This window comes from Chamaea fasciata, unplaced genomic scaffold, assembly GCF_029207755.1.
Source record: "Chamaea fasciata isolate MVZ Bird 193981 ecotype frontalis unplaced genomic scaffold, bChaFas1.0.hap1 SCAF_4, whole genome shotgun sequence".
Classification (NCBI taxonomy): domain Eukaryota; kingdom Metazoa; phylum Chordata; class Aves; order Passeriformes; family Sylviidae; genus Chamaea; species Chamaea fasciata.
In genome coordinates this window covers 75,877,132-75,947,305 of record NW_027094089.1, presented here as the reverse complement: position 1 = coordinate 75,947,305, position 70,174 = coordinate 75,877,132, and the positions used below count along the sequence as shown (strand labels likewise).

Below are 70,174 nucleotides of genomic sequence, written 5' to 3'. Positions count from 1 at the left end.
AAAAGAGTGTGATCTGATTTCAGGGCTACACTCTGCCTTCTGCCTCCTGCCTCCTAACAGAGCTTTTCCTTAATGCCATTAAAACAAAGCCAGTTCATCTAAGAAATGGGATTCTGCAGACAGTGGACTTTAGGAGTTTGGTGACAGTTCTTGCTCACTGAGGTTTGTTTTCTGGTCAGAGCCTAATCATGAGTTTTCCAGTGGTACAGAACATGCACATAATTCAGCAAGGCAGCTGGCAGTGGCCACATCCTTCCAAAATCCAGTGATGAGGATTAAACAAGCTTGGTAAAAATCCTCATTTTGTGATTACTCTGCAACCAAGAAAGCAGCTGGGAATGATTCTGTCACTACCAGGTCTTCCCACACATCCTGCTTTCATCTTAATTTTTATTCATTGGAACATGCAAATTTCCTGTGACATGGGCTGGAAATTGCTTCTACTGCATTTCCAAAAGACATCAGAGGATTTCAGCATCAGTCACTGTGTCACACAGGCCATTAAACAAATTTTAACAGACAATAGTGGAAAAAAAATCCTGAACTAGCACAACAAACATATAGAAAAAACTCAGTTCTCCCTCTACAAACATTATGATTTATTGCTGTCAAGGTCAATGAATCTATAAGCAAACTGTTTCAGCAAGCCCTGCAGATTTATATGTGCTAATATTCCACATTGTTAGTGCGCTAATATTCCACATAGCTAGTGCAGAAATATTTTAAGAACAGTTAAAAACAGAAGTAGGAAGGCCTCAAATACAGCAGCTGAACAAAAACTCTGTTGGCTTGAGTGGCATTTAGGCCAATCTGCTGCCTTTCCAAAAGAGTACTTTCATTTTTGAATCTTGAGAAAGAGGGACAAAAAAGTTAATTTTTGCAAACTCAGTGAAGAAAGTATGAATTTCTGGCCTCAAAGGCTAGGGAATCTTTGTTCCCCCAAGGGGATCCAAACTTTATCCAGTTCCTTAAGCCATCCCAGATGTCTGCCCCAGAATCCCACAGAGAAAGGACAGAAAGACCCACGAAAACCAAATACCAACATGCTGAAAGAAGCTCTCCAGATGAGCCTAGATCTGGTCTAGGGTCATAACAAATAGAAACACTTCTACCAGCCGTGGTTGTGGGCATGTCACATATGTCTTGTAATAATTAAATTATTCATTTAATTATTTTGAAAATGGAGTCTTTTGTATCTTAGTGAAAACTAAAACAGGGAACATAACCAACCAGTGAGACTGAGCAACAGACACACTCTCCTGTTACTGGTGTAGTTGCCAATATTTTAGTTTAGTGACAGATTATTAGTCCCAACTGTTAACAGTCATATAAACCAATTCACATCCAACATGTGTTCACATGGCATCAGTGTTTTATTCTCATTCAATGAGGAAGAAATCAGTGTAATCAGTAAGAGCCAAAGGCACTTCTGTCATTGAAAATCACCTTGACTGTTGCATGCCCCCTTTTCTTTACCACACAGCAGAATTTTCACTACTGGTAACAGGTTTGGTTTGGGTTTTGTTCTTTTTAATTGTACACTTTCTGCCTTTTTAATCTAAATCAGGTATCATTTGCAGTCTGGTCTTAAATGACTTAGGGCAATACAGGGAATAAAAGCCTAAAATGAAAGCAGAACTTCCATTTCCTTAGTTAAAGTTATGATCTTTACCAGTTTTCAGTGCTGCCTTCCTCACTGAAATAGCAAAGTGTAAGTGCGGGCAGCTCTGGTGTTCAGATTATATGATCCCAGCCTTCCTCTTTTGTTGTTGCTCGTTCATCCTTTTAATGTAACTGTTGCCTTAGTGGTGAAACCCACAAAGGTCAGCTTGACTCTAAACTGTATCATTGGAAAGAGTTACCAAAATTGCGGCCAAAGCATACAAGGTTGCCACACATTTTCTTGATTGTTGGGAGAACTTTATTCTAAATGCAGCTGCTTCAGTGACAATACTTCTGCAACTGAATTTATTGCCGAAGACTGGGCCTGCAATAGGAGGAAGCTGTAAATAAATGACACAGTCTTACTAATGATAGTGTAGAGGGCAGAAATAAGGTCAGACCATAGTGCAGTTGTTTTCACTAAACTCCATGGATCTAATTTTTATCTCCCTTTGCTATAATTTTAGTGGTATTACTTTATTAACTTTTATCCTAATACAATGCAAAATATCCCAACTGCTCATTGTTTCTCTTAGTAAAACATTTCTTATGAGTGCAGGGGGGAAATGGGCTGCTGAATAAATGAACCAGTATGATTGCAAGAGATGCCCTTTATTGTTTACATTACATGGCAGATACAGATTCTAGGTCTACTGTCCACGTGGGCACACATCTCTGGGTTAGCGAAGCTGCTTCTTCATGAGGCAGGCACACATCCTTCAGGACATCCAAGTGGTCAAGCGTCCATCCTTACATTGTGCTTCCCCTGTCTAGGGTTTACTTTTTTTGTAGACAATTTCTCAAGCTCTCTTCTTATTTTTTGATCCTGTTGTTTTCTCAGTAACCTTGATGAATTCCTGAGAGCTCTAACAACAAAACTGCAGGTGGTTTGATAAGATTACTCACAACCAGTTTGGCTGGTGCATCAGAATGGCCTGGTATACAGATACATTGGTACATATGAGTGTAATAAGACTTTGGTGAATTTATCAGTATTATTACCAAAAATACAAAGAAACTAAAAATAAGAATACACCAACTACAGTATGTATGCACTCTGTACTGAACTGTGCTATTAGTGTTACATTGGGGGAAAGATGGCACTATGCCATTTATGAGGATCTGTGCTTCACTTATGCTGTGAATACCTTTCCCAGCTAAAGCCTACTTTTACAGTAATTAAATGCTTCAAGCAAACAATAATTTTCTCAAAATTTCATTTTAGAGGAAAACTTCTGAAGTCTCTGGTGTCTTGTTTCATTATTTTCTCTCCAAAATAATTTTCCTGTGACAAATAGCACAGCATCTATAAACAGGGGATACACCATGCTGCAGTGCAGGGGACTTTAAATTAAAGCCCACATTTCAGTCTTACCATCACACCATTATCTTCTGAATGCTGCAATTTTACCCAAACTAACAAATTAAACTTCACAAAACAGGTGGAAGAGATCTCTCCCTCCAGCATTCATGATGTTTCCTGCTTTCTTCCACTTCTCCCTAGGGTGAGGCGGGTGCAGCCCTGCAAGGAGAATGTGGCAGGAAGGCTGTTTTGGGGCTTGCTCTCCACACAGGTTTGTAGCTCTGGCTGGCATCACTCACTGTCCCCATGCTCCTTCCCGAGGTGGTGCTGGCGTCTGGCTGGGCTGCTCAGGCACAGCTGAGGGGGAGGTGGGAAGCAGCACGTGGAACTGCAGTGGGAAGGAGAAGGTGGCCATGTGGAAGGCAGCAGGAGAGCTGGCGGTGGTGGCACAGCAGGCAATGCCCACAGAAACCTCCCTGAGGCTCCCAGCACCTGCTGGGCAGAGCCTGGCTCTAAGCGTGGCAGAACATTTTGAAAGGTTACAAACTTCAAACAGAGAAAGATTAGGTTCTCACCAGGCTGTGGCCAGGTATAATTTATATCACTTGGGCTGCACTCAGACCATGTAGGTGCTGCAAGTCTGCTGTGAAAACCCAGGTTATGCAGCAATTCTCCTACCAGTGCCAAAGGAAATCTGGGAACTTCATTGCTACCCTTGTCCCCTCTGACATTTTCATGACTTTCAAGAGGGATATTATATCTGAGAGCTGGTTATTACATGGGGGGGAAAAACAAAGTCATTGAAAATAAATTTTGTTACGTTTGCATTTCAGAATAAATGTAAATTTGCACCAGAATTAATGTGGAACAAGTCTTACAAATGTGTTGGTACAAGGCTGCACATGAGGTAGTCACAGATGATTGATACAATGACTGATACTATAATTTAGCTTTTTATGCAGTTTAAATGAGCACTCAATTCAGTACCCTTTAATCACAAAGTGGCATTTCATCTCAGGAGTAGCCAGCTGTAGTTCAATAAAAGAAAGAGTGCCCAACAGGAATAGGCAAAGTAGGCTGAGGCCTCCAAAAGGACCCAGATCAAAAACATTATTTGAAAAATGAAATATTAATATGGGCAAGGTTTCCAACAAAATGTTTCCTTTGGTATTTGTTCAAGTGAATGTTATACCTCTAGTGGCAGCAGAAGTGAATTATTTAGCATAACAATGATGGAAAATTCAGACTACAGTAAAGGAGTTTCTACATCTTGGCTATAGGTATGCACGAACAAAAATGTGCGTCATTTTTGAAAAATGAAACCTTAAATCCCCCTGTCAATAATTCACACTGCTTAGAGCCTGACAGCAGAGCAAGAGGGGATGAGCAGGCCTTTCCAAGTTAAATACAGTGATTTGTCCAAATAAAATGACAGAACTCAGGCTTCCACACAGAACTGGGTGCACCTGTGGCTGGTGCTGAAGTGACCGGATCTGGCCGTTACCTCCTCTCAAAGGAGAGCTTGTTATAAAAATGCTAATGTACAGCCAGCCTGTCCCTGCAGGCATGAGGGAAGGCAAAGTGCACACCCCAGCTCTTCTAAGAGGGAGACACACAGCAGGTCTGGGTTAGGCTGCGACAGTGCTGAGAGTCAGGCTCTGGATATGTGTCTCCTCCCAAATCCAGCTCTGTTGACAGCACAGTCCTCCCCCAGTCTGCCCAGAGGCTGGTGAGCATTGCCCAGCAATAAGTTACCACCCCTCTGATCTGGATATACTTGTCTGAACACTCCTTAAGCTATTTCAGAGAAAATCAGCTGGGGCAGCAAATTCTTATTACTTAAAATGTCAGGCCATGGTTGCACAGACATTTTTTCTTCCCTGCAAAGCAAGCTCCAGCCATTTCTGCTCCCTTTCTTTGGGTCTGCTTTTGCTCTGCATTCCCCATCTCGCAGGTCTATGCACTATTTTGTCTATTTCTATAAACCTAAGTTGTTGTTAGGGGTTTTTTTTAAGTTGGATACCCCCAATAATTCTCAGTCACTTAACTAAATGTTACAGTCTGTGCCAACACATCAGGGGAGATGGTGAGGGATTGGAAAAAAATCACCAGAAGGCTCCCTACATTATGTTTGTCTTCAGAATAAATGTCTTGAGGAAACCGTGGTCTGACATTCTTTAATGCTCTTCTGAGTTTGGCCTTTGGTAAACTGCATGACTGGTCATTTTAAAATCACAAAAACAATGTTCTTAACCTCTTCTCAGTGTGACCTCCTCCAGATCCACCAAACTCGGCAGAATCTCCACAGTCAAAGTGGGTTTTGGCCTGGGCCTTCATCTAAGCAATTCAGGCTGTTCATGAATGATACCCTCCCATACACAGTTTGGAATATGCCCCAGGCAAGTTCCTTCTAATGCCTGGAGCCGAAGGGGTCACTGTCATACCAGATGGAGAAATACACCCTAACCACTGTGTGTGCAAATCAGTCACAGGTGGGATCTGCATGTCTTCTTTGAGCAGGTAGATAATCTGCACTCTAAGCTTCTCAGTCGTTGGTGGCAGCAAAGCCCAGACCCAGAAGCATTTTGAACTTCCAGGTCAGAGATCAACTCCAGCTCAGTTGTCTCCTGGTCTCTCTTTTCTGTAGTGTGTTTGGAACATGTCAAAAGCTGCACAAACTAAACACAAGACCATCTGCTTAGCAGCAACAGCAGCTCTTTGTCCTCAACTTCTAGCCTTGGAAAATCCCTTCACTTGGTCCTGCTGACCATTCTAAACAACGAGTTCAACAGCAAGGACAAGTGCTCTCCAGAGTAATTCCCAGTAGAACTCCACAAGGGAGCCTGGAGCCTGCCTTGGCACCATGCTCAAGAAACAGAGCATGCAGTGCGGAGAGCCCTTCAGAGAGCGGCTAGGATCAAAGAGGGAAGGACAAATGGTACCTGCGGTCAGTTTTTCACAACAAATCCAAATATCAGGGCAGGCGTTTGCTGAGGCGATTGCAAAGCTCTCGGTGAGGCTGCCCTGCCTCCCCTCCCTGCAGCTGCACAAAGGCTCAGTAAGTCACACACAGAGAACGCTTGAGCAGTGGAGGTGCAAAATGGAGTGTATTAACTGAAGCTTTTAATAAGATTTTGATAACAATGATTTTTATGTTAATCTCTGAGGAGTTTGCTTTTGTAACATATAACTGATAAGCATATAATCTAGTTTTAATTTAATCTCTGCAGGTGTTTCCCGATGGTAAATGTTAAATTTTTATTGCTTCTTTAGGCAGTAATAATAGGGGACATGTCTGTAGGGCTCCCACCATCCATTTGTATGCAGATAGCATCATATTTTATAATAGCTGTAAATCTGACAGGAGAGACTCTTACTGTTGAGATGATATTATAAATACGTGTCAACACTGAATAAACATCTTTGAAAGGAAAATAAAATAGAGATGTTATTAGAGGTCTAGTGAAACAACCATAACTGCTTATTTATAAGAGATGTATGCGCACATCCTTGGAAAAAAGTAGAGCCCATGCTGAGTTTGCAGCTTTCTGATGAGCAGGACATGGAGATTCTCAGCAGGGTCCTGCAGACAATGCAGAAATAGATCCTACACTTCATAAAGATGATGACTGTCTGTAAACCTCTAAATGTTTGTTCTCTCTGAGGTTTCAAAATTATTATAAATACCACGGTGTCTAAGACTCAATTATGGCTTCTTTCATACAGCTTAGGAGCACAGCATGCCAGAAGCTCCCACACGAAGAACCATAAGACACCAAGTACAAGGAAGTGAGCCCTGACGCCTGTCTGAAGTGTAATGCAAACACATTTTGGGCAAAATTCACTCAGTACAAGACCCAAAAGGGACTTGATCCCTTAGATCTTATACTTCGCCTTATTCACTGAGTGTACATGAAACCTACCCTTGCTTATATTTGGTATTTTAAAGACAGTGACACTTTAGGATGTATTTTCCTCAAATAATTTTATCTGTTCTGCAGCAAACGTGGCCCTCTGGCATGCTGGGCTCACCATGTATCCATAGGCACATCTCAAGGACCCAGCACCACAGGCAGAGAGCTGAGCTAAAAGATTCCTAAGATGGAACTGGCTTGGCTCCAGCCAGTGGGGAGCACGGGCAGAGAGAGCTTTGAGCTGTCTTTAACACTCCTGTACAGGCATGCCCTGAAAGGGATTACACTTTAACAGAAGTCTAGATATTTCCTCAATGGTGCTGAGATATGTGGCTCCCAAGGTCCACATCATTAGTCATAAAAACAAACAGTCCAACCTCTGACACAAAAAGAAAAGTACACCTGAGTTAGTCTAAGTCCCCAGTGACAGGGAGTGGGAATACAGCTTGCTGCCACTGGAGGGGGGAAATTTAAAAACTTGCCACATATGCAAGTAAAAAACAAAAAACAAGAAACAAAAACAAAAACAACAAAAAAAACCAAACAAAAAACCCCCAACCAAACAACACAAAACAAAACAAAAACAAAACAAAACAAAACAAAACAAACCCCCAAAAAACAAAACAAAAAAAAAACCCAAAAAACACCAACCAAAAAAACCCAAACCACCCAAACCACTTTTGCTGGTGAATTAAAGTTACAAGAACAGCTTGGACAATTTAGGTTAAACAATTCCTGCTTCTGTTGTAAGTCAGAACATGCATGCTGCTTTAGGGTGGTAGTTTAAATGCAGTTTTGTTTCTTCTGCTAGTCTTTAAAAGTGAAAAAAAATGTTATGGAGACTTTTAAATAAATTGGTATTAATTAGAAAGAAAACGCCAATCATTTTCTATAGAAAGACAACATGAGTGCAAATGGAAAGGCAGATACCTCACTCCCTTTCCTGAGTTACTTCAAAGCCAAAGATGATCTGCCACATTGTGCCACGGAGAAGGGAACTGTCAAGAAAACAAAACATCACATTAAGAATATTCATTAGTAAGAATTAAATGCATTAGGGACTATAGGTAAGATTCAGATATATAAAGTGGTTAGCTCTCTCCTATCTCCTCACTTGTTGTTTTCATATCAGATTCTGTAAACATACAGTTTAATCTGTGTGACTTCTTCAGACTGAAGATTCATTAAAGGAGGCCTCTCATGAGGTGTTTGCAGTCAGCCTCTGCAACTGCACAGGCCAGCACACACATGCTAATGTTCCAGGCCCACTGGGCTAGTGGTGAATACAGAACCCAAGCAGGGTACCCTCTGTTATAAATGCTACACCATGTTCTTATGCTGTGACAGATAAAGTGGAATATTTTCCTAATCAGGTGTGCAAAATTACAGGAATCAGGCATAATGCTGTGTTTTTCACAAATTGAGAAAATCTTTTCCATGATAAATGAGTTGTGAATCTCTCATATGAAGTATTTAAACAGTATTTTAACAGATGGATAATCACCACAGCAACCAAAACCACCAGAGTCATTCAGGAGCATTTCATCTCTGCACACCCCACTGTCAGGTCTCATGCTATTAGGAGACAGTATTTTATGTCACAGAAGACTAGCCAATGCTTTCAGGTAACTCAAAGCAGTTTCTAAGGTAGGTAAAAAATCAGAGGACCAATTATAAGCTGCAGGAACAGCATTTTTACACCTTGGTTACACTTAATGTGACCTGAAAGACTTGCTGAAGATTCTTTGCTGCATCTTACATCTCTGTTCCTTTGCATTTGTACTTCTGTTGTCTTCTTCATCCCCATTTTCTCCTCTCATCTTTTCCCTGCTCCGCTAGCATCATAGCAAGGAATGTAGCCTTAATCTCCCCCTAATCGCAGAAATAATTAATAATTCAGGCAGAATAAAGCAGCCCAGAAAGGAGAAAGCAGGAGAAGCAATGACCTAAGGATAAAGGAGACAACTTCCTGCAGACCTGAGGTACTCGCAGTTACTGCCACGCAAGGCGGCAGTGTCCATCTCCCCCGGTGCAGCCGAGCAGCCTCCCCGGGGCGCCCGGCACTGAGCACCCCACACTCACCCTCTCCATCGTTTTGCATCCCCGGAGGCAAGCGAGGCACGGCAAGAGCAGCGGGACGGTGGGACGGTGCCGAGCCAGGCCTGGTGCGTGACCCAAACAGCTCTGGAATGTTTCAGCGCTGGTTCAAGACCAGCGGCACACACGTACCTTTGGGAATGTCTGGGATGGGCAGAGCCTCTCCTAGGGGCACGTTGGTGCAGAATTGTCAGGGGTTGCGTGTTTGTGCTGGCATCGGCACCAGCAGCAAGCACAGATCACCACCGAGTCCTGCTCGCACTCATATACGTTTTCACATTTAATTGGAGTTAACACAGTCTTTTAAAAATCGCAAAACAACCTGAACACTAGCTGTAGTGATCGATGGGTGGGAGAGGAAGGAGACCAGCTCGATTCCTGATTTTCAACAGGTAGATGCAAACCGTATCAAATGTGTGACAGAAAAAAAGTTGGATCCTGGGAAACTTACAGAGGCAGACGTAAAAGCTGCTTTTAGAGAGTCTGAACTTTCTTTGTAGATGAACCGGATGAACTGGAAAATACCAATTTGTCTAATTAATGTGCTTTTAAGTCTAGCCATTTGAGATTATGTTTTTATTTGATCATTCTGTTTGTTATAAATTTGAATATCTCTGAAGCATATTTATGTCTGCTGCTTCTTCTGAGACAGGTTTCCAAAATGAGGAACATCCTGCATTGGATTAATACTCAGTAAAATCATAATAATTTTCTACACATATCCTGAAAGACTGAAGTCTAAAAATCTTTTTTTAAAAACAAGAATTCCAGTTCATTTTTAACCATGTTAAAATCTGTACTGATTTACATTCATCAAGAAACAAAATATTTTGCCAGTTTTCACTGCATATATTTTCAGAAATTCTGACAAAATTATAATTTCTCTATATAATGATTTAACAATATTATGTGACTTGTGGCTGTATTCGAATGAACTTCCTAATGAACCATTAGATCTGCAGAAAAAGGTGAGTGCTAATACACACACCTTGCCTAAGCTGGAAAATATACTTTTTATAATTTATTTAACGTCTTCCATGATTTTAAATATGTTACTTCCTGTTCTGGATTGTTTCATTATGTCGTTGTGAAACGCTCGTGGCTGCTGTGTTTATTTCACCACGGATGTGTATTCATTTCACTGAGGGGTAAAGCTTGGTAATGGGTAGAAGATTTTGCAATCCTGTACTGGGTGGCTCAATATAAACCTTAATTATCCACCTGACTTGCAACAAAAACATTTTGCTGCATTAAAGATCTTGACGTTTGGGATGATAATGGGTGGTGATTACACATGGATTTGTTTGTATTATACAGTGGGGAAGATGGGGGCGGGGGGGAAAGCAAGGGAAGATGATATAGTGGAGAAATGCACAGTACGACCTGAAGTCCACTAACAGTCTCATTGAATGAAAGCACATTAAGTAAATAAGAGGAATAAAAAACAAAGGTAACGGCATGGAAGTGTTTACAGGGACAGTGTGTCCCATTTGAGCCATGCTGCTGGACGGGCAGACAGTCACGCCTGGAATAACACTCCTATTCCGACTCAGCCCGGGGCTGACACTCGCCGACCCTTCCAGAGGGGGACTGGCAGCGACGGGCGGCATCGAGGTGCGCCCGACCTGCTCCGGGGCCCGCAGGGCAGAACACACGGCGGCCCTGAGCGCAGCGGGAGCGGGAGAGGGGCAGGAACCCCTCCGCCACGGGGTCACACCTCGGGAACCGCGAGATGAGGTGAAATATTATTAAAAAACACCTCCCCGCAGGAGAGAGGCGCCGGGCCGGCCGCACCAGCCGCGCCGTCCGGCGGGGCCGCCGGGCGGGGGAAGCGGCGCCGAGGCCGCCGGGGCCCGGCCCGCGGGGCAGCCCCGACATGGCGGCGGGGGCGGGCGGCGGGCGGGGCGGTGACGCGGCGGCGGCGGCGGCCGGTCGGTCCCAGCAGCCCCAGCGCTGCCCGCAGTGACGGGCGGACAAAGGGGCGCCGCGCCAGCCCGCACCAGCGGCCCCGGGCGGGTGAGTCGGGGTGGGGGGCGGCAGCGGGCACGGGGCGGGCGAGCGGAGCGACACCCGCGGTCCGGCCCGGCCTGTCCCGGGCCCCGCGGCCCGGACCTCCCGCCCCTGCCCTCCGCAGGCCCTGCGGGAGCGCGGCGGGGCCGGGATGGGGAGCGGGGCGGCGGCCGCGCTCCGAGGCCCCGGTCTGGCGCCGCTTCTCCGCGGGGCCGGGGCTCGCTGCGGGTGCTGCCGGGCCGGAGGCCGCTCCGAGGGGCGGCGGCGCGGAGCCGGGGCTCGGTCCGGGCGGTGCGGCGGGGCCGGGCCGGGGGCGGCGCGGAGGTGCCGGGCCGGCTGCGGGAGGCGCCGTTATCGCGCAGCTGCCTCAGCCCGTATCGCTGCTGCTCCTCGTTGAGAACAAAGAGGATCAATTAAGAGTGTGCAATTACCGCCGTGCCCTGCCGGCAGTAGGCACAGCTCGGAACGCCTTCCCTTCTCTCCCGGGGAAGAGTGCTCCCCTCTGTTAATCTGAGGCGGTTTGGGGCCACGCAGCGCTAATAAGCACAACACACGTTTAAAGACCAACCAGTTTAGTGCCTTAAACACAAACTTAAAGTGAGGAAATAGAGACTAAAGCACACGTGCCCTTGAATGTCTTCTCTAGGACCCTTGCGAGCCTGTAGCAGAATGGATCAGAAGCAATGCACAGCTGTTACTTAATTGTTCACTGCTTTTCGTGCCTCTTAGTTGCATTTGAATATTACCTTTTGTTAGTCACCTTTTCAGGATTTAAAAAAATAATGCGGTCCTAATAGATTTTGCTGTCAGTACCAGCATGATTTATGTGTATGGTCGACAACTATGCCAATAGTTAATGCTCCGAGATGCCTTCGTTTTACAGCATCCTGGAGACATTTACTGATGACATTTCTCATCCTCCTGTGAAGTGGTTAATAGTAGCAGTTTTGCAAAGTATCAGAGCAGTTCTGCCGGTTCAAAGGGGGCCTCCTGAAATACTTTGCAGAATGTGTGCCTTCATAGATCAGCAGATTGAGGTGAGGTTAACCAACTTGCTCAAGGTCATGGAGTGTCAGTGACAGAGTTAGCAATAATGGAATCCAGCCATCCTGGCTGCTGGCTCTGTGCTCTCATCGTTGGGTGACACTCCCAGATAATTGCAGGTAGTTTAAACATTGGTTTGCGTAAGTGCACATTGAGGCCTTCAAAACATTTTGGAGAAACAAAATGTTTATGGAGTGCTTCAGATCCCGTGCTGCATTAGCATGTAGCTTAAAGTGATTGCTCAGCTTGGCATAGGAGGGAATTTTGAAGAAGACTTTGTGTTTATTTTGTAAATATGTGCTTAAAACCCATCAGTTTTACTGAGTATGTAGTGTAGAAAGACCTGTGTAGATTTAGAGGGTAGATCATGAGATGTAATAAAAGTAGATTATGGTGTAATTAGGCAACTTTTAAAACAGCAGTGTGGAGACATGATGATAAAGAGGTTTTCTTCTGAATGAAGTATTTACCCGATGACATTCTGTAGAGTTATTTGCAGTTGTTATGAAGAAAAACAACCAACAAATGCACTGGGAAGCCATGGTGACGAGGTTGTTGGAAGTTAAAATGGGAACAAAAAAGTTCCTCAGTTGATTTATTTATTCAGCAGATACTTGTTAAGTAAAAACAAATCACAATGGTTGTTTTTTCTGACCCTGGAGAGAAGTTATGTTTCACTTCGTGTTTTTCTCTGTCAAGTTAAATTTATGAAGAAAGGGATTTCAAAGGAAACACTGGCACATCTGTGCTGTTGTGACACCAGCAGTATATATTTAGTAACTTCATGGAGGAAAGATCCCTATTGTGCTGAAAAAATACCAGTGACAATTGTTTGTCACGACTTCAAAGGGCGCTGGGAAGGGAGCTGGCATTGTTCGGGTGTTACATGCTGGCCCTGGTAAATGTTAGCTTTGACAGATCCCTGCTCCTGAGGGAATTTAATCGATGCTGCTGGGAGAAGCCCATCTGTACAGTGCAAATCACAGGCCTGAGACCCCAGATTCTGGGTTGGGAGAGATCTGCTTGTGCTTACCTTTACGTGCTGCAAGCAATTGTGGTAACTGTTGACCACAAAATTTCGTGGTTGTGGTGCAGTGGAGGTGCAGAAGAGCAGCAGCTGAGCTTCTGTTCATGAACTGTCTGGGGTACGTGACCTTATTCTCAGGTTATTGCTGCTGTGGGGTTAATCTCGGCAGAGAAGTTGTGGTGATACACACTTTCTTTGTAAAAGTGTTGGCAGTTTCTCATTGATGGGAGAGGTGTGCTGCTATCAAGAGTATCAATACTAAACCATCCCATCTCCCTAGCATATGTGTGGTTTGTCAGTCAGTCTTTGGGAAAAGTGCTTTTACTGCTGTCACTTGCTGAGATGTCCCAGCAAGGTGACTTCTAAGCTAAAACTGTTGTCTTGGAAAGAATGCTAGTTGCTTGCTTAGGAATCCAGAAATTTATACCCTGAATGACACTGCTGTGTCAGCAAATGTGTCTACTATAGGCCTGCCAGACGTTGCTTTTGCAAGTTTGGGTGGTAGCTCCTCATCCAGACAAGTTAAATAGGAAAAGGAAGCAATAATAGGATATACTTTTTTAAAAATTGGTGGCTTTCCACATGCAGGTTGTGGAATCATGGGGGGTTTGCACACTGTTTTCCACAGATGTGTAACAAAAATAGGCCTGTTGATAGGCATAGTGATCCATACCTCCACTGATACAGAGAATTGTGGGGGTTTGGACACTGAACACTTGCCACGGACTGAGCTGAAGGAACTGGAGTTATGGGATGAAACGCGTGCAGTATTTAAATAAAAAACGAAAGCATCAAAATGATATTGATTATTATAAATAATACTTGAATTTTTTATTAAACTTAGTCAATTAAGTTGTGTAGCAGTAGCTTGCTGTTGGTTTTATGGTAGCTTAAAGTATTTATTTGAAAAAAATCCCTTTTGTAGTGTCAAAATTTGCCTGTATTTCTGTTAAGCATGATGTGCGGAACTAAAGATTCTTACATATTCTTATGGCATACTGTATTGAGCTAACTTGGTAAAAGAAATTTAAATAAATAATTCTTTGTCTTCTGCCTATGACAAGCATCGAAAGGTATTTTGTATTCCTACATGCTGACAGTTTTTCCACATTAGCTTTTCATATAGTCTTAATATGTTTGAATGGAACAATTAAATTCACTTTGTAATAGTGCATGAAGTTGTTCAAGAAATAATACTTACACTTGCTGTACAGAGTCATTCCAAAGTTTGTTGATTCTTCTGAAACAAAAGGGATTCACCATAATTCCAAGAAGTCCTCAGAACCCAAATTGCCACTTAGAGAGCCATTTCTTTTTCTAGACTCTTCTTAATAAGGTAACAGAACATCAGCTTGGAACGCTATCATTGGGGATTTGTTTTCAGAATATTATTAATAGCATTTCAGTGAAGTGGAAACAAACCTGTGCTCTGAAAATGAACTGGATCATGAGGAAGGACATTCCAGTGAGATCCATGAATTTGAATTCTACAGGGATAATTTGCTATTTTAATAACAAAATAAATAAAATTAAAAGCTTAGTTTGTAAATAAGAATGAGAACCTGTAAATCTTTAGTAAACACATGAATGAACCTGTGTCATGTTTCAAGTATGGAATGCATATCTGGTGCTTGGAAATGTGATCATCAGGATGTTTAGAATGCAGAAACAAGCATTTGGTTTTGGTTGTTCATAAAGTTTGGGTGATTTGCTACTAGAAATTTCAGAAGCTAAATTCTTTAAGGTGCAACTATCCAGTGTATTGAGCTGGAGAACAGGTAAAATGTACCTTATTTTAAAATGCTTTGTGGGAGGTGGAAATGACATCTAATGAATCAGTAGGAACTTTTTATTGTTTTAATATTTTTCTATAAAGTTAGGCCTCAAAGGACACCTTCAGTTTGATAATTAATCTGTAGAAGCTGCAGTAAAATATGACGTTCTTGCTGGGGGAGGAGAAGACTTTGTTCTCGCTGTCATGTGTTAAGTCAATGGTATGTGTGCTGAGGAGTCTGGCCTTAATTTTACTTTATGAATTACATTTGGGATTGTTTCTTGGTTGGATCATGGGCTCTGGTTTTAGTTCTGGAATGTCACTCAAAATAAAACAGAACTGTAGGGGGTGGCAGAGGGAGAATTGTGATGATTTTACTTTGGTTAGAGGTAGTGGTGGTAGAAAACCTGTCATCTCTTAATAAAATAGTAAATCCCAAATCTGTTTGGTGCTACTCATCCCAGTAATTTTTCTGTTCATTGCTGTAACTATGCAGTTGGAACAGGGAGTTTGATTTAAACGCGACATGAAGGTGTTCCCCATTCCTTTGTTCTGAATCCCTGGGACATTACATACCTGGGTGCCTAGGTGAGGAGATTCCTTACTTGTTATACCTCATCCGGGGGAGTCATCCCCATGGAAAGGTTCCTGCCTGAACAGTGACTCCTGCTGCCTCAGTGTTGTTGTGTTTCCTCATTTCTGCCCTCGTGTTTCTCAGGTGTTGCTGTCCTGAGGCAAGGATGGGGTTTCTTTTTGCTGTCGTTGTTTGGTTTGTGTTTCAAAGACCCAGCATAAGCAGCCCTAGTCATGGAGTGGACCCACAGTTGCTGCCATGATACACTGGGGAGGTGCTTATCCATTTATTTTGTTAGCAGTTTGTTAAATAGATGAAAACCCAGTGCAAATATTTTTTCTATTTGAGTATTTTTGAAGGAACATAAGTAGAGGTAGATTCATAATCAAGCATCACGTTTTATATTTTTGCACCTTTGTTAACTGCCTCAATTTAGTATAGACTCATGGAAATAATCTTCTTGCCTTTTCTCTTTTTTTTTCCCATTTTTTCCTTTAGAATTGCCAAAATGCTTTGGAATTCTTAAACGATTCAAAAACTGAAGTCTCTGAGGATACAAAGTCATAAGAACACAAGAAGCAGCAAGGAGGATTCAGTGCCAATGCAGCAACAAAAAAGACAGCCAGAGTTAGTGGAAGGAAATCTTCCTGTTTTTGTTTTTCCTACAGAACTTATATTTTATGCAGATGACCAGTCAACACACAAGCAGGTGTTGACTCTATATAACCCCTATGAGTTTGCCTTAAAATTCAAAGGTGGGTTTCTTAGGTTAAGTTCTATTTAAGGGTTAGTTGATGATCTTGAACAGTCCAATTATAATTCATGTAACAAGTAGTATCTGTGACAAAACCAAACTCATGTCTCTGCCTGTATCTGTTGATGAATCTGGTGATGTATTAGGCCATGATTTGTTACCACTCCTGTCTTTTTCCTTGCAGTTCTTTGTACAACTCCAAATAAATATGCGGTGGTGGATGCTACTGGTGCAGTGAAGCCTCAGTGCTGTGTTGATATGTAAGTAGAAGTTGGTTGGTTTTTTCCCTAATATACAACATTTTATTACCTTAATTTCTGTTATTATTTAGGAGATTGTAAATGACAGCATGCATGTTATAATATATAAGTTGGATAAAGATATGTGTTCCTAATCTCCTGTATACTTGTGGCTCTGATTTTTGGTGTTCTTTCCCTCTAGAGCAGAGGTATTACAATATTGGAGATATGTCCTTCTTTAATTTTGCCTTTGGGCATAAATAAAATGCCAGTAAATGCATCTTGTAGTGTAGTTTGTAAACCAGGAGCAAGAGTAATATGAGCCTCCTCTGAGCACCTTGTTGTTAGAAATAACAAGAAAAGCAAACCCCCAGGGCTGAGATTTGTTTGTGAGAAATACTTGTTTGCAGATTGGCAAAATGGAAATGTATGCAGTTGTACTGAGCACATTTTCCTGGGCCATGTTAATAATGGTAGTTTTGCCTACCTTTCATCCTGACCACCCGTCTCATTCTCAGATCTCTGTGTCTCCCCTTTGTCTCTGTGCTGAGAGGTGTCAACCTAGTAACTCAGGACGGGAGGAGGCTCCTTAAGTGACCACAATAATGTACAGGGTCTGTAGGCTGTTGAAAGCTGAAGCAGAGTAAGTGTATCAACTAAAATAGACCAACTCTTTTTACTTCTATTTGCCACATTGTTTCTGTGCTGGTGTACAGATACAGCTGAAGAAAATCTGAAGTACCCAAAAGAGCACACTGAATAGACATTTTCCAAGCTGTAAAACACCACCTGGAATCTATGGTTAACAAATGGCCATATAAAGAAACCTTTTGTCAGATAAATAATAATTGTTCTTGGGTAATGGCTCTTTATTCCTACAGACTGTTTTCCTTAGGTGCAATTTGAAAATTCTAAGGACTCACCAAATGAAAGAAAGTTTAGAATGTGGAATTAGAAGGTTTCAGTTAGCAGGGGCAACAATGCTAAAAATGGAACTAAACAGGTCAGAACATACCAGTGTACCAGTGAGCTGTTCCATTCTTTAGCAGACATTTACACAAGCTTGATTACATTTGGTTAAACAAATGGGTTTTATTAGATAAAGAAAAATAAGACATACACATGTTCTAAGGGAATTTTTTTGTGCAGCAAAACCCCCCATCTCAGTCCAGTGGTTGCTGTCTAAGGAGAGTGTTTACTGCTGGGATATGAGCAGTACTATGCAAGTGTGGCCATTTGCCAGATAAACAGATATTCTACAGAGCTTCCAATTATGCAATGATCTCTAAAAAGAAACAGGAGAATGTGTCTGTTTATAACGGTCTGCAGAAAATATCTCCTTGCTTGGCAGCAGATACATGTTCTCCTAGCACAGTGTTATGTAAAGATTCTGTTTAGGTGGTACTGTGGTACTAGGAGCAGGGGCACCAATTTGAAAGGAAGTGTTAAAGGAAGAAATCAGACCTGATCTGCTGTGCTGATATGCTGAGAGCTGTATGAATTAGGGTTGTGGGGGGAAAAAGCCTTTTGTTTTAGTGAAGGCGGTTGCCCAGCCAGCACTCCACTTGCTGGAAGCCTGTCATAGGCACACTCCTTTGCCTCTGAAGTGATGTAAAACATCACTGCATTCTCTTGCTGAGGGGATGACTTGGTCTCTGTTTCTGTGTTGAATAGTCTATTCAAACTAGATACCAGTTGCAAGCATTGGCTACGTGCTAATGCTTGCAGATATCTTGATGTGATATAGTTCCTTTATATGAAGACTGAAAAACAAAAATCCATTTCTTGCAGCATTTTAATGTATATAGTATCACCAAGATCAGTTTCTTGAAGCGATTTTAGGACTACAATTCTATGTTACTAAGGGTACAGTAATTTCTTTTCCCCTCATGAGATGGCAACCTTCTTATTTGTTCGTATGTTCTTCAGATTAGCTGCTGTTATCTTGGAAACTTAGAATAACCTTTCACAAAAAAACCCTGGAAAAATAGTTGAAATCCTTATTTACCCTAAGAGCTGATACCACTTCAAAACCTGAATGTTGTAGCTTTTCAATGCTAGATATGTATTCTTATGATGAATCATGAATGCAGAGAGGAGGCAGTTGAGCACAGCACTGCTCAGAGGTCTGTTTTGCTGTTGATCAGTGCTATTTTAAAGCTGTGCTTTTTATAGCTTCCAAACATGCTGTCAATGGTGGGTTTCTGATTTTGAAAATCCCTAACTGACTCTTATATACAGAGGAAATGTGTTTTGCTTTGAGAAAAGTAGAATTGTAGAGCTTTGGGCCTGGTTTCCTTATGAAGCTGGACTGTTGCTTGCCAAACACCTGTCCAGCTCCTTTCCTTCCCTGTCCATTCCAGTCCTCTCAATACGTTTTAAAATCATTGGCCAGCATCAAACAACTTTGATACATGAAGTGGAGGCATCTTTCAGATAATTGATGTTTCATCAGTTACCAGCTGGGCCTCAGACTGAGGCAAAGATGGGCTTGATATAAAGACTTAACTGTTTGGTTTGACTGGGAGCATTTATATTTAGGAATGAAAGCAAACATAAGAAGGTGAGACAGGAGGTGAGATCAAGTCTTCAAGAATATTGAATGATGGAGGAGTTAATGGAGGTCTGGATTATTCCAGTTTATCTGGAGGAGGGGGGAGAGAGGACAGACTTTGTGATATAGGTTGTAATTCCACAATAGACATTCTTCTTAGTAGTTCATCTCTTTGAAAATGTTGTTTTCCTCTGCAGTGTGATTCGTCACAGAGATGTTCGGGCTTCTTACTATGGTGTCATAGATAAATTCCGTCTCCAAGTGTCTGAGCAGAGCCAGAGGAAAGCATTAGGGAAAAAGGAGATTATTGCTACTCTGCTTCCATCTGCAAAGGAACAACAACAACAAAAGGAAGAGGAGGAAAAACGAATAAAAGAACACCTGGCTGAAAGTGTCTTTTTTGAGCAGACTTTGTGTCAACCAGGTAGCTGAAATCTTTTACCCTTCCTATGTTCTGAATCAGTTTTGAATAGCTCAAGTGACTAGACTTAAAACATTTTTAAAATATAAACAGAAATAAATTTTAAAATAATTCATTTTACTTACCTGTAAGACTGCTGTCTTTAGCACTTGAGGGTGACAGGATGCAAGAACCCAAACCGTGCCTATTCTGTTTATGCTGTCTTGATCAATCAAGACCCTTTGCTGCCCTGTGTTTGCATGTCATACCTTGCAGAGTGCATCCACTGCTCCTCTGAAGCAGGAGTTCTCATACAGACAGTGGGAATTTGTCTGTGAAAGGATGGTAGTGATTTTTTCCCTTGGGCTCTTTCAAAACATATGCCACTTCTGAGTTTGTTCCAAACTGTTAATCCCCCGTTTCCTGATGAGCAGGAAATATTGCCAGAACATCTTCTAAAGTGCTCCTTGTTCTGTGCCCTGTCCTTTGTCTGTCCCACAAGAACAGAAGAGCACAGTTGGTGGCTGAAAACTCTTCGTGTTTCGTACACTCAGTGAGGAAGTGAATCAACAGTCTTGAAAACCTAGGCCAGACACTTAAATTGAAGGGCTCGGATATAAAGTGTCAAGTTCTACCTGAAATGAATCTAAACTGATTCTTGATGGTCTACATTCTTCTTACTTTTACTGATTTATACTGAAATGTTCTTGTCACTGTTATATTTTTCAGGACAACAAAAATCAATTCCAAAATAGATCAACCTTCTTGAGAGTGTTCATGTTGTTAAAATTAATCTGTTCCTCTGTTTATACTGAGTTTGTTGGCTGGTGAAACACTTTATTAAAAAAACCCCTCATAATAGAAATTAGTAGGATACACAGTTAAAGCAAACCAAGAAAGGTCTCTGGGCTCACAGAGCAAAATGTGGTAGTTGCTCCAGGACAAAGAACCTGAGCCATCCTGAACAATCTGATACTGGTCTTATTCCAAATGCTCTTTCCTTAAAAACCTTATTGACTACGTTATATTGCTTACTTACAGAAAAGCAGTAAACAAAGAAACTGCAGTTTTGCATGTAACCTGCAACCTGGAAATAAGAGATGTATGGAATTAAAATAGAGCACATATTGCTAGTCACAGAGGATAGGAGAAGTTGATAAAAACATTGGCTATTTTCCAGTGGGTCTTACGGATTTGGTTAGAAGTATTCAACTAACATGTTAACAGCTCTTTTCAAAGATGACACAGTGGGCCTTTGAGTAGGTTCCAGCTGTTAAAGTGCAGAGCAATAAAGACTGTGAAGGACTCTTTATTGTCTGTGGCTTGCATTTTCTTATTCTGGTAGTACTGGGCTGTCAGTAGTTCGTTCTCACCGTTTTTAAAGTAAGAATCAAATTTTACCAATTTGTGGTGTCTAAACTGACTCTGGCTCAGGTGTAGCTCTTGAATCCTGTAAAGAATGAAGGGGAGCTCATCTGGCCCAAGAAGCCTGTGGTCCTGCTGCAGGCAGGTTTTGTTCAGGAGGTGTGAGCAGTTTACCTGCTTGTGCAGGTCTTTTGGGTGCTCTTAACTGATTGATTACTGATCACTGAAGGAACATCAAGGAATGCAGTCAGGATGCACAGGGAAACGTCAAGCATTGCTGAGACATCCAGCTGTCCTGAGTGTGTATATATAGCAACTGGGCCTGGCAGGCTCTGTTCCTCCAGAAGGGAGAGGTTTGGGAAGTCATGTGAAAACAAGTTCCAGCATCAGAACAGGGAGCAGCCTCCTCCACTGTAGAATGCAGAAGGTTTAGAAGGGTGGGTTTAAGAGTTGTCTTCCACCCCCTGCAAACACCAGAGCAAAAAGGAAAATCTGAGGCTATTTCAGCTCCTGTGTACTGCAGGCATTTATTTTCTTTTTTTGCAGAATGTTTAATGTTTATATTATTTAGGTCTTCCTTACAACTGGTGCTGTCTTGCTTTTTCAGAAAACAGAACTGCCTCGTCGGGACCTAGTTTACTCACAGTCTTCCTTGGGGTGGTGTGTGTCGCAGCACTAATGCTACCTACATTGGGGGAAATGGAATCCCTGGTGCCTCTCTACCTCCACTTAAGTGTGAATCAAAAGTTAGTAGCTGCTTATGTTTTAGGTAAGTACTTTGGATTTTATAAACGTTTTCCTGCAACATTTATGAGTTTGGAAAACTTCACCGGTCTTTGCCAGCAGCCTCAGGAAACTGGATGGAGACGAAGTACCACATTGCATTTTGTTTTGCGTTTTGGCTTAGATCTTAATTTGTAGCCATGGTGATAGCAGGCTAAATTAGTTATTGTGTTTTAGACCAGATTAGAGTTGATACCTATTGCACATAGGCCCCTACACGCTAATTTCAGTTTATTTGATGATTGTCCAACAACAATCATCTGCCAACACACCAGAATGGAATGTGCTGTTTCTTACTCTTGCATTGCAATAGTTACTCTGTTGCAGAATATAGAATGTGTTATTGGGTTTCTCCCTCCAACCCCCCTGAGCTGTTTTCTAACCCTTCATTCTATGTACCTGTTTAATAAGCAGTTGATATGTGTAGCAGTAAGTTGTTGCAAATCCTGTCTGAGACCCCTACCATCCACAGTTCTTCCTGATTTGTAACTTGCTCCTGCAGTGGCTAGCATAGATGAGTTCAACAATTAATTTGTTATGACTATTTCTCTATAACTATTTCAGATTTGAAAAACAGTCACGCTAAACTCAATTCTCTTGTCCCACTACCTGGCAGAAATGAGGATTTAAAGGAAAAGAGCTAGGCAGCTCCAAACCAATAGCTAGAGGTGAGGTGGTGATGGGGAAAGGTGCGATTTCTTGATGGTTCATGCACACTCTGCTGACTCACAAAGGTCCCATCTGCTGAAGTGCTTTGAAATCTCACTTGTGGCTCTTTGCCCAAGCTGATGCTGATGGATTCTCAGATCAGGACCTTGCAGTAATCCTGACTTTGTTTTTATCTCTGCTTTTGAAAATTACTCCAGGTTCTGCTGGTGCCAGCTAGAGTTCTAAGCCTTTTGGCTTAGAACAACTGAACCTGTTCGTAGATTCCCTATGAAGTTTTGGCAAGTTTTGACTTCTTTGCTGGCAGCATTTTTAGTGTTCATGGACAGATTCTTTTTGTGTGCAACTCTTGCTCATGTAGAAAGTCAATTGCTCTTGAGAAGTTGAAACCACTTTGTTCCACAAGCAATTGCAACTGGATTGTGGAGCATTTAATGGAAAGGGTTGTTATATCACACCAACAGGAGTAAATGATATTGGAGAAGTGTTTGATTTACGGAAATGAGTTAGACCCTTTATTGTCTGGAAGTCCCTGTACAAGTGGTGCAGGCTGTTCTCCAGAAGTCTCTGCTGTACCTCTGTGATGATGGAATTGATCCAAGCTAAGGATCCAGCACCCGTGGGAGCATTGATTGTCTGAACCAATACATACCTTAATAAATAGCTGAGCTGTAGTTCCTCTTTAAGGGATAATTTGCTGATCCAATGGAAGGCAGTGTTGCAACTCTGTTCTGTCATGCTTCTGCCTTCACCATCTTCATAAAGTATCCAAGTTCCATCAGTATGGAGTGGCAGGAGATATAATAGTCTCAGAAATGTCTTTATCCATAGTGAGGTCTGTAGGCTTTAGCTGAGCTTTCTGCAGGGAAAGGTTGTTACAGTGACATCATCTGAGCCTGCAAGAAAAAGAGGTTGCCCAAGAACTGATAAATTGTTATTTTGGTGTTACATAAGGCTGGAATTCAGGGAGCCCCTATGTTCTTCCATCTACCTCCCTTACTTTGTGCAATATAACCTATGGTTAATAACTGCAGATTTGTACCTTTTCCTGTATCAGCACATAATTAAAATGAACTTTTCAGTGTGTTGTGAGTAGGTTTATTAGCCCCTAGTTCCTGTTTTCATCTGATTTTAATTGTTTTTAACCTCTGTCAGAGCAGTCCTTTTTTTCCTCCCTCTTTAAAGGTCACAACAAAGAGTCTGTTGAAAGCTCCCTCTGCAGACTGACAAGGAAGCTTAATATCTTTGTCTAAAACTGGTCTTTGGTCAGTTATTATTCACAGAGCAGAAAAAAAGCCTTGGAGCCTTCAACTGATCTGCCTTACTGATGATTCAGCATTCTAATGACACTGCCCATAACTGGCCCCTATGAAAAATGGGGTTTGGGTGCTCGTGTTACACTTACTCAAGTCAGAAGTTCAATGTTAAGATTTTCCAGTAGAGAAATCAGTAATTGTTTGCAGTATTTCTATCTTCTTTGACATTCAGTTATTACATGTACCACATGTCAGTGTTGATTTTTGACTATGTCAAAATTTGGAGCGATACTTATAATATTTAAGTGTGTTTTTAAATGCATTCTGTATGTATTTTTGCACTTTTACCATATTTTCTGGCCTGTGACAGGGTAAACTCTTTATTTTAAATGTTTTATTTTGAGCAAAATAGAAGTGTTTAGTTCTTAATTCTTGTCTTTCAGGTCTCATCACCATGGTTATTTTAAGGACATGAGCAATGAGTTCATAGGATGTCAAACACCTCACTGTATATTCACATCATGAATGTGGACTGCCTTTTACTCCCATTTGGCTCATTAAGATGCTAGCAAAACTGTTCAGTGATTTAAGATACCTTCAGAAGTGTAATATATTTTAACTGTGTATAATAAATGAAAGACTCAAAGCACTTTGCAGTGCTTCTGTAACAGACAGCTATGAAATGTTCAGTGATACCTGTGAAAATAATTTGAAAAAAACTTTTATATCTATGCCTACTGTAAAAAATCCTTATTAAAACAACATTTGTTATTTTTAGTCTATGTTCACATCAGTGTGTGATCACTATAAAAGCAAACTGTCTTCTGTAAAAACGCTCGTTTGGTTCGTGGTTGTACCTGCCGAGGCTGGCACATAACACTTCTGTATATACATACCAGAGGGGTGAGAGTCATGACTGATCATTGAAGAAAATGAAAAATTCCATCAGTGGAACTATGAAATAAACCATGAATTTTAGGTGAAGAAGTAATTCTCAAATTTCTTACTTCATCATTACCAATATATCGTTGAATGCTCATTTTCTTATCTGGGGAAATAATTTCTTGCAACAGTCATTTTGTACCACAATTATTAGATAATAAAACAAGTTCTATAATCAGATCCCTTCATTTCTTAGGGATGCATGGAAGTGGCATTAACAGAAGCTGAACTTGTACTAATAAAAAATACACAATTTTTTCTATTTTAGAGACCAAACTAAGTGAAATAGCAAAAGCATTTCTCTACATCCCTCCCCCCACAGCTACCACAGAGACTTTTCTATAATAACTCCTGCTTAAATGCCAGTTTCATAGTTGAGGTGAACATTAATCTTGTTTCATACAACAAGTATTTCCCTTCATTTGACATTTCATTGTCGAGATGTTAATTCTAAAAGGGCAGCTATTACTGCATTGGATTCATACAGACAAATCTTTGTTTGTAAGAAGTCTATAGAGTATGCTCTGATATGAATAATAAAAATTGGAAATCAAACCTTCTTTCCCCTGCATGTTATGGGTCACTTTTCTGCTTGCTTATGGAAATACAAAGAAACGATGCAAAAAAGTGTTTCTTTAAAAAAAAAAAAAAAAAAGTGAGAAAGAGAAGTTGAAAAAAGTTGTTAACCACTACATTTTTTTCTTATATAATGCTACTTCAGTTTGATTCTCGGAAGATCTGGGATTGTGTCATCCATCGATCAGCATCAGTCAAACATCAGATAAAGTCAAACATTAACATTCACTAAGAAAAAAAAAAACAAACCAAAAAAGGTTCCCAGCTGCTTTAGAAGGCCGTGTGCCAGAGCCTGCTGCAGGCACAGCGCTTCCCTCCAACACTGAGCTCCTGGCTGGATCAGTGTTTCCTGCCACTGCAGGGCTCTGTTCTTGTAGCTTCACTGTTCCTCAGTACCTACACTGTGAACTCTGATTTTCACCAGGTGGTTCAACCTGCTGCTGCCTGGGGAAGGGTGAGGGAGTGGAGCAGAAGTTGGGGAGATAAAATTGCCATGTGGTATCTTATCTTTGCACCCAACAGGCAGGCTAAACATTTTGTCCAAGCTGATTAAAAAAGCCCAACACAAACCTTTTTTTCCCCTATATCCTGGTGTTGCAGTCATGGACTGGGATCATGTTTTGCCAGGCAGCTGCAGAAGTGACAATCTCACCTGTAGGAGCTCAGAGTCACTGAGTGACTGTAATCAGGTCTGACACCTGCAGCTGCCTCAGTCCTGCAGGACAGCACTTGCACTGAGAAGGGAGATCACAGGACACAGATGCCAGCAGTTGTTTTCAAGGAATTTCTCTGTAGAGAAATGATTGGTTTAGAAGAACACCTTGATGAAAGAAATCAGGAGCAAAAAGTTACTGTCAACCAGGAAGGCTAAAAGCATTGGACCACTTCTTTGTCAAGGCAATGGAGGAGCAATACACAGAAAAAAAAAAAAAAAAAAGAAGAATAAATGCACAGAGTAACCCAGCAGACACAGATAACTGGTGGTTGGGTGAAATAAGGATGACAAGTGTGAATTCTGACTTCTTTCTCCACAGCACACTGCAGAATTGCATATTTATCCCAGTTGGGAAAACAAGACCTGAGGACTGTTTCAGTTCAGCACTGAGGGAGAACATACCAAATTATGTTACAGCATAGTCATAGTGGGGCACCAGTAAAATTTTACCAGGTGGATACACAAGATTTGGAAGATATTTCCTTGTTTTATTTATATTTATGTGCATGCACATACCTCTAGTACTTACGAAACTTAGAGTTTCAGAAAACACTGATTGCCTTTGGAAATAAGACCCAAGACACTGAATATACCTCTTAGAAACACCAGGAAAAACTGTTAACTGTTCACGTCATTTCCTATTTCCTGACTCCTAACACAAACAAACAGTCATTTCCTTGCAGTGGACAAGTATTTTCAGCAGACAGTTTGGAGGGCTTTGAGATCATCCAGCAGAAACAATCCTGGTGTTTACCCAGCACTTGCCATGGCACCAATACCTCAGACGAGCCGTGCTGGCAGCAGGAAGTGGGAACGCTGCTGGGATCGCTTTGGGGAGCGTCACTCCCAGTCTCTTGGTACATGATCTTCTCGAGGTGTTTGCACTTGTCTGGATCAGAAAATCCTGAGGTGATCATGTTTCTCCAGAGGAGTGAATCACAGAGTGCTTGAGACTTCAGGAGGCCCAGTGCACAGTTGCAGAGCTCCAGGAACTGAAGGGGCTGCCAGGGAATCATTTAATTGCACCAGGGAACACAGCTGATAATGGAGCCCCAGGGAGCCGGGCCATCACCTGGAAACAAATCAGCTCCTGCAAAGGGAAAAGCTGAGCTGCTGCTGCTGACATGTCTCAAGACATGCCCCAGGAAGACAATGGGGCGTTGCTGTCAGATGGGAACAGTCACTGCTCCTCTTGAAACCGCTCCACAGGGATGTTTGCAGAAGCTCCAAGAGGAGCCTATGCACAGAACTGTGCCTTCAACAAAAAAAGCAGAGAAATCCTGCAATCAGCTAATTAAGAACTGTCAAAGCCAATCATATGTTATTTCATCTTATGCTCCTATGTGCAAGTATCTGATAACCAACAAGCCTAAACTGGAAAGAGGCTGCCAAATAGGTTTGGCAATAAATCATTGTATTTTAGTCCTCATTTGTCAATGTACATTTAAGACACCTCACTTTCCTTACAACAGCTTTCCTTACAAATGCCAAGTTCCATTGCCCCTTCCCTTTGTCAGGACTGTGAATCTCACACTTCAAACTTACACTCAGGGAAACATCAAATTTAAGCTTTAGGTCTTAAAAAAACCTCTTGTACAGGCGGCCTTAAAAAAACCCCAGACGTTGAATCTTCTCTGCCAGGTGGGCTTTGAGTTGTTGGGTTGGAACAGCTCAGGTGCTTTGCCTTCTGACCTTGCATGAGCCCCTCTGGGAGAGAAAAGAAGGGAACACACTGCCCTACAAAGCATGCAGGGCTGAGCAATCCTAGTATTGATCCTCCCGCCAGCTGTGTGCCAATAGAGGGGTCAAGTGGCCATGGAAAACAGGTTCCCTCCTGTGTCCCTGGGAAACAGGGCACTCACCTGATGGCTGCAGTGTAGGGAAGGCACCATCTCTCACTAAAGCTGGAGGAGAAACATCCGAAGTTAATAGTGCTGGAGTCTCTTTCCTGCAGGCATAATGTGCTGCCTGAGGAAATTAAATTAAGACCGAAACCACTGGAGGAGAGTGAAGTTCACTGCTGCCAGCAGCCCATCACTCACTCTTTACTGCCCCACAGGAGCTGGTGAGGATTGGGAAACTATCCCCATGCAGTCAGCAAGAGCCATTTACAGATAACGACCTCAGTGAAAGGAGCCTGTAGAACAAGTGCATCCTCCCAAAAGGAGAGCTGGAGGAATGCGCACAGGCAGGCCACACTCGCAGCATCACAGCTAAAGCTCCGTAAGGGTATGCACTCACTCACTTTTCTGTGTATTTTTGTCTTCTATAGAAGCTCTCCACTGAACACTAACGAGCTGTTTACTTTGGATAATGAGCTGTAGCTAATGCACACCAGCTCTAGGAAATCGGCAAAGCTGTGTGACCTCGCTGACAATATAATGTGGAATTACATGCAGGGAAAGCTACCACACTGGTCCTCAAAACATCAGAGACTGCATGCAAAGAAATAATTTAAGCAAGAGCACAACCACAATTACAGCTATGGGTCCTCACTGTGAGGAAAAAGGTTGGTAAGAAAGTCCACCTGAGTAACAGGCACTGTGTAATGGAACTTAAATCCATCTTTCCAGTTTAAAAAAAGAGAAAAAATTAGCCATAAAATTTTCAATAGCAAAATATGATTTGCAGTAACAAAATGAACCTGTTTTTCTGCAGAAAACTGCACATTCAGTGGCTTGAGGTATGAACATGAAGGCGTTAGGTGAGCATTTGCTTTGACAAACAGAAAAACCACCATCAAGAGACAAAACTGCAGTAGGGCTCTCGAAACCCGTGTTCCACCAACATCACCAAACCCATTAGCGCCTTTCCCTCAGGAATCTGCCAGGAATCTCCACAATCCAAACCGTCTGCTGAAGTAAGTGCACTTAAAGTGAAAGGATGTTGATGGACTTTTAGCAGGAAGCTTCTTGGAGTGATTTCAGTACCAGCTGTATTTAAACTGGTTTAAAAGACAACACAGCACCCGATTTCTGTGCCATGAAACCTGACATGTGCTATGTGTATCATGGGTTTGATTTTCCCCACACAAGGACAGAAAGTAACCAGGAGAACCACATTTCCCAAGATTAGTCCCTGCAGCAAAACCTGCTTCCTCTTGAGCAGCTCTTCCTACTTGGGTTGACATCCAGCAAAATTCTAACCATTTCAATACAATTATTTGTCATGGCAGGAAGTCTTAAAATAGCAAGCATTTTCTAAGGCTCTTACAAAGCAAATAAAAGAATGAGAAACCAAATAGAAGAATTTTAAATTCGATAAATGCCAGATTTGTCTGAGGAATCTTTGTGGCACTGGGGATGTCTCGGCAGTTCCTTGAGAGACACAGGGGAGCCAGCACGAAGGCGTGTGGAGGCTGTGTTTGGTTTTAGTTTGAACGCACCCGACTCCTCCCCCCTTCTGAAATTTCTGCTCCTGAGCCAGCAACTGAGAGTCAAACAAGGTTATTCTCCTTCAGTGGCTTAATTTTTTTCACCTCCTCTCTCATGATTCTACCACAAAGCCCCAGTGGTGGAAGCAGTCTCAGTATATGTGTGAGGCCTGGGTCTTTGGGATGCAGGGTGTCTGCCTCAAGTGCTCCATGCCAGGAAAAGAATCTCTGGAGCAAGGCCTGAGCTGGCTGGCAGCTGCTCTCAAGTTTATCAAACAAGGATGCTCCCACCAGATATGCAGAAATGGGAAGGCTCCACTGGTACAGGTAAAACAATCACCCCTAGAAAATGAACCTGAGGTGACAATTTTTACACCCAGTTACTAAAAAGGATTCTTGCCAAACACTCCTCTCTGTGTCAGTAAGGTTTTAATTACTGTACTGTAGCTGTAAACATTCAGTTGCATTTACAAATATTTTAACTTGTTGCTTCCAGGAGAGGAGGGATCAACTTAAACTCCATCTGCCTGTTGGTGATGAGAAAGGTTGCTTAAAACAGGATAGGAAGAGCTCACACAGTTTAATTATGACTCCTGAAGCTCTCTATTTTAAGTAAATGAGTTACAACTCCAGCATATGCAAGAATACAACAGCATAAAGTGAACATTTCTGAAATGACGACTGCTAAGGGAGGCACAAGCTGTTCTCAAGCTCATGGAGTGCTGGAGGTCCCTCCAGTCACTTCACTGGCAAATCATTGCACAATAGCAGGGCTGGACTCACAAACAGCACTGATACTGGAACCACAGGACGCTTCTATAAACAGAAATATCTCAGTCTCACCAAACTTTGGAGACTTGTTTTGTTTCTGTGGGTTGGTGATCATTTATATTCAAGTTTTCTGATAAAAGGTGAGAAGTAAGAATTTAGGATTAAGCTCTTACACTGATCTCAGGAGGACCTTGGGCAGCTGCTCAGCTGAGAGTTCAGGTCACCTGCCTCGCTGGCAACGCACAGAAGACCCTGCAAGTCAATCTAGCTGAGGCAGAGGCTCATTTTTCCTGGCATTTGTACCTCTCTTCCAGAGGGAAGTATCTATCCCTCTGCTAAATGCAGCAGCCACTGAGGGGTTCATTCCAAAAATACAACCCCCTGAGCACTGGCACAGTTACCAACGTTCCCTCAGCAACTGTGTCACTCTGGAGAAGGTGGAAGGAAGAAAAACAAAACACCCATCACTTGTCAAGGAAGACACAGTGGCCCAAGATCTGATTTAACTGCCAGCAAATCCTGCAGGATAATTTTCAACCAGACCAAGCAAGTGCCGAACCCAAGTGTGATTTTTGGAAGGTACCATTTGTGGCAGAATCCCAGAGAGAAGCAGAGGCAGTATTAAAATCATGAGTTACTAGACAAGAACAGGTTTGATTATGTGCATTGTATAACATCCTGATTTCCTGCATCCAGATACACATTCTGGAGTATAACTGGTTCCAAAACTTTTCATTTCAGTGGAAAAAAAAACCCTGTATGTGTCACCAGACTCCAGGGAGCACAACAGCAGTTTCTTGGTGATGTGGAGATAACAGTCTGAGATGCTTTCCCACAATTTCAATACAATTTCTGTTTTGAAAAGCAGGGAAAGGAACGGATACAGAAAAATAACTATTTCACTCTCCTCCAACAGCATGAATTGATCCAGAGAGGTTGTGGACTCCCCATCCCTGGAACTGTTCAAGGCCGGGTTGGATGGGGCTTGGATCAACCTGGTCTGGTGGAAGGTGTCCCTGCCCATGGCAGGGGGTGGAATGAGATCGTTTTTAAAGTCCCTTCTGACCCAACCCATTCCATAATTTTCTGATTAACTGCCCTATTAAAGCAAACCACAAACACTCCCCACTTCTTCCCAAGAGTTAAGACCTTCAGTATTTCCCACCAGCCAGCAGAAGCTACTGTCTTCCAAACTATTTCGCTACTAGGTTTCACCTCTAGGTATAAACTAGGGACACATGTAACTTGTATTCAAAAATGTGTGGGTTTATTCTTTTTTCCTAGAGTTGTCACAGACCTGCAAGGCAGCACTGCACAAGGAAAACACAGTAAGTCTGCTGCAGATTTTAATACCTACTTGCCTGTTAACTAGACTGAGTGGAAGTAAATTGCAACAGATATTTTGTTTTTAAAAGAAAGCATTTAATCCCAGAAGGAAACAAGAATATGGTTATCTAAAAAAGTGCAGAAACAGCAAAACACGTTTATTTTTCCATTTATTGGCACTTATTTGAAAAACAGCATAAATATCCAACAGAAAAGAGACAAGTTGACCCACACTCAGCTATTAAACCCTCCTATACTGATGTGTCTTCTAACAAAGACTAGAAGAGACACCAGGAGGTTCATTCTTAAGCAATACACAAGATGTTAGAAAAAAAAAAAAAAAAAAAAAAAAAAAAAAAGTCTTGCTCTCACCACAGAAGAGTGAACGCACAGCAACTCTTTGGCACAAACCTGAAATTGCAAAGCCAAACTTTGCCTCAGCAGAGAGAGCAAACAGAGCCCGGCACTCCCGTGTGCATCTGCTTGGGGACAAAGGGCAGCTGGGCTTGGGGAGGAACTGCAACCAGCAGGGTGATTATTACAATAATTTAAGAGGAATGATACCAGAAGTAAACCATGTTGTATCTTAACTAGAACAGAGTCAGACTATTAAATACATTCTATCTCCTCTCTACAATAAGGACACACAGAAATGGGTCACTGGCCCTCAGGTTGCCAGGTCTTTGCACTCCAAGTCATCCCATTCTCATTTTGATGGCTGCTGTCAGTCAAAGCTTCATCCATGTGAATCTTTCACAGCAGAGTTCAGGGCAGATTTTTCTCTTGAGGAAGTTTCCATACTTTTCTCACTTTATGACACACTACAAAGGTTTAGCATTTAAAAATTAAACATTTCGCTTCATTCTTAACCTCTCTAGAGAGAAAGTTTGAAACCACATGGCACAGATGCACAGACATGTACAAAGAGGGACTCAGCTGGGGGAGTTCAGCTGCACAACCCCAGTGAGGGTGTCACTGCAAAATCCCAGACAGCTGTCCATAGGGGGGGGTCTGCAAATTCTTCCTCCTTGTTGGAGAATTTCAGAGTTGAGATCAGGATGCCTCAACACACTGACTTTTCAAGCATCTCAGATTACCAGATTCCAGGCTTCTAATCAGCATCTTAAGTTTTCAACAGCAGAAATGACTTGATGTCACTGTTTGAGGAAGCAACATCAGGAAATTAAACATAGATTAAATATGTTTGATGGCCTCAGGCTGTCAAAAGGCATTTAAGATTCCTCACCGTATCTGTCATATACGAGGACAAATACTGACTTAAAAGAATGCATTTCTGAAGTACTAAATACTAACATTTCAGGATTTAATGTATAGTCACTATTTTTCCCTATTAAAAGACATTTAACAGAGCATCTACCACTCCTATACATCATCTAAATGGGGAAGAAAAAGAAACAAATGCCAGATACAAAACCCCAGAAGAATGTTCCACACCTGATTTAGATTCAGTCAAAACAGAAGTCATGATCATAAATAAAATCCAACATATAAATTTGACAATTCACCAGTTTGTTCTTTTCTGACATCCACTGGAACACAGAATTGATTAAGAGCCAATCATAACAGAACACAATAATATTAATAATAACCAATTTCCCACTGCAATATTCTCCCTTTCATATGAAGAAGAAAAAAATATATGTATCTAACACTCTGGGAATAGAAACAATTATTAAGCTGCTTCATTGGTTTAGGCTGAGGACAAATGTGAGTTTTCTGCTCCTCCACAGGCAGGGAGGACACAGGCTGCTGGCAAACCAAATCTTCTACAAGCAGGACAGATGTACAGTGTGTGTAACTCATGCCAAGGAGATCACATCCACTGCAAACTAGCAGCCTGACATGAGCACCCAATGTGTCTGCAGCCCAAATGCTTCTATATTGTAGTAAATGTCATACAAATCATTAGAAAGGTGAATTCCTCCTCAAGGAACTATTCTGGAAGTTTTCTAGGAGTAATGACATTGCTGGAAGTTCCTATGAGGAACAGAATGGGTTACACACAACAGAAAGTCTGGGCGACATCCCGCCTGTTTTCCGGTGTCCATCGGCAGATTCCGGCTCTCAGTTCATTGGTAACTTGGCCACGAGATCAACTGGCAAAAACGGGGATCTGGAGTCGGAGAGCGACACTGGAGAGTCTGTGCTGGTGCCAACCTCAGCTGGGGAGTCACAGGAGGAGCCTGCACTGCTCCTGTTGTCATCCAGGGCGTGTGAAGACAGACTGAAAACACAGCGACACCAGGGCATGAGAAGCGAGGCACTGGCTCAGGGGAGTGCCCCAAACCAGCCCAAATCAGGAGCAGCAAACACTGTGATCTGAAATACACCCGCAGCTACACACAGAGTCACTTCCAGACTCACACAGAACACTCTGCCCATTTCCTCCTTTGCTCACCCAAAAATGGGGCACAGATCAGAAGTTCCAGACCGAACAATCCACTGCCAGCCTTACTCCACCCTCAAAGCCCTGAGGCAGCACAACAGCCAGAGGCCTTTTTGCCAAGAGAGCCACTGATAAATTGTCCATCCTCCACTATAGTACATATTTCACATGACACAAATTCATAACTACAGCTGATCTATCATCAGTGATAGCAGCAAGGTGATTTTTTTTAAATTACCATCTCCTATACCAAGAGGCAGCAATTGAACCCACACTGCTATCTCCACTATAAACAGGGTGTGCAAAAAACATGATTTTAGAGTACCTTTAAAACATCTATTTTTCTATTGCCACTCTAAGCTTCTGCATGAATTGTACATCAGCTGAGAGGCAAAAAGACAGAAATACTGTGAACAACCCTTGACAGTTGCGTGAGCACACTCTATATATGATTAACCTTTTGACTAAAACACTAGATCAAAATCTCTTGCTATTACCAATCACTACAATTTTTAACGAAGTACTTTTTATCTCCTCCCAGCACCTCTGATCCTCCAGGAAGGATCATATAGACTCATGTTCCTCAGTGACAAAGAACAAGGGAGAAGAAGAAAAACCCAATTCACCCAAAAAACATCAGCATTCACGTTTGATTTCAATTTGAATCAGACTCCAAAAGCTATCATCTATGAGGTGTCTCTTCCTAAACATGCTCAACACCCCATGTTATCAGTCAGGCCTAGAAACTGCAGAATTGTAGGGAACATTGCTGCCTGTTTACTGTGATAATTTCAGTGCTGCAACATTATGAGATATCTCTATTAAAAAAAAACAAACCAAGCAAAAATAACCCTTCAAGCATTATCACTGCTAGAAAAAAAAAAGTTTGTAACACTTCTGGGGAAAGGGACAATAAACAGCACAGCATTTACCATGCCCCAAGGTCCGCCTGATGTGCAGCCTCAGGGGTTAGCATGTTGGTGGATCCTTGGAATAATCTTTTTGGGTGATCTTCCATCTCTGTCACACCTTTGGGAAGAGATACCAAGTGATAAAAATTACGACTCATTTAAACTAAAATCCACTTTCAGTATACTTCTACACAGCAAACAGAAGAGAGGTTCAAACTTCCAGTATTTCATATGTAGAAGATAGAACTCAGATGCTTAAATTTTAAAGACTTTCTATTTCCTGGAACCATTTTGTCCAAGCTTCAGTACAGTTTAGTGAATAATTAACTAAGGCTAAGAGATCAGATATTTATTCTTCGGTCCTGAAGAATAATCGTTTTGTTTCAGTTTATCCAGATATCAGTTCACTGACCAGCTCCACCAGAGCAGAGAAGCTGAAAATAAGGAAAAGGAAGAAGCTTCAGGATTATCACAAAACTTTTCAATTGACTTTGATTTCCAATTACTCTAGAAGAGAAGAGGATAGATAATTAAATAGGCTATGACAGAACCCAGTTGAAAGTATTTTAAAAGTTGTCTCAGAGCCAGAGGTGTTCTATAACAAAGGTGAAGCTTGAAAATAAAAAAATAGGTGCAATAAAATTTCCAGAAGTTAAACTTGAAGAAAAATGCAAAAAGACAGAGAAACATTTCCTAATAAAGTTGTAAAGTGCCTACTAGGCCTGTGCATCAGCTTTGGGTTTTGAAGAGTTATTTGAAATGTACAGTACCTGTCTGCTTTACTTAACCAGGACTTTCAAAGTTTTCTGTTTAAGTTAAATATACTAATATTTGTATTTATTGTTTTGTTAAGCAGGTTACATCACACTTTTTATAACATTTATTTGACCACAGTAATGGGGAGGAATTAGAGCAAGACAATTATTAGCTTTGTGAAATCAAAAACTTTATGGAATGGTAAAATCTAATTTAATGATTTGTCTGTTTTACTATGTGTAATATGTTCCATTTCTAACTGCTTTTTGAAGTACCAGCCAACTGGATAGAATTATAAAGAAAACTATATGAATTATTATATAACTAACAAGTTGGCCTACTGTATTTGCCAAACCTAAATACTGTACCTTTTCTTTTGATAGATCCAAGAACACTTGGTCGAATGCAGTTAATTGGGCTCTGGCTTCTCCTGCTAGAAGAAGACAAATGCTGCACTGAGATCACCATTAAACGAGAAAGGTTGAAAAAAATAATCAAAAGAGATTCAGAAAACCAACTACTGGGTGGAAATCACTAGAAAAATAGGCATTAAAACAGCTTATCCAAAACAAGTCTCTTTTTTTTTTTTTTTTTTTTTTTTTTTTTCCCCCCCGAAGATAGACCAAGATAGGCCAGGAAGCACAGAACTGAGCAGGAAATGTTTAATTACATTATTTCACAACTGGGGCACTCTAAAAGCTCTCATCCAGGCACTGACTACATCTCAGTTGACAGGCTGAACTGTGAGGGTCTAGTAAAATTTAATTGTATGCCCACATTCCTCAAAGGAGTAACAAACCCTAAATCTGTTTGTGTTTTCTTTCCCTCAGAATTCAATTACTAAAGATGTGAATGAGAGCAATATAGAGACTACACTGGGAAGACAGATGCCATTTCCCAATGCTATGACATGAGGATTTTGACAAATGTTTTACAACACTGTAAAATCTAAAGTCTACATTAAGTATACGAAGTTGTGTTTGTGCTCAGAAATCAATAACAGATGCAACAAATTCTGGTATTTCAAATGTCTTCTATGAACAAACTATGTCAATTTTCTATCACTGATATGATCTGGTGACTTACCTTGAAAATCTCCTTGTTGGACTTGGGCTGGGACTTGGAGGCAACCCACTACTGCTCACCAGACTTTGCAAAGATGGTGAGAAACATTGCTGAGAGGAAAAGAGTTTGTGTTGTTATAAATACGGTATCACTCCCATGTGGTAACAATTGATGCTTAACTGCAGAGAAATAACTCAGTATCAAATTCAGCAACCAGTCACTGGGTTTACTGAAACATCAGTTTTTGCTACTGAGAAAAAAAAATAATTAAAACTGGACAGATTCCATTTTCATGCAGATTTATTTCACTGTACTATGGTTAAACAGACTTATTTGTTTTTTATTAACCACAGCTTAACAGCTGAACACTCCACAGAAATTCACAACCACAAGCAGCTGGTATTTTCTGGTTTGGGTTTTAGAGGGTTTTATTTACTCTCTAGTTTCTTATTTGCAGCTGAGGTAGAAAGGAGCAGGTGGCCTTATCTTTTGCTACTAATTTGGCTGAATTTATTTAACTCTACTTAAGATAAAAACACATTTTGCTCACCTTGCCTATTCCTCGTGTAGGTGAAGGAGCTGGAGAAACTGGAACAAAGTCTACTTGCTTTGGTGATAGTGATTTTTCAAAATCATTGTCACTCTGTAAACAGTACACATAATTAATCTTATGAGCAGGAACCTTAACAAGAAAAGGACTGATTGGTGTGAAATCCCAAAGTTATCCTCCATCATATCAACAATTTTTAGGTAGACATTTATGAGCTTATGTTTAACAACAACAACAAAAAAGCCTTAAACATTACATGGAGAGTATCAGAACATGTAAGAAAATTTGAATAGGCAGACATCCATGCAATTTCCTTTTGACACGGCAGCCCAAGGAACTCACATGTACCTTGAACAACTGATAATTATATGCCTTGTTAGTGTGAAAAATTGCTGATCAAAAGCAGTGCTATACTAACAGCTTAACCGTAGGTCAAACTATCAAAGGAAATGTTGACATGAGAGGGTCTCTAGTGTCCTGATATTGATGATAGAAACACAAATGAAAGCATGAATGCATTACCAGGCTCAAGCTCTCCTCCCATGAGTGGCTCATCTGCATTGCTACTTGCACTTCTCTATAAAGAAGAAAAGAAATGTATTGTCCCAGGCCCACAGAGGTTTGCAGTGACTGGAGTTCTGCTTTGCCTTAGTGCTCACCTTTCACGAACTGTTTCCCTGTTCAGCAAATTCATTCCTTCTTCCTAAAAGATTAGCACATGAAAAATTAAGGTCAAAAAAAACAACCTCCCACTTTGTTCCAGCAGATCAGAAAAGCTGTGGTTTCACTTCACTTTGGCATGTGGAAAATTTAATTCAACTCTGTTAAGCAACAATAACTTCAAATTCTCATCCATGGAAAGGAGTGAGGAGGAGAGGATGAGAAAGAGATGTAGCAGGAAATACCATCATGTAAGAAGTGCTTATGTGAGCTGGTTGTTTCCCAAGCAGCTTTATTTTCATTACTAAACAAGAAGTAGCTACAAAACTGAATAATGATAGTATGAACCAGAAATTCTGCACATGCCAGAGTGTCTTTATGCAGTCTTGAATAATATAATTTTACAAAGGGGACACTAGTACAGATAAACCTCAAAAACATGGCTGGATTCTTACCTTACTCTATGGATTAGTGACTAACTAGACAGTTGTCAGCATCTCATCTGCAATACACTGCATTGCACACAATGAATTCAGGAGTCAGTGAGTTTTTTTCCTAAAAAACCTCCATAAAATATTATTAAAATGGATCAAGTATTTAACATTAAACTAAACATTAACACCAAGTACAAATATGACTCCATCTCCTCTTAGGCAGACACCATTCCTTAAAATTAACTCAATGCTAGCCACTTTGTTCAGTGACTGAGTAGGTTCCCTAATTCAAGTGTAAAAGGTCAACTAAACATCTTTACAATCCTCATCATAAGTAGGAAGAGTCTAACTTCTTCACCTGTGTGATAATTTGCTCAGATTTGAAAGAGATCAGAAGTGAATCACACAGGTTCTCAGTGAGTATACAGGACATGGAATTAATTCCAACTACTAAATCTAATGCTCGAACACAAATTAGGAAATTACACTGCTTGCTTTAATAAATGGATGACACAAACATGAATGCAGAAGTATTTTCCAGAAGATTGAATTATCAAATTTTACTTCAGGTAATAGAGCAGAGCCACAACAGTCCATTCCTTTGCTCTCAGAATATTTTGTATTTTATCTCCCCGCTCACTGCAGGGGGGTTGGACCAGATGACCTTTAAAGGTGCCTTTGAACCCAAACTAATTTATGATTATACAATATTTATATATTAATCCTAAGCTTTTTAGTATTGATAAAAAGAGCTGTACAGCTGACCTGAGTGCTTCAGAGTCTATTTAAGCCAGTAAATTATTTACATAATGAAAGCAAGCTGTTATTTTCTTCAGGATTACCTTAAATAACTGAGGTAGGAAGCAGAAGTGCCTTCTACCTCTCAGGCACCATACCCTAAAAATGCTGTCTGAAGCATTAAATTGTTTTCTTAACTTTTGACCCTGTAAAAACCAAACCTATGCATTGAAAACTCGCCAGATGAAAAAAAAATTTAAAAATTAAGCATCTTCAAGTCAATTTTGTAACCATTTTTCTGTCAAAAAGTGTAGATATAAAATGAAGGACACAGAAGAGTTTGTTGATTTTAAAGCTGGAGTCTTCTGCCTGTGGTGTGCTGGCTGGGAGCAGAGCTATTTGAGCCCGCTCAGATATTCCCCACACTACCCCCCTTCCTGAGTGTTTGCTCTGCTGCCCTTCCCCCTCTGTTCATGCTGTGACAGCACAAGTACAGGGATCTGGATAAGAAAATTATACAGATGAAAAAATAGCCCAGCCAGAAGAGTACAGACTATTTTTCAGCCAGAGTGCTTCCTTATCCTGCTCATTTTCTGGCTGCAAAGAAGTCCTGTGCCAACACAAGTTAAGGAACAGTTTGTTATTGGCCCCGAATATTTATGCTGGCACTGCTGCCAAAAACTTGGTGAAACTTTACCCTAAGGGTTTACATTAAAGGTTTCCTTTCTAAAATGTCAATTTTAAGAATCCTCTCTCTGCTCGAATTTTCTCCTTGCTGTAAGATGCATTTTGCTTCATGAAACGTGGAACTGGGCAGGCAGTTTGAAAATAAAATCTACAGCCAGTTGAAGGACTTTAAACATCAACATCAACTGCAAAAAAAGCCAGCCACCTATAAAAAACTCATTTAGAAGAATCTGTGCTTACTTGTTTGATTTGATGAAGACGGCTGCTAGGAATACGAATAGGAGATGATGGCACAAACTGCAAAACAAAGTCACATACATTTGAAAGTACAGCAGAAGGGAGGGAAAGGTGCCACAGAAATGTTGGTAAAGAAGTATCACCCCAAACTAAAAAGAACCCAACTTAAGAAAAAAACCCATATCACTTAAAACATTCTCAGTGTATATATAACCTACATTATTGACTTGCAAGGACATGTTAATATGTATCTTCACATTATACTGCTTTGTAAGCTCACAGATGCTAATTGGTATCAGCCTGGCCTCCACTCCCATTTCCAGGCAACTAGAACTGACAGCTTTCCCCACAGAATGGAGCTGCTTTTCACTAGCACACTGTCACCCCCAGTATGTATGTTGGCATAAATATTTCCTTTATGTGACTCAGAATATTTATTTTCATTTAAGTGATCCACAAAGTTCCCCAATAGATCCGTTAAAAATACAAAGCCAAAACAAAGCATTGTACATAAAGGTTCCTAGATTGTTGTCTGCCCATAAGTGAGTACTTTGACAGGTGAAAAAAATCAGCTATAAGAAGGCTAACAAAGAGTTAAAAACTTTCTTTATGGTTTCTCAAGACCTTCACCAATTTGGGTGAAATCAGACAAGACGTGACTAAAAATGGTCTTCTGTTAATGTTGACAGTTTTCCATCAAGATCTCACTGGAATGCTATGATCTAAAACTGCACACCCAAAACCGAGTAATTTAAAGTGATTATTTTCTCAAAATATAATTTTCTTTCATATATTTCCCATCTCTCACATTGTCAACCCTCAGTTGATTTACGTCATAGCCATTCAGGGAAAAAAAAATTCTAAACCAAAGCCTTGAATACAGGTTTAACTTCTCTGCAGGAGGACAATCCTTCCAAAAAATAAGGTGTCTTTTCTAAATGGATGTGTTCAGCAAGTAAGGCTTGCATTATTATAGGTGTTTTTATAGTTCATTCATTATAAGGCTTCATCTGCTTCACAAAACATTACTAGAGCTCTTCATCATGCAGAAGCTGGAGAACTAACAAAACATTCAGTTAACTGTTACTGCACCATCTTCTAATCAGTGCCATGGAGAATACAAGGATTTTGCTGCCTGACAGGGTAAGTTAACCCAGACGGTTAATGCTTCATACACGCAGAACCCTCCTTCTAAAAAAACAAACATGAAGACATCACACCCTGCTTCTCACAAAAGAATTCAGCCTATCAGGCTCACACTAACATTTGCGCCAGAATTTAGTAATCGTAACATATAATACTAAAGTCTAACAGCTGTAATATCTTGATTTGCTACTTTTAAAGTCCAGTTTAGGTCAGTTTTACTATTGTACTGGATTCCAAAAAATCCAGTGCACCTAATAAACATTCCTCCAAGCTGCACCAGCCAATGCAGACCTTGAGTTGACCTTGATTCTCACACAGAGAAAAGGATTTGGACAATAGTGCATTCCTCCCTATTCAGTCTGTCATTCCACAGTAGAAATGCATTTGTTCCACTCATTATATTCTAATTTTGTGACTGTGATCCACATACTTTAAGGTTTAACATTAATAGAATATGTACAAAAACAGTGGTTTGCAGTACAAAACAAAAAATATAAAAAGACAATTAAGTGTTCCTCTGCAGGGTCTGATGCCCTAACACAGCTCTGAGGATCCTACATAATGTTTCCAACAAAACATCATCCTTGCTTTGTCAGTGTGTAAAACTCACTTCTGCTCTCTTTGCATCCTTAAATTTAAATCTTGTGAATAGAAACCTCTGTCCCTTTCAAAGGATACTTGCTAAACTGAACTCATTTATTAAAATTATGGTACTCAAATCCCCAATGTTTTAAGAGAGCAAAAGCCTAATAAAAACCTTACAAACTATTAGACTATGACAGGGAAGAAACACCTCCCCCCCTACTCCAGTGTGTCAGATACTGTGGTCCAGGTAAAGTTTCAGCAGTGCCAGGCTGGCAGGCCTCACTGCCCAGGTGAGCAAGGACTGCCCCAGTGCCTCTGCCCTGCCCTGCAGTGCCCTCTGCCTCCTGCCAGCACAGCAGAGGCCACACCGAACACAGGGAAACTACCTGGCTTAAAAAAAAAAAAAATTAAAAAATGTAACATCAACTTCTGCTGAAATAGCAGCTAAATATCTAACCACAGACTCAACTGCTCTGCTCAAGCAACAAAACAAAAACCCCAGCCATGCAAAACAAAGCAAAAAAACACCAAAACATTTATTCACTGGTATCTCCTGGAAGAAAAAAACTGCAGATACTGAGCCTGGTTAAACTTTCTTTAGCAATTACATGCAGTGTCAGAAAAACTGCAGAACAAACTCCAGCCCAAATGGCACCACTGCCCTTGCAGTGACCATTATAAACCAGCTGAAGCCTGAGACTTGGAGAAGCTACTCTGAAAACAGATTGTGGAATTCAGCTGAGCAACTGGGACAGCACTGAAGATGGAGTAGATGGTGTAAAACCTTCAGTTTCCAGAGATTTTAGTAGCTCCCATTGTTCCCCAAGAGTGAACAACACGCAGATTAGACAAACACTAATCAACTTTTTTCCCACAAAGTTTAACAAAACATAAGATTTAAGCTGCACTTGTAATACTTGTAATAAATAAGTTTCAGTTGCTCACTGAATCTTTTGACCCTCTTACAGTTTACACTGCAGTAAAACTTGGATTAGTTTTCTTAAACACAAAGAAGTGGGTTTTGAAATACACTTTATCACCTTCTTATGTAAAATTTAATTTACAAAAGTAGATGTAATCTAGCTCCTCAGTATACGTCTAACATCATAAAACTAAATTTATCTCTTTGCTATAGGAAGAATACCAAGGAAGGTTGCTTAGGGTACTCGATGCTGAAAGTTTAATTCTATTACAAAGTCATTTATCTGTTGATGATCCTGGTTTAAGGCCACAGAAGGATGAGAATCCCTAAGATCCTTTCCAAGTCCATCCTCCCTGCCATATTCAACAGAACCATAACCCAGATCATAACTCAAAGGAGCGCTTCAAAGCAGACAAGGCACTGATCTAGCAGTCAGCGGGGAACTTGATTTTTAGTGTAAGTAAATTTCATGTACTTTGTCAGCACCTGGTCAGCTGGGAGTGAAGAAGAATGCCACTTTTTAATAACATTAGTTTGAGGGGAAGGGTTAGGAACATCATCCCATGAAGATGGAAACACTGGTTAAGCCCAGGAGTGAACCAGCTCCTGCTTCCCAGCCAGTTCTGGGCAAGGCACCCTGAATTAGCAGCTTTTTAGCCCAACAACTGAGGATGTTCAGGAGTAAACACAATAAACTGAGCTTTTGCCTTTGTTTTTTTCTCCTCTTGCCTGACCACAAGCACAAACAGATTTACACTAAGCTGCTGCCCTAAATCTATGAAGAAAGAGACTTGATTAAGAAATCTTCACCATAACACTTTCTTTCAGTTTTTTCATCCCAGCAGGAGAAAGGCTTTTCCACCAATCTTTCTTACATATAACTATTCTGGTTCTGCTACAGATGCAACCTTTGCTGAAGTACTTGTCTGCACTTTTTTTCTTAAGCATCAGAAATCATTTAAGACGTTGATTACTGTTAACAGTACAGTTAAACAGCTAGTTTTCTTAGCAAGCTATCTTTCCTACTCTACCTTGGAATATCTATAAGAAGCAAAGTTATGATCACAATGAAACACAAGCACTCTGCAAGCCAAATGGTGTATAAGCAACATTTCATTATAGCTACAGCATATCAATGTCACAGTCTAGAGCCTTTTTTTCTGAAAGCAATGTGATGCTAGTTTCACAGACTGCAATCAAACTTTGTTTATTCCCGTTTGCATAGTTCTGTGTGGCACCTGCTGGGGCAGGAGTTTTCTTACCAGGCTGTGCCGATTCATGACGGTGGTGCTGTTCCTGCGCATGCGCAGGACGCTGGCCTGGAACACCTGGGAGTTGTCGCTGCAAAAAGAAACACCAGTCAAATGCAAAACCCATTTCCTCCCTAGCCAAAAAAACAAGCACCTCTTTATACCAGCTCAGTTCCAAATGCTCTGACAGTTCTCCTGTTGAGACAAAGCACTCCAGAGACAGGTAGGTAAGAGCTCTTTTAGCTTGTTAGCAGAGAGTGCAAATCAACTCGTTCATCCTCCGATTCCCAGCTGGTTCAATTAATGATTTCAATTAATCATTTTGTGTCTTCAGAATAACTGAGGAATTGTTTAGACTGTACGGGTTTATGATGTTTGGAATGGCTGCTGCTTGTATATTGCTTCAAATGTCATTCAACAGAACAAATGTATTAATGGCTTGTAAGCAGTAACTGAAACCAGCTCTGATCCCACAGATTAAATAGAATTTAAAAATATAGCATCTTGATAAATCTTATCGCTACAAACACTTAATATCTTCTGAACATTTTTCCAGGAAAGGTTAAATTATACTTACAATAAACCCAGTTTTCAAGGCCCCACAGCAATGTATCCATTGAAACGGTATAGGATTATTTATTTGACACAAAATGAACTTCTTTCTCTAGGCACTTTTAGTTCTTTGATTCCTAAAGCAAGTTTTACTGGTAATGTCATCACCAGTGTTTCAACAGCCCATCATCAGCACTTAATGAACACAACTGCAGAAATAAACTAAATTTTATGGTTGCTAGAAAAAAATTTTGAGCCACAACCCTATAATCCTCATGCCCAAAAATAAGTGAGGAGCTGCACAGGTGAACAAATCCAAATGTGTGAACAAATCCAAATGTAAGAACAAATCCATTGATTAGATTCAAATTCAAGAATTCACATTATATCTCTTTGTTTCTGCTGCTAACTTGGGACGAACAAAAGACCCCCACAAATACAATTTCTTTAAAACTAACCTGACCAGCAGAAGTACCTTGCTATGAGGACTGATAATCCTACTACACTTTCATGACACACCATTGTCAGAATCCTCTAGTTTAAAACACATCAGTTACACACATAAGTTTCAGACAGCTTTTATGTAGCTGTAAATAAAAAAAACAATAAAGCTTATACTGTGAAAGAAAAGCCAACAGCAATTGGCATATGCACTGTACTTTCTGCCAAGAAAAATGCATAAGCTCTCCTTCTCCAAAATGTCAAGTACATAGGACCAGACATCATTTACATAATTTACAATTTTCCAAGAAAATTTCACTCAGCTCACACCCCAAGAGATCAAACAGCTGCCATTTGACAGAGGTGGGAGAGGAGAAATTGAAGGGATGCATGACATGATGTTTAGAGATGAGTTTTGGCTGAGGCAAACAGCCACAATTCTTTTCAGTGTAAGTGTACTGGCTGGCATGCAAACACAAGACAAACAGCACATCCTGAAATCCAGGGTCTGAGTCAAGAAAACAGGTTGGAACAATCCTGCCCCACATTACCATAGCCTGAGTCCAATACTCAGTGCTAACTAACAGAGAGGGAGAGAAAAAAGACCTGCAAATAATCCTATCTTGGATCCTATCTGACCAGAACTGGTCAGATCTCAGACTTACTTTACACAGAAAACTACAGCTCCCACTAAAAATCAATAATTTTTTTGGCAAAAAACAAGAGTTGAAAGTTCTGCAAAAGGTAACTTTTGTGATCTAAAATATTCCACTTATTTATAACTGTTCTCTGGATCTACAGCAACTCATTTCCCAAGGTCCTTACTTAAAAATGAAGAAGTCAAAACAGGAGATAGAGGAGAAAAAGCAAGCTGTGTAAGAGCAAGAGTTTTTGTTTCAGTTTACCCAACAAAGCCATTCTGGGAAAAGCTGAAGTTTGTTGCCAAGAGCTGCAATCTTGCAAAAACAGTATTCTGATGGAAAATTCCAAACTAACAGGCAAACCACTGCAACCACCTCAGACTAGTTCAATGGCATTTCAGTTTTATTTGTATGAACACCTAACTCATAGTGTATGAACAGTGTCAAGGCAAGAGCTCAAGCTTACCCTTCTATGTGCCCAAAGCCTGAGCTAAATAATTTGTTTGAGTTTTTTTTTTAAGAGTTAAGGGTCTTAGAATTTCCAGTTTACAAAAGGCTGAGATTATAAAAATGTCCTGTGTAAGTTACACAATTAGTTTACCTGCTCAGAAACCTCCCAGGGGAGAGCTGCCATACACAACTCTTCCATACTGCATCAAAATGTAAAATGGGAGTTGTTTCATTGTGATTATGCGAAAGAATCAAAATTAAATTCACTTAACATTAATCACAATGGAATAGGCAATAAGCAGTATTTCATCTGAACTGTCAGACACCGTTAACCATTTTGGTAAAAGAGGTACGTGAGATTTGTTCACCACTTGATATCCAGTTCCTTACAGAAAAAGAAAAGAAAAAGAAATCAATCCACCAGGAAGTACTTATCATGTAATATCCTACAGTTTATGAAACCCATTGTCAATATGCTCTCCCAAAGCGCAGACACACCAGTAACAGCAGCACGTGGACCACCTTACAGTTGGAAGGAAGCCAAACCATGTAGCAGATGGGGCATCTCCCAACTTCTCAACAGCCCAGAGGAGACAAGAAACAGCCCTTTGGGTTATAAACTTACCCAAACAAAACCGTACAAGAAACCCTACCTGTCGGAGAGCTTTCACCTGCCCCTTGCCTGCCACTGCCACCTTCTGTCCTGTCAGCTGAGGAGAGCCAGACCTGGCAAACACCCAACCCTCCTGCAAACAGACCTGCCACAGGCTGGTGGCAACATCCAGGCACAACTGTCTGCACAACACATTGTATTTCTCCCAGTAATGCATACTACAGATATTAGTATCCAGGAAAATTCCTGGGCACCTGACACACTGTTTTACACTAAATGTAAAAACTTACGTCAAGGTCCCGTGAAATTACCTCCCTGACCAAATTTGCGTGATTGTTCCGAAAGCATTTACTGTTGTAATCATACACAGAGCAGTGATTTATTTTCTTCAGACTTGATCCATTACAGAAATCATCGCGATTGTTATTCGATGGGTAAGAACAGCCACAACTCTGACGTTGCGGACGGTGTTTCTCCCCAACACAGCAGACCTTGGCGAAAACAAAGCGTTTCGGTAAAACCAAAGCCCGTCTTCCCGGACTTCCTCGCACCCCTCCACACACCGATACGTTCCCTAAATCCCTCCCAGGCAGGGGCAGCGCTCAGGAACCCACTTTTCCCCGTGGCGTCGCGGAGCATCGCCGGAGCCCCCGCAGGGCCGGGAGCCCCCCGGGCCCCTCACCTGAGCCCGTGGATGAGCGGGGCGCTGTTCGACCGCCTCAGGCCGCCGCCGTCGCCCGGGGCCGCGGCGCTCCCCGGCGGCAGCTCCAGGTCCAGCTCCATCTTCTCCTGAGCCATCGCGGCGGCGGCTGCGGCTCCTCCCGCTCCGCCCATCCGCGGCCTCAGGCCGCCGCTGCCCCGGCCCTGCCGAGCCCGCGGGCGGGGGGGCTGCCGCAGCAGCGAAGCCGCATGCCGGGGCTCCGTGGGCGGCCCGTTCCCGCTGATCGCCGCAGCCCCCGCGGGCCCCGGGCCGCTCTCCCCGCCCGGCCCCAGCGCAGGCGGGCCCGGCCGCAGGGCGCAGGCGCGGCTCTCCGGGCACGGCTGTGGAGGTTGGGGGTGTCCGCGCTGTTCTGCTGCTGCTCGGAGCTCTCTGGGCAAGGGACGCGGCGCTTGTCGCTGAACAGCGATAAGACCGCCTCTGAGTTCGTACCGAGCTGTTGTGGCTCGCGGAAAACACCAGCGGATGGTTCCGTGCAGGCCTAGACAGCTCCAGGAGTAAAGCATAAAACCGAGCGTTTTCAAAATGCTTCAACAGCTACATGTGGCCCTAGTTTATATTTAGAGCGGTTTGTGATGAAATAGGTTGGAAGGTTAATGCTACACTGGCTGGTGGACAATGCTGAGGCTCCTAACTCTTGGGAAAAAGTGGGGAATCTGGTTTGCCTTAACAAGGCGTAACCATGGAATGGTTTGGGTTGGAAGGTACCTTATAAACCATTTTGATCCATCCCCCTGCCATGGGCATGGACATCTTCCACTATGCCAGGTTGCTCCAAGCCCATCCAATCCGACCTTGGACACCTCCAGGGATGGAGCAGCCACAGCTTCTCTGAGCACCCTGCACCAGGGCCTCAGCACCCTCACAGGGGAGAATTTCTTCCTAATATCCAATCTACGTACAAGGGCTATGTACCCCACTCACTTTCGATTTGAAGCCCTTCCCCTTTGCCCTGTCAGTCCAGGCCCTTGTAAATAATCTCTCTCCGTCTTTCTTGTAAATTTCCTTCAGGTACCGGAAGGCCACAACTAGGTCACCCCGAGGCTTCTCTTCTCCAGGTTGAACAATCCCAATTGTCTCAGCCTTTCCTCATAAAAGAGGTGCTTCCTTCTCTTCATCTGGAATAGGTTCATAGTGAGAGTTTCAGGCAGTCTTTAGGAACAGAAATAACCAGAGAAAGAGGGTACGTTATGGAGAGCTAAAACATTTTTTCATGGACTCCATGCTTACTAATGTATCTAAGGCTGATGGCATTTTGTGACTGTGGCTGAGTTTATTTCACCCACAGGGGTATTTCCCTGAAACTGTGGAATGTCCCTCACTTCATCACCTACTTCATGCCCACCAGTCCATGTATCACTGTACTCACATATCTCATTCTATCAGTCTCTGTTGGCCCTTGTGAATATCCATCCTCTACCTGTATCCTCCCAAGGCTTTGTTTAACATGTTCTTTCTTAACCCTTCTTGCCATGGTGCTGTTAATCTAATTCAACAACTTGTGATTTCCTCATTTCCATCATTCTGTTCCACAGCACAGCTCTCCCAGAGGCACCTTCCTTTGTCTCATTACCCTTCTCAGCCCTTTGGAGGGTTGCCCTGACAGTCCCCACTTTCCTTTGTGCATATATTCCCATTAAATTTCTCTTGGCTGCTAGGACGATGTGCCTGGCACTGGAAAATTTGAGGACATAGAGCAGATGTTTTTGAGCTCTCAGACACATTTTGGATATTGTTGGCTTTTTCCTTAACAATATCCTGGTACATGGCATTTGAAGCTGTTTGCTGCCCTTAGTGGCAGGGACATAATATAATAACCCCACAATAAAAATAAATAGCAGAATCCACATAGTTTAGTGCTGTAGTCAGATCCTGCGGGTGGCTTTTCTATTCAGAGAACCAGCATATTTGTGAGATTTCCGTTCAGAGCTAGAAGTTCTGCTCAGAACTTTCAGCTGAATTGCCTTTTAGGCAATTCTGGCCATGGAAAATGAAAGTATGGAAGATACTCCAAGCTGTGAAATGCTTGTGCTGAAGCACCAGACAAGGAGAACCGTGCAGGTTCTGTAAAAGTGTCATATTGCTTTTAGAGAATGGCGGCAGTGGTGATTAACAGTGTACTTCTTTTTGCAGCTGCAGATCCTAATTTTCCAGTGAGTTAGACTGGTCATAATTATTAGAAATTGTGCTTTTGTGTAAGCAAAATTATTTAGATATTTATGTTCTCAGTCTTTGCAGGAGATGGCAATTCTGTATCACCTCACAGAATGGTGTCATTACCAGCAGTGATAGGCTGTAGTGTAAGGGGCACAGGACTGTGAAAAGTATTTCTCTTCTGCAGTAATACAAGATAAGGAATTGTTTCTCTGGGTTTTTCCATATAAGTACATATTGAAAAATCCATTTTAAATGTAATCTTATGAATATTTTCACTCAATTCCATGCATCTTTGTGCATGTCAGCCCAAAGGTCTTCATTAATAGTATCATTTCAGTGAAAGAAATGTAAGCATCAGCAATAGTTGATGAGACACAGAGTTGCCAAACATAGAAAAATGGAATATGCTCAAGTCAATCCTGATTAACAAAAAATGCAAGGAGGTACCATAATAAATATTAAGGTACAGAAACAAGAGTTCTAATCTGTGATCTAGAAGCATCTATCTTCAATCATTTTAAAGTAAGAGAATAATTCATCTAGCCATGTTCCTAGCAAACGTAGTTGAAATGTTGAAAAATCCTAGCTTTTCTATCTTAACAGTTTCAACACCTAGCACTCTGGCAAAAGAACTGTTTTATCACAGGAGAAATTGAAGACCTTTTAAAATTTAGTGCTGGGGAAGACCCTGAAGCCCCCTGCATGTAAGAGACAAATATGTATGATGCAAAAAATATAGCAGAAAAATACTGTAAAGTAAGCACAAACTTTGATGCTTTGATCACTTGAAGTGGGTTTGCCCAGGCCAGTCTCAAACGTGAATACAGTCAAGAACTAGGATCACACCTCATGATGAATTTTATGCCGGATTTCTGAAAGCTGAGTAGATTCTCATTGCAATCAAAGCCCTGGTACGTGCTTCAGCAGCTAGGGAAGGCTGGGGAGATCACTGGGAAAGCCTGCGGGACTTGGGTCGGAGAGGGCCTAATCTTGAAGCAGGTTGTTACACCCATTCGCACTAAGACGGGAAAAAGGCGCCGTGTTTATGGCCGGGGTGGGACTCGAACCCGGATCCCCAGGCCGCACCCCCGGCCACGCCCCCGGGGCGCGCGCGTCCCTGCGACCGTTGCGGCGTTTCAAACACACACACGCTCCTCCCACAGCCAATCAGCGGGCGCAGCGCCCCCGGGGGCTGTCGGGAGCTCTCCTGCTGCCGAAGCAGTGCCGGGGTGTGGAGCCACCGCGCATGCTCCTCGCGAGGCGAGCGGCGCTGCCGGCGCCCCTATCCCCGCGCATGCGCAGTGCGCGGCGGCGGCGGGCGCGGAGCGCGGTCGGCACCGAGGGAAGCGGCGGGAGCGCTCCCACCGCCACCGCGGGCAGCGGCACCGGCAGCAGCCGCCGGAGGAATTGGCCGTCCCCGGGCCGCCCCCGGGATGCGGCGCTGCTGCGGCCGCCCCCCCGCCGGGCCCGGCTCGCCCCCGGGCTGAGCCCGCGGCGCCGTCCGCGGGGCCTGTAGGGCCGGGGCAGCGGCGGCCCGAGGAGCCGCGGCGGCCGCCGGCAGTGAATGGGCGCCGCGGCGGGGCGGGAGGAGCCGGAGCCGCCGTCGCCGCGATGGCTCAGGAGAAGATGGAGCTGGACCTGGAGCTGCCGCCGGGGAGCGCCGCGGCCCCGGGCGACGGCGGCGGCCTGAGGCGGTCGAACAGCGCCCCGCTCATCCACGGGCTCAGGTGAGGGCCCGGGCGTTCGGCTCATCCAGCCCCGGGGTCGCCGCTGCCCGCCGGCCTCGCTGCGGGCCTGGCCAGGCCTGGCGCTCCCTCAGCGGCCTGTGCATCGTGTCCCTTCCCCGCGGGGCCTGGGCCGCCAGTGCCCCCTTGTTCCCCCCCTTGGCTCACGGAAGGCGCTCGCCCGTCTCCCGGCAGTGCTCCTGTTCGAGTAGAATGCTGTTTTTAGCGCTCTGGAGGCTGCAGCGCTTGTTCACAACACTGTGGAGCTTTAAGTAAAGCGCACCCGAAAGAGCTATTCACAAAACTTTGTTTTCTCCCCCTGCAGTGACAACTCCCAGGTGTTTCAGCCTTACGTGTTGCGGACTCGCAGGAACAGCACAACAGTTATGAGCCGTCATGGAATGGTGAGGAATCTTAAGCATGCCATGTTTACACACAACAAGGAATAATTGGAGTAGAGAAATGAAGTTAAACTTGATTTGTATTTGCACTAAGTATCCTAGCAAGCTTCCGAGCTGCAGAATAAGCCTTTTTTCACCTCTAACTGCAACCTATAATGAAATAATACTGGTGTGTTGAGAGCGTGTCCCCAAGAAGACAAGAGTAGTTGACATTATATGACTCCCTGTATTAAGTCCAGTTTTAAAGGTAACTTAGGCCTGACTGTGTTAGAAGATAAGATTCTGTCAGAAATAAGTCTTGAAAGGGTGTTTCAGTTTGCTGTGAAAAATGAATGAGGGAGTCTCAGTTCTTTTACCTGTTTGACACAGTGCTCTTTTATCGCAAAAGCAGAGCACTAGGTTGCAGAAAGTCACTGAAAGAAGTGGAATTTTTTTTGTTGCTCTCTGTGTAAGTCTGGTAGTGTACACTTGTGCAGTTTTTTTTACTTTTCAAAGATGTTGCATTTCTTTTTTTCTATTCTCTCCTTGTCAGGTGAGGGATTTATGTGCTCCTTCCACTGAAATTTTTCTGTCTTCTCTAAGGGTAGTGTAGATTAAATACTGCTTTTCTCAGAACCTTAAAGTCCCGATATAAGTTTCCTCTATGTCTTCTGTTCAGGAAAGGTGACAGGGATTTTTAATTCAAAATCTTCTGTTGTGAGATTTCTTAAGAATCCAGAATGGATTTTTTTGGGGCTTATCAGCAGGTTTGACATTGGACACATGGCCATCCTGCGTGGGAACTGTTGGCCCATTTATGTGTGATGTTAGAATTCCAGAGGAGTGAGATGCATAAAATTGCACACAACTGAAAAATTGCAGAAGTTAAGCTTCAGGGAGTGTTGTTCAACACTGAGTTGAAGCACTGAGATTTCTCCTTTACAATAGCCAGCTGATTGAGTAAGGTACCCTCACAGGAGTTTGTCATATCCTGGGCAGTGGGGAATTGTGCAACAATCGCAGTTTCATTTGTAGTATCTTCCTGGTCTAAGTGGCATCTGTAGCTATTTGTGTACTCGAGATGCTGAACAGTGTCTGTCTGCAAGTCAGATCCATGCCACTTGCTGAGTGAAACAAAGAATTTGTGAGTGGTAAAACGAGTCTTTTCTCTTGAAGGTCAGTGCTTGCTTTTTGCAACATGGTTTGAGTCATCCACATGTAGTTGTGGATGTGCAGCTCTACACATTCATAGGGAGTTCTCTGTTTTGAACTCCCTAAGAATGTAGTTGACAGTAAATAGTGTGCATGCAAGCAGTTATATGTGATTTAATCATTGTGGCTGTCACTTTTTTTCCCAGTTCTTGTCATCATCTCCTATTCGTATTCCTAGCAGCCGACTTCATCAGATCAGAAGGGTAAGTGGAGTTTTTATCTGTGTATTCAGTAACAGAATGAGAAGTACTATATGATGATATTGAAGTACTTGCTTCAAAAAGTGGGGTTTTCTTTCCTACTGAATTTTTCAAGTACTAAAGAAAACAGTATATTTCTTAAGACTAAATTTCAACAGGGAAGTGGCCTTGCAAGGCTTATTGTTGTGTTTAAACTACCTTGCATTTTAGAAGTATTTGATTTAAGGGAAGCAGTGAGCGGGACTGGTGGCTGTCCTGTCTTTCTGTAGTGGTTCTGCTGCTCATATTTCAATCCTGATGGCAAATAATGGAATCACAAATATGTTTTGAAGTACCTGTGATGAATCAAATGTTATAGAAAAACTTAAAACGTTTATCTCTTGCAGGAGGAAGGAGTAGATTTAATGAACAGAGAAGCAGCACATGAAAGGTGAGTGTTACGGAAAGAAGGTGATAAAATAGCCAGAGTTATCCTCTTTGTAGCTACTGATGGGGTTTTTTGTATTCTAGGGAAGTGCAGACAGCAATGCAGATAAGCCAGTCATGGGAGGAAAGCTTGAGCCTGGTAATCTTTTTATAGATGTTTCCTATTTAATTCTACTTTTACACTGAAATGACGAATTTAAGGGAAAGAGAGGAATTAACTGTGAAAATAATTTAAGAAGAATTTAAGCTCATCTACTTTGTGCATTTGACCCAATGACTTTCCATTAGAAGGTTGTGCCTTGGATTTCAATGTAATATCCTTGCCAGTGTTAAGTCTGAAACCTTGTATCCACAGAGCGACAATGACTTGGACAAGTCTGAGAAATCTTTTTCCCCAAAGAGAATAGACTTCATTCCAGTTTCACCTGCACCTTCACCTACAAGAGGAATAGGAAAGGTAGGATAAGTGAAATACCAAGCTGAGACAATTCTAGACCAGAATTCAGAATTCTAGACCAAGCTGAACTGTCAAGATGTGTAACTTCACCAATTGTTCCATCGTTTAAAAGAGCCCTGAACAACACAACCAAACAAGCACTCAAAAAGCGAAATCCATATTTTGTTGATTTCTTACAATCAAATGCTTGACATCTGGGAGCCAGCAGAGTTTGAAGATGTTTTCAGTTACTGCTGTTTGTGCAGTGTTCAGGTGGGTTAAGGTTCTGGTTCTAGGGAAGAGGTCATGAAAATAGTCATGGACAGGATCTCCAGGTGCAGAAGTGGGGGGATTCTGGGGAAGCAGTACCAAAATTGGACTGCAAGTCTGTGTGGTGAGAGATGAAAATGTGTCCATCAGTTATGGAAAGGAAGGCACAAATGCACTCTGAAGGGGACTTGGGTGTGTTGAACTTGTACTGAAAACTGGTGACAGAGGCCAGAGAAAGAGGTGGGTGTTAGATTTGGAAAACTGAAATGTAGCACAGAGAAACTGGCACCTGGGTTTAAATTAAAGACGGGCTGCTTGGCCTTGTTTGCGCCCTCTTGTGTGTTTCTGCTTTTGCACAAAAGAAGGAGCAGTCTGTGTGCTCCTGCCAGATTGGTGCATGTAACAACCACGTAGGAGTGCTGGGTGAATGTGTTCCTGGGAAAATGCTGGTGCTGTACCTTTGAAATTCTGACTGTAAAGCACTACCAGATAACTTGACAGAAAGATTTTTATGTTTAGCTAGAAGAGTTCATGGGCTAAGATCAAATTGAATCAGAATCTCTGCAGAATCAAAGAGCTAAAAATCCTGGTTTACTCTGTAACAGTTTTCACGTCAGACGTATTTTGAGCAAACTCAACCTCTTTAACAAGCCCCTTGATAGAAGTAAGTCCTGAGTACTGTGCTATTGTTTCTAAATGTAACAAAGAACAGAAACAATTCTCTTACTTAGAGAACAGTGTCTATTTCAATTTTACTTCTCTTGTGGGTTTCAGTTTTAGCTTAATTTGAGCAGAACTGCATGGGCCAGTATGTTTTTGTCAGTTAAATTCTAATGCTTGTAAGATTATGTTTGATAATCTGTGTAATCTGTTGCTAGTTTTTCTTTAAAAAGAAAAAGGGGATAAAAGAAAGGATGTTTGTTTTGGAGGGTGGAGTGTAACATCTGAGTATTTTAAAGGAAATTCTGAACTATCTTCATTTGAACTTCTTGCAGCAATGTTTTTCACCATCATTGCAAATGTTTGTGAGCAGTAATGGTTTACCTCCAAGCCCTATTCCCAGTCCAACAAGGCGATTCTGCAAGTAAGTAATGACTGTCTGTTGCGCTAACATTGGCATTTAAGCCAAAGATTAATTGAAGTTGATGTTAGGGCTTTGAAAGAGCCTTCAGTTTTAAAATTGCTGAAGCATTGCCACATAAAAATGCTTTGAAAGTTCAGCCTTTACCAATGGCAGCTCTATGTGTGTGTGCTCTTATAGAGCATGTGTCAACTTTAATCTAGAATTGGTAACCTGAGAGGAATTTCTCAGGTTTTTCAAATTAACTTTGTCAGCAGATTAGTTTTATATAAATACACTACAAAAATTAGAAGAGGGTTGAAATGAGGATGTGATTCACCAAGGGAAGGGGGAAAACCTTAGGAAATCTGCTACAATTTCGTGTGGCGGATAATCTGCTCTAATAGGCAGCCTTTATTTGTTATCTATGTATTTAGATTCCACAAGAAATCCATTTGTGAAGGAATAGTTTTGAAGAACACTTTATATGCTGTGGTTGTGTTGTCTTGATGCAAATTGGAACCTTTACTGGCCTGACTCTCAGTATTCTCTCTTCAGCAGGAGGAGTCAAAGTCCAATCAACTGTATCAGGCCCAGTGTTCTTGGCCCCATTAAAAGAAAAGGTATGTTAAAACACCTTACCAGATGTTTTAACATGGGTGTAGTTTTCTAACTGGATCCATTTTTTTGTTATTCTGTAAGTATAATGCACTTCTATCCACAGTGAATTGGAATTTGCCGGGCATAACTCAAAAATACAATGTAAAGTAGCTAGTCTAAAAGACAGGAATAAAATACTTAAAAAACAGTTACCTCTTGACAGAGGCAAACTTTATTATACATCAAATTAAATGTCAGAGCTTACGAATGTTCATAACATTCCTACAAGTACCACTGAACAGCGCACACCCTTCAGATCATCTTAGGAATGTTGCTTATCATGCAGTATCTTCTAAACTTAGTACTGAATGTTTGTTTTCACTTTGAAAGTTCAGAAGGTGAGTGTTTAGAGAAATTGAATAGATCGCTGCCCTTTCCTCCTGAAGGGGGGGAAAATGCATTCTTTCCTGGAACTGTTCCATATTAGAGATTTTCAAGTAACATCTCCAAACAAATCTCCACAGTAGAACTGTAAGAATGAGATACTCTTAAAGTGCCTTTAGCTGTGCTTATCCTTTTTGCCTTTTTTTTTTTTTTACTTTGGCATTCTTAACTGCACCAAAAACATCTTTTTATTGTACAAGGCGTGCATTTAGGCTTTGAGAAAAGTTACTGTTCGGCTTTTTTTTTTTTTTTTTTTTTTTTTTTTTTTTTTTTTTTTTTTTTTAAACTTTTTTCAGTGCTGCTTATCCAGTCAGATAAAGAACATTGCCTAACTGATATTGATTTGACAGAGGAGAGAGACAAGTTTTCTCATAGATGTCAGTTCTTTCTTGGCTTTTATTTTTTGCGAATTTTAAAGGCACTAAAATTGAACAAAAGTTTATTAAGCTAAATGATCAGTAAAGAGTACATATCTACACTTACACTTTACACAAATCGTGGAAGCAGTGCAGGTAGAGAGACAGGCCTTTCCTCACCAAACCCATGTACTCCCATGGAGCATCTTTTACAAAGTGGAGATACAAGTTTTCCTTTTCTTACTTGAAATATCAAGGAATTTTCAAAATGCGGCTTAGTTTTGAAAAATCTAATCCATTTAAATGAACTTACTCTCTTTTCCTAAATATGTGGGGGTTTTTTTCTGAGTTTTAGCAGTAGATTTATAGTAGGAGAAGGAAAGCCATGTACTGAAGAACTTTTCACCACCATAGGGAATTAATACTGTCGAACTCTGCAATGTGTTGTAGCAGTGCATGTTTGTCTCTGTGAAATTTAAGGGGCAAAAGTGTTACCTAAGTTGATGTTTTGTTCATTTTTCTTCAAGACCAAGTATTTTATAGATGTGTTTTGCCCATTCTGCTTGCTAGAAGCAATTATTCCTGGCCTTAAGACAGGAATGTATCCCTGTGGGTTGACGGAAATGAAAATTTTGGAAGTTACCAGTCTTCTATAAAATGTAGCAGTATGATTCTATTGCAGAATATATAGACTAGATTGCTATAATGCTTAACCTCTGTCAGGTTTTCAAACTGACTCTGCAACTACTGCAAAGTGCAGGTAAAAGCCAGAAAAACGATTACCATTTCATGTCTTTTTTTTTTTCCCCAAAGTAGAATGAAAATATTCTGTAGGTGAGAGAGGTTGTTTTTTTTTTTCCAAGTTCTTGCTATTTCAAATGTCTGTTTGCAGAGCAGCTATTAGTGAGCCAGCTCATTCTCACAGGAGATTATAGTAAACAGATTACATGAATTCTCCCCATCATATTTAATCTCTTAATGTCTGTAGATGGCTACAGGTACAAAGACAGCCTGATCCATGATGAGTAACTGGAAATGCTTCCACATGACAGATTTATTCCATTCAACTTTCCTGGAAAAGTTTCCCATGCATCAGAATTCGTTGTACAAGGGAGAGTGAAACTGAACCCAACTGTCGTTCTTATTTTCATAATCACAATTTTATACTTCATTTTGACTTATGTCAGTTACTTCATCTCAGCTGTTTACTTAAAACTTAGTCATGGCAATAAGTTTACTTTGGATTATTTTGTCTGATTGCGGTACAAGCAGCAAGTTTCATGTCTTTGAGATCATTGTAGCCCCTCAGATACTGCTGAAGTTTTAGTTAAGGATGGACTGGATGGTCTAACAACAGCTATCATCAAATTAATGTCTTAGCCAGGTGCTTGGTTGGCTGAATTAGAGAACTTGTTGTTACAAGTGCAACCTTGGAGTGTTTTGGTTAAACTTCTCTTTTACAGCAGACAAATACTAAATGGATATTCCAGAGACTCAAGTGAGTTTGATTATTTACGCTGTTTTCCTTAGGTGAAATGGAGACTGAAAGTCAGCCAAAGAGACTTTTCCAAGGAACAACCAACATGCTTTCTCCAGATGTTACACATCTGACAGATCTCAGTTCATGGTAAAATATTTCTTGTGCCCTGAAATGCCAAAGCAAGGAATGTGCATTTATCACAAGCTTTCTAGATTTTTTTTCCAGGAGAAAAATACTTGGTGTGCATCTTGCGGATGTGTATTAATGGGAGCTGTCCTGTGCTGGTGTCCTGTGACAATGGTCCTTCGCCTTTGATCAGTTCTTCCTGAGCAGACTCTAGCCTAGATTTTGTGTATCAAAGCTTTTACACTGAATATAATTGTTACTAAATGCCTGCTGATTCATAAGCAAAGTTATTTTGATTCATCATTACAATGTGTTGTAGGCAGTGGTTGTACAGTGTCTGTGGCACTTTGCTGAATACTTACAAAATGTGTGTGAGTACTTAATCGTTCTTGTCCCTAAGTTCATGATTTTTAGAGTTATCTTTCTTTATTAGTCTTTATTACGATCATAAAATACCAAAGTCTTTTTTGTTGAGTCAGATACTAAGTATTCAAAAATATCAGCTGTTTTTACTATAATTTCAGTTTACCTACAGACTTGAAACTGCCTAGATGATTTTTTCCATGTTGCTTCCCCCTAAATTGCAAAAGTGTCAATTTATGTGCCCTCTGGGATCTTGTATCTAGACTTCAAAATCCAAACACAGAAATTCTGTGAGGGGAAAATAGGTCTCAACCTTGCTTTGAGTAGTGCAAGGAGTTATTAGGAGTATACCAGCTAATTATTGGCATCTTTGCTGCATTGCTGATTATTCTTTTTTTCTTTAGTATAAGCTTTTAAGGTTTTATACTTATTTGTTGTCACCTCCTTTCTACATCTGATGAAAATCAGCTTCATGATTTGTTCTGCATGTTAAAAAAATCAGTAATTCTGCTCCTCATTCTGTGAGGAGCATGAATATCTCTAACATGCTACAGAAAACAAGGAGTTTTCAGGGCTGCCAGTCTTGCAGTAAAGACTGAGTGGTAGTATAGGTCTCCTACAAGTCCTGTCCGAGAGGGAAGCATGTCAGCGTTGTTCAGAGCCTCGTGCCCCTGCACTAAAGGACCTTTATCCCTTTCCCCAGCCTGTCCTCTGATATTCTTGATGGGAGTAGCAGCAGTGTTGGCTCTTCCTCTGATTCCCTGACTAAAGGCAGCATCACCACAGAGTCTCCAGTGACCTGCTCCAACTCCTGCTCCTCGTTCATTCTGATGGATGACTTCTCACCCAAGTGACTTTACCAAGTCCTGAGTCAGCGTCTGGCTGTGCTGTCCCCTTCCTGTACACTCGTACAGAGAAACGAACTCTGATCCTTGAACCATTCATATGACGTTTATTAAAAGGAAAAATTGTTGTTACTGTAATCCTTGGCTACTTTCCAGTGATTTTTTTAAAAAATTTATCCATTTAATGGACATTGTAGACCATATTAATGTCTGGTTTTGTGAATTTATTTTTTAAACAAGATGTCTGCTGATATTATACTAACTTTTGCTTTCAGGAACTTGCATACACTTTTTGATTCCAGGAATAGGTATCTACCTATTAGTGTTGCAATTTTTAGGAATGTACTTCTATCATTATCATGGTCACTATGTCTAGGGAAATAACTTGGTTTGGAAGGATTTGAAAATACTAATTTATTCTCTGGCACTTCTACTATAGAGTAAAATTATTTTTGCTTTTTTTTTTTTTTTTTTTTTTTTTTTCCCCCCCAGTCACTAGCCTCAAATTCCTTTATGGAAGGGAGAAAAAAAATATTTTGTTTTCTTAGTGCTGCTAGTTATTTTTACGAATTCATTTACAGAAGACCACATTGGGTGTGGAAATCTCACTCTATTACATTAAACTAAAAACCCCACAGCAAAATAACTAATGACTGTCACTTTTGCCATCAGTGAAGAAATAATAATACTCTACAAACATGATTAAATTAGCTGCATAGTTCTCTTCCCAGAACATTTGTCCTAGAGATTGTATGAAATAAGGTCATTATTCAGCAAGATTTGGCCAGGAAAAATTAATCCGCACCTCAATCGAAGACATACAGTGCAGATAACTAAGTTAATTAAACTACTGTGTAGGAGAACCATGTATGGCACCATCGATGTCTCCTGTGGCATTGAGGTCATAAGTATTTTTGTGCCTTAGGGGACATTGTTAAAAAATTATGGAATGTAAACCAGAGGGGTGGGTGGGGAAAGTCCTTTGTGTACAGCTTGTTTATAGAGTGCTTACCCAAGTCTGTCGGTGGTGCTGCTTCCCTTAGTGTTCCTTTCTGAGGTGTGGAGGTGCTGGAGGCAGCCCCAGCTCTGAGGGGCAGCCGAGGTGAGATCCTTTGCAGCTGCTCTGGGCAGAGTTTGTCACTTTGTTGGTCATGAGCAGAGCAAACAGCTCAGCAAATGTTCTATTCCTAAGGAAAGGCTTTGGATTGGACACAAGCTCTGCAAATTGCTTGGTGAAGGAGTTCTCTCTGAGCTCTTGAGTAGTCTTGATACAGTACCTTTGTAAGTCTGAGGTAGGAACAGATATTTTACTTTTTAAAGACTAAAACGGGGCAAAATAAATCCGTTTGTAATCTACTGTGTTATGCTATTTATTATTTATAACTCTGTAAAAAGTCTGTGGTGATGAATTATAGTATTTTTTTATGATTGAATAAGTTTTTTATGTTCAGTAATTGCTGGCTGGTTTGTATTTAATACGCAACATTGTCTGCCAGAATCATAAGCTTCCATTTTTGAATGTTTGTAACATAAATGCTTTTGTTACCTAAAAGTACAACTTGTGATCTTTCCAAAAGAAAATAGCACTGAATTTAAAATAAGATTATGTGCTTTAGATGTGAGCACAATCTCTGGCAATATTGTCTGGCTAAAAGGGTAGGGGGGAAACCGTAGCTTTTTCTGTTCTGAAGAAGCCGTTGGGTATCCAGAAGACATGTACATACCAGATTATTTTTAAAAGTGTTTCCATTAAATTGTAAGAAGTACCAGAATGGGCCAACCGTGGCACTATTATTTGTATGATCATTTCCACCTGTGGAGCATTAGTTCCCCATTTCAAATAAATGTGCATATTGTAAAATATTGTCCAATGGTGCCATTTTTAAATGAGCTCTACAGTACTGAATGTTAATTTTGTTTGTATATGCACAGTGCTATTTCTTGAATTTTTGATGTCTTAAGTCAATTATTTTTTTATTCATGCCTGTATCTTCTCTGCCTTCTTGATGCTTAAAGAAGGCTGCTTTTCCATTTGCAGAATATTGATAAACAGTCTGTGATAAAATCCAACCCCGTTACCTGTGCCCCAGTTCCCTTCTCCTGTGCTTCTACTGGTACTGTGATGTGGAAATCTAAACGAGGGGTGCCAGGAGGGGGAAACCTATTGCATGCTTTCTTAAACCTGAGAAGAGCATAACTATTGCTTAATTTTGGCTGATTTACCTGTACAATTGATGTATTCCAGATTTGTTTGTTAGTGAAGAGTCCTGAGTGCTGGCCTCTGTAAACATTCGAATGTAAGCTGCATAAAGCGAGCGCACAAATAGTCACTCTTGTTACAGCAGTTTTTTGTAGTGTTCTGGCTATTCCCCACTCTTGGAAGGTCTTGTAAAAGACATTGCTCTTTTATAAAATATATACGTAATGCACACACTTGCTGTGTCTGTTGTTTCAGAACAAATGGATGTGGCTGTGTAATAGGCCCAGGTTCTGTTTCACACTCCTAACGCAACTTGTTGATTTTGAAACAAAGTTTTCTAATATGCTGATTATTGATACTTAACTGCATTTGAGTTGCCGCTGCTTTAGTGGGTTCATTGATACAGTCTCATACTCCAACTAAAACTGACTAAAAGCAGCATTTCTGGGTTTGTTCCTTGCATTGTCTGAGGGAATTAAGTACCAGTTGGGAAAGAAGGCCAGGTGGTGCTTGTAGTCAGCTTTAATGTATAACTATTGACATTTAACAACTGTTTTTTATTACTTCACCACACTTACTTCTGCTGAATTGCTATGATGAGTGGCTGAAAATTCCCATCTTTCCCCCACTTCCTTCTTTTTATAAGCGATCATTAATGCATATATGTTGGTTGCTGAGAATCACAATGATGAGTTATCTTTAACGTCATAATAGTTGAGAACCAAGTTAAAATGCCTGTGTAATTCAAGCAGCATTTTAGATGGACTATTTTTAATATGTTAATTAGCACAGCATTACATCAGTGGTCTTTGTACAGCTCATTCACCAGCATTGCCTTTAGATCATAACCAGAGCACGCTGAATCCTCATTTCATGGGCTTAAAATGCTGGAAGGATTTTACCAATGCTTTAGAAAAATGTGTGGGTCAGCTGTGGAACTCTGTATGTTTTGATAATATCAAGTGTTCTCCATCAGGAAATGGATCACAGTGTGCATGTTTCATTTTCCTTCATTGAATTTCAAATTGGGAGATCATGGGCCCAAAAGCCTGTATTTAAGGGGCTGTTTTTCTGACTCTATGTGATTAAATACTTTCTCCTACAATGAAAGTAATTAAACTGTCAGTGGGTGAGGATGTAAATCTGAGTCCTGCAGACTTTATTGGAAAACTCATTCTTGAAAGGCTTGAGAAACTCTATACTGCATAAAAACACTAAGGCAAGATTTTTTTAAGGAATTACTTTGCAATTCATGATAAAAATAGAGAACTCATTTTAACAACTCAAAATGCTAAAACCATTTTAAATGCAAGGCTTTGGCTTGGCATGTTTCTCCAAACAGGTCCACACTGGGGGCTGTTTGCAGAGGTGAACTTGAGCAGGCTCAGCAGATTTGGAGCTGAGGTTCTGGTGCACAAACAATAGACTGGCCCAGGGAAATTATTTTTTGCAAATATTCACATTCTTATCTGTAGACCCTGCTAATACATTGTGTGACAAAAAAGATGAGAACTTGTTTTTCCTGGAAGGAATTTCATCAGCATATAATTTTCCTGGTAACTTCATAATAAAAAAGCTTTGCATTAACATGAGTTCAAGAATTTCATGAAGTCATAGGACTGTTGCATTTGCTTTTTTGGCAAAAAGGGCAAGGAATATTTTTGGAGCTATACAAACTGCCCCTTGTATTCCAAGGCTATTGCATGAATGGCAGCTGTCCATAGTAGGTGAAAAGAAACTTTGCCTAGCATTGAGTATTTTAGTCTCTCTTGAGGCTTGTTAAATAATCCTTAGCAAATTCAGTGTAAGATGGGTCACTTGAGGTACCAGAAGACCCAGTGAGAAGGAAGGAGTGACTTGGTTCCCCTAACTATAAATTAAGAGGTTTAGCCTTGCATTAATCTTACCCAGCTAATTTTCAAAGGAAAAATGCATTTTTCAGACAACTGAGACTTTTCACAGGGGTCTGCCCTGTTCAGATTTAGAGGAAGAGGTTCCTTGTGGGCAAGTCTAGGGCTGTTTTGCTTAATCCACACCAAAAAGAGGGAGCTGTGCTTGCCCATCAGAATTGGAGTGGCATTGCCTCAGTTCTATCTGGTTTTGAGGAGGGCAGGGATCTGGTGTTTGGGTTTCCTTAAGGGGTGATTTTCTAATTTCCAAAGGTTCTAACAAGGACCTTTGTCATCAGGCTATAATCTGAAGCAGATATTTTTAGGGCAAGTCTGTTTTCTGAGGGAGTAATTATGCTGCAGAGCTGGTTTAAGGGTGACAGCTGGGGTTTTCTTCCTGCTGCAGGGACAGGGCTGCCGTTCCTATAAATGCAAAGGCACAGAAGCCACTGTAAAGTGTCCCTGCACCTCAAGGCTATCCCTTTAGAGTGGACTGGCCACTTGGCAGAAGTCTCTTGTTTCAATCCAAACCCTTTTTGCATTCAAACTGCTTTTTATTACTTGCTCTTAGATCTTTAAGCCTTTTGGCTTGAGACTTGCTTCTGATTAGCATGCCAGGGCCAGCATTTTCTTTTTAAACCTGGAGCAGTTCGGTTTGTTGTTCTTGCATTGTAAAGTTTGGAGATGGGGAGGAGGTGGGTTCTTGCTATTAACAAAGAATGCATGTTAGCTTGGATGATCACAAGAGATTGTGGGGGTTTAAAAGAAATGAGACCTGAAAACAGAGAACAAAGAAATGCCTATTTTTAGTGAACCAATTTGGCCGGTTTGATACCAGGCTCTTTCTCTAAACACAGGCAATAGTCTTTTGAGCATATTTTTAGTAGCAGCAACAAAACCCAATGTGCTTCCACCTCCAAAGTCTTCTTACTGTAAAGTAAGATTTTATTACTGAAAGACCACAAGTTTTGTTCATCTCTAACCAACCAGGCCAGGTCCCTCCTGGTCTCTGCCTAAATTTGCAGTAACAGTCCCTGTGATTCAACAGGCCAGTTAGTGACACCAGGCTGTCACGCAGTTCCTGTCTGTCCAAAAAGCACCATCTTACACTGTACAAGAGTTCGAACACTGTTGTTCTTCCTTAGCTTATTTCTGAGGGCCAAAGAATTTTATTACCTCTTATAAAACCAATCATGATTTACTCTCAATTACTGTAGCTTGCCTATCTTACTGAACAGCTGTGGTAAAAATTCCTGGTGGACTCTTGCCTGTCTCTCATCTTGGGGTATAAAAGGGTTTAGCATTTTTGATTATTTTTCAGATAATGCAGTGTTTTCTGGAAGAAAAAAACATTGTGTTCTGATTCTGCAAGGTGTTTGGATATAGTTTATGCAGAACTAAGTCCTATTTGACAACATGAGTTAAATGAATCTTGGAGATAATTACATTAAATTATTTTTTTGCAGAAGACTAGTGGCTTAAGCCCTGCATTACATAACAAAACCTCCTACATTCTGCCACCACTTTTGAGCTACCACCAAAGTTGAGTAAGTTGGCAGAAGCTCCCAGCTATTATTTGTGTTTGGATAATTCAGAACACAGATTACGAAAACCCTATTGTGCTAGAACAAAAATATTTTCCTTCCCCCAAATAATTTGCAATTTAAATTTGTCATGAGAACTGTAATAGTTTATCAATGCAACGTGTGCTCAACAATTTTTTCAGTATGCAAAAGTTAGGGTTTGTGATAGGCAAGTAGGAAGCAGATGGTATTACAAACTGTGGGCCCAAGTAAAATAGAGAATGTAATGGAAGTTAACTAATCCAGCATCTAAATATCAGTGTTGGATGTAGCCTCTGCCAAAGCACTGCAAGCCCCTAAAATTTTGGAAAAATTCAGCTACTGTCATGAACTTAACAGCTCTCTCTGCACCCTAGTTAATGTCAACACTTCGCTATCTATGACCAGAACCTCCATGAATTTGGAAGAAAAATAAATGTGAAAGGGGGGAGGTAGAATAAAAAGACCTGTGTGCCTGTGATGTATGAGTACTGGTTTGAAAAATGCTACAAGGTACAGTGAGTTAGGACAAATAATTCCCAAGTGCTTTGAATAAGAGTTGAAGATGTGCTATGTAGAGTACGTGTGACATGTTGTTCGTGTGCAAGAACAGACTGTGAAAGAAACAGCTTTGTGTGGGAGAAGCAACATCAAAGGCCCTGAAAGAACTAGTGCTGTAATAGGAAACACTTGCCTTTGAGGACTCTTTTTGCTTCTGGTCACTTATTTTTTCCCTCTTCCCCCCCCCCGCCCCGCCTTCATTAAAACACAGCAGCTGAGCAATGAAAGGAGCATGGGTAGGGTGAGCTGGATGGGCAAGATGGAGGGATATGGAGGGCCAGCTGGATTTGCATGGGATTGCACAGCTTCCCGCCTGCCCCCTTCACATAGAGTTTGTGTCAGGCTGTGGTTGTGTTTGTTGGACAATCAGAGCAAGGCTGGAAGCTCAGCTTCGTGTCTTCAGCTGAGAAGTTAGCATGCAGGATTGTCAGCTTCTGTGTTCTAGGTGTGGGCAAAACCCTTCCTGGGGGCAGAGCAGGAGTGAGAGGGGAATTAAGGGTGTGGGAGTGGGACGAAGGTGTTCCAGAAGCTCTGGGCACTATGGGAGAGCAGGAGGGAGCTGGTGGGACAAGGGACTGTACATAAAGCACCATAAGTGAGCAGGGAGAGGAATGTCACCCAGCAGGAAGGTCACGGCCTGCAGCAGGCTGATGCACACACTCGGTGTGGAGAATGTGATGGTTTTCCTGCAGGGCTGTCGGGGTTATCCTTGTTGCCAACAGCTCCCTCACGCTGAGGGAGAAAAGTTGTGGTACAGATGAATGCAGGCAGAAACCTGCCCCAGCCACATTCTACAGCCTTCGTTTCTCTGGGTGTGTTTTTGGGGAAGCAGCAGAACTTTTTCAGCCTTGCTTTACATTAGCAACAAAGAACATCGAGCATGACGGACACAGAGTGAGCCTCAGTGCCAGCGAGCATCCCTAACTGTGCTGGGAGCTTTGGAGCAGCCGGGGGAAGTTTGTGGGGATCTGGATGGCCACGGGATGGCGTCTGGCGGCTTGCAAAGCCCAGGACGGTGTTCGGTGAGCAGCGGTAATACTGCCTGAGGTGCTCTGAACTGCACTGACCCTGCAGCTTCTGTTGCTAGAAGCTTCTAACGTTTTCTTCCTTTTTCACTTACAAGGTAACCTCCTCCTTTAAGAGTCAACGCTAACTTCCCAGAGTGAAGGTTTGGACTTCTTCATACTAGTAACCTTAAAGCTGATTTTTAAAAAGGTTCTCTGTAGCTGTAAGGATAACACAACCCCGTGTTAGAGAGGACTTGGATCGAGTTTACTGACAACCTGAAATGAATGAATAGGCCCTGATCACAGCAAGAGAGCTTTCCTATGAGTACATTGCACATTGGCTGTTTTCCCAGCCCCGTGGAGCCTTTCAGGAGCCTGCTGTGGCACGTTTTGGTTGGGTTTAGGAGATTGCAGTGTACGAGCTGGGTTTTTTCCCAAGTGCTGATGCTGCAGTGTTCCCATCAGACTGCACGCAGGAAGCATCTTCCTGTTCTTTCTCCGAGTGGGCACACACAGACCTGGATCTTGGAGAAGGTAGAGCAGCTTCAGCTCTGTAACCTGTAGCACACAGGGAATGTCTGCCTGCATGGAGAGTGCCCAGACATGGAGCCTTGCTCTGGTGCCCTGTGCAGGTGAGTGCTCAGGTAAGGCTGGCCAGAACGGGTCTCAGTGTCTGCTGCTGCTTCTGACAGAGATTTGGTTATTTACTGAAAACCAAGGTGAGAAACAGGGCAGCACCAGCACTGGGCTGTGTGTGAGAGTTGCCTGCAGGGTCACAGGTGTGGGCTGGGATGGTCCAACTGCTGCCCTCCAGCCCTGTGACCCTACCCAGTCTGGAAAGGAGCTGGGGGAAGGTGGGGGAGCCTCATGATCTTCCCAGAGGGCTTTGGGATCCCTCCGCAGCAAGTGCCGTGCTGACGCTGAGTGCTATCAGCACTGCTGCTGCTGGGAATTCTGGTTTGGCCCCTGGATCAGTGACTGGCCTTGTTGTGCCTGTGCTGCACGTAGTTTTGACTGGGGCTGGGAGCGGTTTCTCTGCTCTTTCATAGTTTGCCTTCTCCTTTGCACGTCTCCAGCAGGAAGTGCAGATTCAGCAGGCATTGTATGCCTCAGCAGCCTGCCAGCTGCCTTGCTGAAGCTAATTCACAATTCAAGTCACTCCTGATAAGTTTGCAAACAATGTACAGTGATTTCTGAGCTAGATAGCAGCTGAGCTGAGCTCCTCCACTTCCAGCCTGTCACTTGGACAAAGCTCTGCACTTACCTTGTGAAGTTCATGGGTCAAATGTGGCCTCAATATTTTTTGCTTCTGTGATGTTTCATAAACTTTAATTTGTTTAGGAGTAGCTTTGAGTGTCATCATTATTATTGAAACCCTCAAGTGTGTGGAGACACAGAGAGGGCACATGGTTAGTGTTGGTTAAATATGAGTTAGAAATTGAACCCAGGACTTGCAGTTTAGTTCTTTGATCACTGAATAATTGCGTTACCCCCTTTATAACACACTGGAATAGCCTGGGAATTTCACTGGGAATAACTCCAGTGAAAACAAGAGCAACATGGTTTTTTTTTTCTTCAGCTAACTTTATGTGGCAGCCACTGGAAGTGTGCTCTGAGGAACTGGCCCAGAGGAAGCGACTCTGCACTCCTGGCTCATCAGCCCTGGCAGGAAACAGCAGGTCAAAGTTAGAAGGAACTTACTTAAAAGCTAAAGAGTAAGTGGTGCAGCAAACACTGCAAGAAAGCAGGGCTCGACAGTCAGTGGGGGAGTTGGGGTTCTCTGTCTCAGTCCTTATTCCACTTCCTCTCTTCTTGTTCACTTCTGCTTAACCAGAGAGTTGTCAAGGTGATGATCTGTCAGGTGAGAATTTGTAGGTGAGGCTCTGCCCTCTCCTGATCTAAGCACAGCTCCCTCTGGAAAATGGAGCTGGTGCAGAAAACATATTGTTTAATCTTCCTCCATATGTTTTTATGAAATGAAATTAAATCCTCATGACTCTGTATCTCAGTTTGGCAGATACTGGTTTTTTTTCAGACATGTGTAAGGTCAGTAGTCACAAATGTAGCAGCCTGGAACTCCAAGGTTTGACCATTCTCTGCAAAAATTGGTACAATACAGTGGCAGAAACAGGAATATATATTGCTCCTGTCAGATGACAGCAGAATTTTTTCCTAAGTGGGCTTTGGGAAGCCTTCTTTGGTGCATTTTCGAAAGGGCACAAGGTTACATCACAAGTAAGACCTACATTTTGGGGTATATTTGTCTCTGTGCAATGAGTTGGGTCGGGTTTTTTTACTTCTCCTTTGGTATTGGAATTGAAAATTCAAGTTGCAGAAATGTGAAAGCAATTGGGCCTAATCCATTCCTGTTGTTACTCCTTTGTTTTCACTGGAGTTTCTCCAAGGCTGAATTCAGCGTATGATGAACAACTTGTTCTCCAAAGCTGGAACATAGGGGAGAAGGTTTTAGGGATGATCACGCAACTCTGGGGCTCCTTCTCAAACAGCTGAAGCTCCCACAAGAGGGACAATATTTGGTGAGTTCAGATTATTGAATTTAGTACATCATTCTAGTAATAAGCCCTCTAGTCATAATAAGACATTATTATCCCTTAGAAGAATTACTTGAATAAAACCCAACTGCTTGCTTAGATTAGATGGAAAAATCCTGTTGATCTCATTTACCAGTCAGCTGCACAGATACCAACCTTGAGCAAACACAAATGGTTCTGAGCCTGGTAATCCTCATCCTGCTCCCTGTCCTCTCACCTTCTCTGGGACCAGCCCCTCCAGGGCTGCTGCTTCTGAAATGTTCACTGCTCTCTGTGCACTGACCATCAGAGCTGCAGCTCAGGAAGGATCCAAAGAGGACAAGCCCCAATTCTGTCTTGGTTAGGTGGAAAAGGGAGGGTGCTATAAGCTATGGGAAAGCTGAGTGTTACTGGCTGAGGACTAAGTGCTATTTATTTGAATTTAGGGGTGGAGGGGGAGTGTTGTTTTTTTGTTTGTGTTTTTTTTTTTTTTTTTTTTTTTTTTTTTCAGGATCAAGGATATTACTGTTAAGAACTAAGATGAAACTCTTTACAAATTTGCAAGATGAACCAGTCCTCATTTCTGGTTAATTCCTCCTTGTCCCTGTGAGCTGTTGGTGGGGTCATAGCAGAGGCAAGATCCCCATGGTAAAATTAAGCTTTTCCTTCTTGAAGAAATAACCATTACTGTCTCTCTGGCTCACTCACTTTCATTTACTTTCTAAACAACTTAGGTTACAAAGGGCTCCAGGAGGGGTGCAGTGCTTCCAAAGGAAAGGCCTGGATTACTTTCTCCAATTTGAGAGAGTCTTGTGAAAGTTTTTCTTCCTGCCCTTGCTCAGAGAAGAGGATTTAGAACAGATGCTCCTGCAGCCTGTATTGTATCATCTGGAAGGTGGAGGATGCACCAATCTTGCTGTGCTTGGGAGGCCAGGGCTGCTTTCTGCTGAATAACACAAGTCCTGGCTGACAAATAGTAAATCCAGGAGCCCAGGTGACACAGATTCCCTTCCTGCATGAGCTCTGGTGTGTTGGGGCACATCTCCTCAGCAGCTTTGCCCAGACAGTTTACAGTGCCACAGCCATGGTATGTCCTTGATCTTGCTGAGGTTGAGCACTTCTCTGTTACCCTTTGGTTTCCATTTTCCTCTTCCATTACTTCTGACCTGGGGATGCCAGCTGCTCTCCCTGCTGCTGCTCCTTCCAAACTGTCTCTATTTTCAGTGATCCAAGATGCAGTTTGTACCCCCACAGCCCTCACTACCAGGGATGGTACAGAATGTGTTAAGAACAGAAACAGCACTACAGGAAGGGGCATTTATAGTGCTATTAAATTTAATTAGGACTAGAGGAAGTGCTTCCTTAATGCCTTAGCTGATGCACAGGGTGAAATACTTTCTTCAGCAGATAGATACTTAGAAAGTAGCAAGGGAGAATCCCTCTCCTTTAAAACCAAA

At 41.8% G+C, this 70,174-nt stretch overlaps 3 protein-coding genes, 1 long non-coding RNA gene and 1 other non-coding gene across 7 annotated transcripts in view; 4 read left to right on the top strand and 1 right to left on the bottom strand.

Moving 5' to 3' along the window:
* LOC136288985 (uncharacterized) overlaps window positions 1–5,802 on the top strand; it is a 6,306-nt gene extending 504 nt beyond the window's left edge. The window contains exons 2-3 of the long non-coding RNA XR_010720685.1: window positions 3,167–3,236; window positions 5,613–5,802. This is a non-coding gene — a long non-coding RNA (uncharacterized lncRNA). The remainder of the gene's footprint in view (window positions 1–3,166; window positions 3,237–5,612) is intronic.
* A 5,101-nt stretch (window positions 5,803–10,903) lies between these two features.
* On the top strand, window positions 10,904–24,199 carry MOSPD1 (motile sperm domain containing 1). Its single transcript, XM_066182083.1, has 6 exons — window positions 10,904–10,992; window positions 15,904–16,160; window positions 16,344–16,419; window positions 19,150–19,376; window positions 21,325–21,486; window positions 23,866–24,199. The coding sequence occupies exons 2-6, from the start codon at window positions 16,007–16,009 to the stop codon at window positions 23,895–23,897; spliced, it is 651 nt and encodes a 216-aa protein (XP_066038180.1). The 5' UTR covers window positions 10,904–10,992; window positions 15,904–16,006; the 3' UTR covers window positions 23,898–24,199.
* Window positions 24,200–31,278: 7,079 nt separating this feature from the next.
* Window positions 31,279–47,168, bottom strand: LOC136288657 (P2R1A-PPP2R2A-interacting phosphatase regulator 1). Of its 3 annotated transcripts, none has more exons than XM_066182093.1 (10): window positions 46,853–47,168; window positions 43,486–43,564; window positions 39,574–39,630; window positions 37,474–37,517; window positions 37,337–37,391; window positions 36,815–36,907; window positions 36,286–36,374; window positions 35,568–35,632; window positions 34,465–34,561; window positions 31,279–33,370 (listed from the first exon to the last, which is right to left on the bottom strand). In XM_066182093.1, exons 1-10 carry the CDS (start codon window positions 47,002–47,004, stop codon window positions 33,211–33,213), a joined length of 891 nt encoding a protein of 296 aa, XP_066038190.1. In that variant the 5' UTR covers window positions 47,005–47,168; the 3' UTR covers window positions 31,279–33,210. The 3 variants fall into 3 exon arrangements, with proteins under 3 accessions (XP_066038190.1, XP_066038191.1, XP_066038192.1); XM_066182094.1 differs by having other exon boundaries at window positions 35,568–35,629; XM_066182095.1 differs by lacking the exons at window positions 37,337–37,391; window positions 37,474–37,517; window positions 39,574–39,630.
* A 3,238-nt stretch (window positions 47,169–50,406) lies between these two features.
* On the top strand, window positions 50,407–61,398 carry PABIR2 (PABIR family member 2). Its single transcript, XM_066182082.1, has 10 exons — window positions 50,407–50,772; window positions 51,095–51,173; window positions 52,508–52,564; window positions 52,948–52,991; window positions 53,072–53,126; window positions 53,343–53,444; window positions 54,689–54,777; window positions 55,312–55,376; window positions 57,684–57,780; window positions 58,826–61,398. Exons 1-10 carry the CDS (start codon window positions 50,657–50,659, stop codon window positions 58,974–58,976), a joined length of 855 nt encoding a protein of 284 aa, XP_066038179.1. The 5' UTR covers window positions 50,407–50,656; the 3' UTR covers window positions 58,977–61,398.
* Window positions 58,605–58,746, top strand: LOC136289080 (small nucleolar RNA U109). The gene has a single exon (XR_010720705.1). It is a non-coding gene; the product is annotated as a small nucleolar RNA U109 (small nucleolar RNA).
* Window positions 61,399–70,174: the final 8,776 nt, after the last annotated feature.

What these genes read in the sequence shown, in the direction of transcription:
- MOSPD1 (XM_066182083.1), top strand. Translation starts at nt 16,007, where the DNA reads ATGCAGCAACAAAAAAGACAGCCAGAGTTAGTGGAAGGAAATCTTCCT. An exon ending in CCTCAGTGCTGTGTTGATAT is followed by an intron (nt 16,420 to 19,149) that starts GTAAGTAGAAGT and finishes TTTCCTCTGCAG; the next exon opens with TGTGATTCGTCACAGAGATG. An exon ending in GCAGACTTTGTGTCAACCAG is followed by an intron (nt 19,377 to 21,324) that starts GTAGCTGAAATC and finishes TTGCTTTTTCAG; the next exon opens with AAAACAGAACTGCCTCGTCG.
- LOC136288657 (XM_066182093.1), bottom strand. Translation starts at nt 47,004, where the DNA reads ATGGGCGGAGCGGGAGGAGCCGCAGCCGCCGCCGCGATGGCTCAGGAG. An exon ending in GTCTTCATCAAATCAAACAA is followed by an intron (nt 37,518 to 39,573) that starts GTAAGCACAGAT and finishes CTAATCTTTTAG; the next exon opens with GAAGAAGGAATGAATTTGCT. An exon ending in CCAACAAGGAGATTTTCAAG is followed by an intron (nt 35,633 to 36,285) that starts GTAAGTCACCAG and finishes GTCTTCTTCTAG; the next exon opens with CAGGAGAAGCCAGAGCCCAA.
- PABIR2 (XM_066182082.1), top strand. Translation starts at nt 50,657, where the DNA reads ATGGCTCAGGAGAAGATGGAGCTGGACCTGGAGCTGCCGCCGGGGAGC. An exon ending in GACTTCATCAGATCAGAAGG is followed by an intron (nt 52,565 to 52,947) that starts GTAAGTGGAGTT and finishes TATCTCTTGCAG; the next exon opens with GAGGAAGGAGTAGATTTAAT. An exon ending in CTACAAGAGGAATAGGAAAG is followed by an intron (nt 53,445 to 54,688) that starts GTAGGATAAGTG and finishes AACTTCTTGCAG; the next exon opens with CAATGTTTTTCACCATCATT.